Consider the following 72,089-nt stretch of genomic DNA (forward strand, 5'->3'; position numbering starts at 1 on the left):
GACATAAACAATGAGGTAGAGTCGAATACACTCTCCTCTACACAACAAAGATAACCTTTTCTAATAATAGGAATAAAATTTAAGGTAAACAAATTAAAGAGATACTAAACTTAGCTGCTAATTATTTATTTATAATCAATATACACATCTTAGACAGCTTATACTCGGTATGTACACGACCACAACTCACAAGAAAATTCTCTAAAATAGATCTTCAATCATCTTAGGAAAATCTACTTCTGTACCTACAATTTCGTGAGCAGAATGCAACTTTCCTTTTATAGAAAAGAAAACTTTAATTTTAATTTTCTTCAAACATGCCTGATCAAATTAATTTTAGAAACTCAAATATAATCAGACCACATAGAAAACCCAGCTGAATAAATAAAGAGTTAATTTATTCATAAAACTTACCAATTATGTGTAACTTTTTCAAAATAAAAAAGCTAGACACCTAATATGCTTATAATGAGATAAATCAATACAAATTATATAAATGCACAATAATAAAATTTTGTCAATTAAATATGCCAAAATGAATTTAACGATCCCTCATTTTGACAATTTGATTCACAAAATATTTTATAAGAAGAAAATCCACCTAAAATGTTAGAAACAAAAACAAAGAGTATAAAAATACTTCCCTTGCATGAAAGCATAGTAACACATAAAATAAATCAACTTTTTAAATAGAAAAATTCAACAAACTGTAAATAAACCGCTCCCCCTAAAAATAGGGTCCAGAATTGTAACCAAAAAATACAAAAGAAATACTACTATATTCCCTTTTTTTTGTTATCAAGAAGCCAAATACGACAAAAAAAGTCATAAAAGGTTTAATAAAACATGGAAATTAATTAAAAATTAAAAAATAAATCACTTAAGCATCATCATTGGATTGAAAGAACTTCATGATGCTATCCATCTTTCTAAGAAGAATTCCTTGATTGGTGTCCAATTTGCCCAAACAAACATTTAATTCTGCCAATTGTGTAGTTGCAGAAGTAAAAGCTAAGGCAACAAGTGCCTCATCTAGTGAACTAGAGGATGCTAAACGAGCCTTTAGCTTTGATGACTTACCTTGAGGAGGTTTTTTAGGACTTTGAAGGTAGGAACAACAAGTACTGCATCAATGGACTCATTCTCAAGGATCAATTCCCTTTGGTCATATAAAATCTTATAAATCAAATGAAAAATAAGATTAATCCTTGATTTTTTTCCTTTTCAAGAGACACTATTTGAGAAAATCATATAAGCCAAATCAATTTTAGTACTAGTTGAAACTTTAAACAAAAAGAATATAAGTTCATTAGAAACATTTACCAGATTGAAGCATGGGAACCAAATGGACAAGGAAAACTTCATGAGCATGACATGATGATAGATGAGTTGAGAAATATGCATGGTGTTCAAGAGCTCGACATCCTTATCACTAGTGAGAACCCCAAACACTTTTTGGCAATCAAACCTAGCAATCAACATAATCATTAACAAGATCGACCTTCAACAAATTTTCCAAGTCATGTTGATACTCATGCTGGAAAATTAGGAGATCAAGATTTCTCATCTCAATGTCAGAAACTCATGGCTATGCTACCATAGAAAGTTCAAGAAACAACACCATCATCTCAGTCTGCTGATCAACTTGTAGTGTCAAACATTTCTGTAATAACTTCTATGTCCCTAAATCTACTTGGATGATTGATACTGGTGCTACTCACCATGTATGGTGTGATCCCTCTTTGTTTCATACAATTCAAAACAATTATAAAATTACCAGTGTTGGATTATTAGAGGTCGTAATGCAATTTTTCTTTTGTTGGAACTATACATATATCAAGCCTTATCCTCACTAATGTTCTTTGGGTTCCAAAATTTCATTGCAATTTGTTATCAGTTACTTCATTGTCCAACTCTTCTAACTGTTCTTTTCTTTTTCTTCCAAACAAATTTGTGATTTAGGATATTTTCAAGAATCAAGTGATTGGGATGGATGAACGAGTTGGGCAACTCTACTTCTTGAAACATAATACATTACCTACTATTTTCTCAATTTCTGATTCCAAAATAAGTGATGATACTATATGTCATTATAGACTTGGTCATGCCTCTTGTGTAAAAACTCATTCATTGAATAAAAATTTACAATTACAATGTTCTTGTTCATATTTTTATTGCTCAATATGTTATTTTTCTAAGCAAAGAAAGCTACCCTTTGTGTCTAATCATAATATTGCCAAGGCTTATTTTGATATGATCCATATAGATAGTTGGGGTCCTTATCATGTTCCAACTGTTGAGGGTTTTAGATACTTCATAACCATCGTAGATGATTATTCCAGGTACACTTAGATTCATCATATTAAGAACAAATCTGATGCCCAAAATATTATCCCAGCCTTTATCCAACTTATCAAAACCCAATACAATGTTCACATAAATGAGTTAGATCAGATAATGTCAAAAAACTTCAATTCCCTAAACTGTACACTTATTTTGGAATCATATATCACCATTCTTGTGTTCAAATTCCTCAACAAAACTCTGTTATTGAGAGAAACCATCAACATTTTTTTAATGTGGCTGGAGCTCTTCTTTGTTAGTCTTACATTCATTTGCCTTACTTGGGAGAATGTGTGAATATAGCCACTTACCTCATAAAAAGAACACCAACTTCAAATCTCCAACACAAGTCACCATTTGAAATTCTGAATTGATCTAAAGTGCCCAATTATGATCATCTTAGAGCCTTTGTATGTTTGGCCTATGTTTCTACGTTGGGGGCTGTTAGAACTAAGTTCTCTCCTAGAGTTGTAGCTTTTGTTTTGATCTTAGGGCATTATATGGGTATGAAAGCTTATAAATTTCTTGATTTGAACACCAATAGGATTTTCTGTTCTAGGGATGTTGTGTTTCATGAACATGTTTTCCCTTTTGTCTCTGCTGGAAACATGTCACCAAAATCCTTTGATTTCTTTCCTATTTCTGCACCCCATCATCATGCATATACTTCTATATCTGACCCTCCTGTTGCTATTTCATCTGAACTTGAAATTCATGACAATACTAAGTTAAATCCTTCTGCTCATAGACCTGTTCGAAATACAAAAAATCCATCCTATCTAAATGACTATCATTATTTTTTGTCTTCTAACAGTATGCATTCTCAAGTTTCTGTTACTATTAATGAATATCCCTTGTCTAAATTTCTTGATTACAGCAGGATGTTTTCTAAGTTTCGAGCTACTGCGCTATTAATCTCAAGTGTTTATGAGCATGAGTTCTATAATCAAGCTAAGGGTATTCTAGATTGGGGCAATACAATGGCTTCTGAAATTATAGCTCTAGAGGCCAACAAGACTTGGATCATTGTTACTCTACCTACTCATCAACATGCTATTAGATGTAGATGGGTTTACAAAGTGAAATATAATGCAGATGGGACTGTTGAAAGATACAAAGCCAAACTTGTGGCTAAAGGATACAATCAACAAGAAGGAGTTGATTACACAGAAACTTTTGCTCCAGTTGTTAAGTTGGTTTTTGTCAAATTAATTTTCGCTCCTTCTACTATCAAAGGTTGGTTTTTACACAAATTAGATGCGAATAATGCATTCTTTCATGATGATTTACATGAGGATGTGTTTATGACTATACCTCAAGGGTATAGTCCTAAGGGAGAGCTACTACCTCAAGTTGTTTGTAAACTTCAAAAATTCTTATTTGGTCTCAAACAAGCTTCAAGGCAATGGTTTAAATAATTCTCAACAACTCTCATTGAGGAAGGTTTCAAGCATTCTACCATAGATCAATCCTTGTTTATTAGACATAATGGAGTGCATTTAATATTGATACTAGTCTATGTGGATGATGTTATTTTAGCTAGTAACAATATCAAGGATTTAGAAGCTTTGAAAGTAAAGCTAAATGATAGGTTCAAGATGAAGAATCTTGGAGAACTCAAATACTTTCTTAGCCTGCAAGCTCAAACAAATGAATTTTTGTTTCTCAAAGACCTTATACCTTGTAATTTTTGGAAGACTTAGGATACTTGGGATGTAAATCCGCAAGTACACCTATGGAGATTAATTTAAAATTGAGCCAGGATGGTGATGATAAGCTTGCTGATCCTACTATCTACATGAAGATCGTTGGTAAGTTGCAATACTTAACGATAATAAGACCTGATCTTGCTTATTTTGTTAATAAGCTCAGTCAGTTCCTAACTTCACCTAGGACCAATCACTTAAATGTAGCTCAAAGGGTTCTCCAATATGTGAAAGGAAAACTTGGATAGGGGTTGTTTTACTCTCTCAGCTTAGAAATTAAGCTTGAAGCTTACATGGATGCGGATTGGGCATCTTGTATTGATACCAGAAGATCTACTATTGGTTTTTATTTATTTCTTGGAAATTCTCTTGTGTTCTCGAAGAGTAAGAAGCAACACATTGTGTCTCGATCCTCTGAAGAGATAGAGTATAGAGCCATGGCTAACACCACATGCGAATTAAGTTTGGTTGTTGTCATTACTTAATGAATTGAGAATTGAGCACAATGGACTTTTGCATTGTGATAACAAGACAACTCAAATAGTTGCAAATTCAATTTTTCATAAACGGGCAAAGCATATTGAAATCGATTGTCACCTAGTTAGACAAAAAATTCAAGAAGAAATAATTAAGACAGGTCACATCTCAAATAAGAATCATATTACAGACATATGTACTAAAGCCTAACTTCCAACTCAGTTTCACACTCTCAAAGACAAAATGGAGTTATACGATATATACACTCCGCCTTAAGGGGTATTAGATTGTAAGATATTGTGTGTTAGTTAGCTTAGCTATTAGTGAGCTGTTAACAGAGTTAGTTTTTCAGTTAATTGTTCTAACTAATTCTGTGTTTAGCTCTTCTAGATTCTAAGTGTTGTATATAAAAACTAATTCAATTCTTTTCATTCCATTGAGAATTCAATACACTTTTCATTCACTCCCCAAAACAAAAAAAATATTAGCATTATTAATTAATTAAGCCAATAATTAACTATGACTTATTTAAAACTCTATTAATTGCATGCAGTGTGCTCCATATCCTGACACACTAGTACGCTATACATTTATATCAGCTTTTTTTTTTTTTTCAATTAAATTTGTTTCTCTTTCTTTAAAAAAAATAATTATTTGATCAAACACAATTATGATACAGAACCGTCAGATGAGATGATAAAGTGTATACATCTTAGTCCACATATATAACTCTCTCTATATATATAACACAACTCAAAGAAAATTCAACACAGTTAAATTTATTTTTTGACAATTAGTTTTATGTTAGTAACCCCTTTTTCTAGGCTTATTCCATAAATAAAATATATAGATGCATACTATATATCAAACAATAAATGTTTTGAATCAAGTAATTTAAGTTATTTTTTTAAAAAAATATCATGAATGAATCAGCTAAGAAATTGGCCTACTCCAACTCATCCATAAGGTTCTACTATATGAATCATTCAAATCTGTTACAATCAAAGGCTCAGATGGATTTTGAGCTACACCCAACCCAAAGATTCACTCGAGCAAAAATGTAAGGACACTTTTACAACTCGAATTTCTCTTAACATCAAAAACACTCAAATCTCGCAAATGTGTATCCCAAATGTTAATTTCTTAAATATTATTATTATTGAATATCAGTAGTGCCTAGAGTACTATTTAAAAGTAGTGTCTTATAATTTTGATACTTAATTACACCAATAATAATATGACATCAAAAAATATAATAGACATACTTTTTAACATTTCTGTTTCTCAAAACACAAATTGTTCATTATGTATTTGCACACGGGTGTTTGCACTTATAACATGATGTGATATATATTAATTATAAGGTCAATCCTTATACCAACTTAATTTTTCTTTTATATATTTACTACTAAATAGTACACAGTACAACATCTATTATATATACACATAAACATACATATTTATATCCATAATACATTTGAACCCCATCTCAGTTGCTTAGCTAAAAAAAGCAGTAAAGAATAACACTTACATACTGTATAAGTAATACCACTATTGGTAATTCATTGAATTTGGTTTCTCTCTATCTCTCTCTCCTCCCAAAGTGAATCCAAATTTATTAATTTTATAATTGTATTAATTTTGTTTTTCACATAGAAAAATATTAAGGGACACTTTAACATTAACTAAGTATTATAAAAATGATATACTGTTATTATGTAATTTAATATCAGATTTCACACACTACATTTTGATTCAATAAATAAGATAAAAAGCTATTAAATATTTACAACGTCCCACGTTAATATAGTGTTAAACACCTTAAAATACCTAATAAGAATAATGGTCTTCCACAAAAATTGGCAAACCTTTCCTTAACATAATAGTAATAATTATTGACCCCTAAAAAAAATAATAAATAAATAAATAATCATTGAACAAGTTTAAATAACTAGACACATATATATCAACACACAAAAACATAACCCAAACAGAAAAAGTGTAACTACATACATTGCATTAATTAATGCGAAACTAATTAATAATATAATTCATTTCAATTTTCTATATGTATAAATGATTCATATAAATAATATATATATACATTGTTTTATATATCCTTCTTCATCTTATAAATACAAGCTATATTAGAATTAATAATAGTAATATTAATAAAACAGTCAAATATTAAACTAAATAGTAAATAGTAATATTACATGACTTAATTAATTATAATAATAATATTACTTGGCATTATTATTATTACAATTAATTATATATAACATTATGATTATTACAAGTAAGAAGAGACCTCATTACATCAACCTGAGCTTTAAGACATAATATGTAATCTAGGGTTTCCTTGATCAAACAAACTTCATCATCCAAACACTCTTCTCCACCAGGAACAAGTCTTTTCAGAATTTCTCTTCTTTTCTCAACCATTTTCTTAGCTAAAAAACCACTAGAATAATGTTTAACAACTTTATTCTTCTTCTTCTTCTTCTTGTTCTTCTTATAATAATAACTAATACTACTTCTTCTCCTACTATTAGTATTAATATTATTGTTGATGTTGTGGTAGAGGATTTTGGAGTAGTTATAAGAAGAAGAAGAATAAGAATTGTTAGCTGCTTTTGTTATGATGGCTCGGCTCCATGAAGTGTTTCCTTTCTTGGCAAAAGCCATGGCTAAATTTGCTGAAAGCTTTATGGCATTCTTTCTCTCCAAAACTCCTACAATTTTCTTATCATTATTATTATTATTATTATTATTATTATTATTACTTGATGATGATGATGATGATGATAGGCTAGTACTACATATTTGAAGACCCTTTATCCATTTCTTTAGGAATTCTTGCTTCAATAATCTCAAGTTGTTTTTCATTATTTTAATTCTCACTCTAGCTGCAAAAAGAAAAGAAAACACATGTATATATGAAAAAAATGTATATGTTATATAATCAAATGTAATATGTATATTTATATCTATGTGTACTTACCTTAATATTGTTTAGAGAGAGTTCTTGATGAATAGGGCAAGAAGAGAGCTATATATATATAAAATGAAGACAAATTTTGCAGAGTGATATAGTTGTGTGTTAGAGAGAGATTGAGAGGAATGGAAAATTAAGAAAGAGAATGTGAAGAAACTGAATATATGAATATTGAAGGGAGAGAGAGAGATATATAAGATATAGTAGTAGGGATTAATGGTGGGCCTTTGTGAGAAAGACACAGCACATGCATGCACATGGAAGCCCATGGCCCACCAATAAAAACCTAGAGGTCATAATAAAATTGAAATCTATATAATATAATATATTATTATTATATATATGTATATATATATATATGTTAATGTAAAGCAAATTTAATATTTTTTTTTTAATTTAAACATTTATATATTACAATTATATTTTATTTGGACTCCAATCAAAACTTTCAAGAGACACACTTACTTATGGGGCCATTTAAACTAGCCTGGTTTAATGGAAACCTAATATTTGTAACTTGTTATTGTGTATGCAAATAAAACCCTTTTTTTGGTTGCTTAATAAGTAAATAGTATTCTTCTCTCCCTTTGGGCCGCCCCGTAATTATATATTCTTGTGATAAAGAGAAAGAATTAAGTAAAGTTATTACAAGAATTGTCAAAGGAATCATTATATAGATTATATATATATATATATACATATATATATATATATTTGAGGATTTTTACAAAAGGGAAATCCAAAAATTATAATTCAAATTTATTTATACATATTGTAGACATTAATTAATTATACTAAAAAGTTCCATCAATAATAGTTTACAAGAAAAATAAATTTAAATAATTAATTATATGAATATTATTTTTCTTATTATAATTTATACGTGTAAAACTAACTATTTATTTCATTTTAAATTTTATTTTTAACGATATAAATTATTAAAAAAAATTAAATCTAGTACTAGAACATTTATATGGTTGGGGCATATGCTTTTTGCCCCCATCACTAATTAAAAATTTTGTGAAAATTTAAATAATATATCAAAACAACTTATTTTATGCAAGTATATAATAGACTTCACAACAACCTTTTGTGATTGAGAGGTTCTAAATTAATAACTATACATAATGTAACTGTCAAATAACAACAAAAAAAATAAAAAAGAAAAAAATTGGATTGTAATTAATCATACGCTTAAAATTCGAAAACAAATTGTTTTGACACCTATTTTATAAGTGCATGAAAAGGATTATTTTGAGAAGCCGTATTTTTAATACCATAATTTTTAAAAAAAATTCATGAAAACTTATTACAAATATCCACTATCCGACCATCATATAAAAAAAATTAAATTATAAATTCTCTAGTCTTTACCATCAAAAATAAAAATATTTCTACCAGTAAGGTCAACATGCCTAGTTTTGAGCATAAGTGGGTTAAATTTGTGTCTAGTAAAGACCCAAAAAAAATTCTTTTTTAAATTTAAATATTTTTTTTCTTAATTTTAAAAAATACTACAATTTCTTCTAAATAAAAGATCAATTTTTTTTTTTTTTATGACTCATATTATATTTCAAGGCTGGTCCTGAAAGTCAAAGCCATCCCTCTACAATTAAACAATTTATTTTTCATATATCATTATATATTTATATACATAATAATAATAATATCAAATATAAATATTATATGTACATATAATTTGCTTTAGAATCTCTTATTATATATTTAGAGATTGTTTTTTTTTTAATATGCCCATACCCACATGTGACAAATTAATAAAGATGTGTGACAAGTCTAAAGAGAAGGTGTAATTTGGCATAGATTTCTAATTTAAGTGAAGTGAGGTGAGATGGGAACATATATATTTGGGGCCTCCACACACACACACACACAACTTCCATGTTAATTATACTATCAAATGATTGTCTTTTTTATCATTTATTTATTTTTGTGTTTGTGAATGACCATTGGTTAAAATATATATATGTAAGGAACAACTTTATTATTAATTTGATACAAACATAAAGATATAGTGGATAATCCCAAGATACACAAAATCAAATTTTCTAACATATATTATATCAACCATGAAATCAAGATTTTTTTTTTCTTTCTTTTTATTGTTATAAATTTGGTTGTCATGTCAAATTTGTGAGATGTCACTTCTTAATTATTTTAACCATAAGTAGATCACTATGAAGAGTAGGACTATAGTCCATATATATCTATATATTTATCTATTTTCTGTATGTGACCCCAGCAATTTTAGATTTACTTCTCTGATACACAAGTTTTGAAATAATAATTAAAGATTGACATTATATAGTAAAGAAGCTTAAATATAATTGAGTAATTTTGTGTGTGTGTGTATTGTATGGTAGAATAAATATTATTTCTTTCTATTTTCTTACCTTTATTTATATAAACATGCAAAGTTTGATGTGATTTTTCGGTCCCATACTCATGACTACAACTCTTTTTTTTGTAATGTAAATAAAATTACTTAGACTATACATAAATATAGTCACTTTAATTATTACATATAATTACTAAATATATTATATGAATCACACATTCATACATAATTCTTTGCTCATTCTTGAAACCATGTCGTCCATCACCATCATCATCGAACAATATTCACTACAAAAAACCCATTTAATCACACTATTTTTTTTTTAACTAAATATAATTTTTAGTCACAACAAAATGTTACTTGTAACTAAAACATAGTCTTTAAATATATACAAGTTGTCACTAATATTAATTTTAGTCACGACAAATTGATGGTTTGAGAATAAATTTGTATTGGTTTTGTTTAGAATAGGTGGATATGTAGTTAATAGTTTGATGATGTTGATAAGTTGGATGATTGGTGGGATAAGGAAGAATTATGTAGTGTTTTAATTTTTATGTGTGTAGTAAGAGAGGAGACAAGGTAGTAGGCTAGTAGTAAAAGACTTGCTTTGGCTACTCAAGCTTAGTTACAATTTGAAAGCTTGATGGGGTATTTATAGTTGTTTACCCCTACATTTAATTTCATCTAGATTATTCTAGTTCTACATGATTTACAATTTTTCTAGAACTTTCTAATTACATTCTTCTACAATCTTCTTGATTGGTTACTTCTAGTTTTCTAAATATTCTAGGTTTCTCTAGTTTTCTCTAATTTTCTTAGTTTTGTGTAGTTAATACTAGAATTTTCTAGATAAGAAAAGTGTAGAAATGTGTAGCACTTTTCATCACTCCTCCTTGGTACACATTTCGGTAACTCCGATCATGTCTCGCAATAGCTCAAACTTTCCTCTTGGTAGTGCCTTTGTGAATATGTCTACTTTTGCTCTTCAGTCTTGCAGTGTTTGAGCTCAATTTCTTTATTTGCTTCTGCTTCCCTGATGAAATGGTACTTGATGCTTATATGTTTAGTTCTACTATGAAATACTGGATTTTTCGCCATTGCTATAGCTGATTTGCTATCGCAATATATCTTTGTAGCTTCTTCTTGTAATTCTCCCATGTCTTCAAGTATTCTTTTGAGCCATATAGCTTGGCTTGTAGTCATTGCTGCTGCAATATACTCTGCTTCTGCTGATGATTGTGCAACAGTTGCTTGCTTCTTTGATACCCATGAAAATATTCCTGATCCAAGTGTGAAGGCATATCCTGACGTGCTCTTCATGTCGTCCATGGATCCTGCCCAGTCACTATCTGTATAGCCAACAAGTTTTGAGTCACTTGTAACTCCGTACCATATTCCATAGAATTTTGTTCCTTGCAAGTATCTGAGGATTCGCTTGGCTGCTCCGTAGTGAACTTGACTTGGATCATGCATGAATCTTGATAGGAGACTAACTGCGTACATTATGTCTGGTCTTGTAGCAGTTAGATATAGTAGGCTACCAATTAGACTTCGAAATTTTGATTCATCAGCTTTCGGTGAGCCATCTTCCTTCTTGAGAGCTTTGTTATTGTCTAATGGAGTTGATACAGTCTTGCATCCCTCCATTTTGAATTTCTTCAATAGTGTCTCTGTATACTTCTTTTGTGAGATGAAGATCCCATCTTCTTTTTGAGTTATTTCGATCCCGAGAAAGTAGTGCATTAATCCCAGGTCGGTCATCTCAAAATTTTTCATCATGTCTTCTTTAAACTTCTTTATCATCTTTTCATTATTGCCTGTGTAGATGAGATCATCAACGTATAAAGAGACAATTAGTGTATCATTCGTACCTTGAGTTTTGATGTAAAGAGTTGGCTCACTCTTGCTCCTCCTGAATCCTTGCTCGGTAAAGTAGTTGTCAATTCTGCTATACCAGGCTCGTGGAGCTTGCTTTAGGCCATATAAAGCCTTTTTCAATTTGAGGACTTTATCTTCCTGTCCTTGTACCACGAACCCTTGAGGTTGCTCCACATAAATTTCTTCTTCAAGATAACCATTTAGGAATGCTGACTTCACATCGAGTTGAAAAATCTTCCATTTCTTTTGTGCAGCTAGAGCTATTAAAGCCCTAATAGTGTCGAGGCGTGCAACTGGAGCAAATGTTTCGTTGTAGTCGACTCCGTATTGTTGTGAGTATCCTTTCGCAACTAATCTTGCTTTGTGCTTTTGGATAGAGCCATCTGCGTTGAGCTTTGTCTTGTAGACCCACTTGACTCCTATAGTATCTTTGTCTTGTGGACGATCTACAAGCTCCCAAGTCTCATTCTTCAAAATCATCTTTATCTCTTCATTCATAGCTTTTCTCCATACTTCTTGTTTATGAGCTGCTTCAAAGCTTTCTGGCTCCATAAGTACTAAGTTGCATGTCTCGTAGATTTCTGATAGTGGTCTTGTTCGCCTTACTGGTGAGTCTGGCGGAGATTCTATGACTTGTGCAGGTTCTTGTGTTCTTGGTTGAGTAAGAACTTCATTTTGATCAGTTTCTTGTCTTGGCGGTAGAGGAATATTGATCGTCTTTCTTTCAACTTCTTGTGTCTCCCAGTTGTATGCAGCATCTTCGTCAAATTTTACGTCTCGACTGATTATTAGCTTATTTGTTTCTAAGCTATAGACTCGATAACCTTTTGATTGAGTACTATAGCCTAAGAAGATTCCTTTCTCTGCCTTCTCATCAAGCTTGCCTCTTTTCTCTTTTGGAATGTGACTGTAGCATATGCAGCCGAAGACTTTTAGATGCTTTGCTGATGGCTTACGTCCGCTCCAAGCTTCGATCGGCGTCTTATTCTGCACGGCTTTGGTTGGACATCGGTTGAGCAAGTAGACTGCAGTGCTTACTGCCTCTGCCCAAAATCGTTTTGGGAGACCTTTCTCTAGCAAAGATGGCTCTTGCCGCCTCCATAATGCTCCCGTTTTTCCTTTCGTATACACCATTACGTTCGGTGCGTATCCAACAGTGAGTTGGTGCTCCATCCCTTCATCTTCACAGAACTTGTTGAATTCATTAGAAGTGTATTCTTTGCCTCTATCACTTCTAATTGTCTTGATGTAGTGACCGCTTTGTCTTTCGACACGGGATTTGAACTTTTTGAAAATATCGAAGACTTGCGATTTTTGTTGCATAAAATAAACCCATGTCATTCTAGTAAAGTCATCAATGAAGAGAATGAAGTACCTGTTTTGGTCATTTGATGGAGTGCGCATTGCCCCGCAGACGTCAGTATGGACTAGCTCCAGTGGCTTTTTGGCTCTCCAAGCTTTGCCAGATGGAAAAGGTTGTCGATGTTGTTTCCCGAGCATGCATCCTTCACAGATTGTGTTGATCTCTTTAATTGCTGGGAGGTCTCGCATCATATTCTTCTGCTTGAGGATCTTAAGCCCATGGAAGTTGAAGTGACCAAACCTTCTATGCCATAGCCATGACTCATCTGTTTGCGCTTGCATTGCCACATTGCTTGCATATCTCCATTGTATTGGAAAGCATCTATTTTCTTTCATTTTTACCTTTGCAATTTGAAAGGATTTATCTTGCTTATCATATATTGTGCAAGAATCTCCTTCAAAATGCAAAGAGTACCCTTTTTCAATCATTTGACCTACGCTAAGTAGGTTTTGATCAATGTTGGGTACTAAGAGTACATCCTTGATGTATCTCTTGCCTTTTTTAGTGTCAATGGCAATGGTGCCTTTGCCGACTGCTTCCATGAAGTCACCATTACCGATTTTGACTTTAGTCTTGTATCTATCAAGACTACAAAAGATGCTTTCATTTTTCGTCATGTGGTTACTGCAACCACTGTCAAGATACCAAGTATCTTTTCCTTCTTCTGTTGCAAATGCCTGCGTACATAGAAGAGATTATTTTCATCATTTTTCTCTTCGGAAAAATTAGCTTGATGGGATTTCTTTAAACGACAAGTTTTTTCAGTGTGGCCAAATTTTTTACAATTTTGGCACTGTGGTTTTCCTTTAAACCGGCAAATAGCCTTTTCTCCAAGTTGACTTTTTCTTTTACAAATGCCACATGGAGGATACTTGTCGTTATTTTCTTTTTGTTTTTCTTGTGTCTTTTTCCCATCAGCTTTTGGTTTTTGAGACCGCGAATTGATTTTAGACTGAAAGGCATTTTCTACTTCACTTTCCTTATGCCTTTCTCGTCTACTTTCATATGCTTCAAGAGAGCCCATTAGTTCAGTTGGTGATAGAGTTTCTAAATCTTTAGTTTCCTCTATCACAGAAACTATTGAATCATATTTTTCTGTACAGGAAATTAGTATCTTTTGTACTATATTCTTGTCAGAAATTATTTCTCCATAGGCTCCCATTTGATTTACTATTTCTTTAATTCTAGAATAGTAATCTTTTGCAGTCTCATTATCTTTCATTCTAAGATTCTCAAAATCTCTTCTAAGCTTTTGTAGTCTAACTGTGCGTACCTTGACTGTTCCTTGGAACTCCTCCTGCAGCGTGTCCCATGCTTCTTTTGCTGTTGTTGCGCCCATTATTCGTGGAAAAAGATTGTCTGCCATAGCTTGTTGCAAGCAGTATAATGCATGAGAATCTTTTTGTTGATTATCCTCGAGTGCCTTCTTTTGATCTTCCGAAAGAGATGTAATATCTTCCGGAATAGTGATTCCTTCTTCAACAATTTTCCATAGATTTTGTGATCGAAAATAGGTCCTCATTTTGATGGACCAAAAATCATAGTTTTCTCCATGGAAAATTGGAAGAGGTAGTGAAGAGCGATTGTACTCCGAACTCATGTTGATGAGTGAAAAAGATTACGCCCAGTGATATATGATCGAACCTGGCTCTGATACCACTGATGGTTTGAGAATAAATTTGTATTGGTTTTGTTTAGAATAGGTGGATATGTAGTTAATAGTTTGATGATGTTGATAAGTTGGATGATTGGTGGGATAAGGAAGAATTATGTAGTGTTTTAATTTTTATGTGTGTAGTAAGAGAGGAGACAAGGTAGTAGGCTAGTAGTAAAAGACTTGCTTTGGCTACTCAAGCTTAGTTACAATTTGAAAGCTTGATGGGGTATTTATAGTTGTTTACCCCTACATTTAATTTCATCTAGATTATTCTAGTTCTACATGATTTACAATTTTTCTAGAACTTTCTAATTACATTCTTCTACAATCTTCTTGATTGGTTACTTCTAGTTTTCTAAATATTCTAGGTTTCTCTAGTTTTCTCTAATTTTCTTAGTTTTGTGTAGTTAATACTAGAATTTTCTAGATAAGAAAAGTGTAGAAATGTGTAGCACTTTTCATCACAAATATTGTGACTAAAAACACATTTAGTCACAAAAAATTTTAATTTCTGTGATACCTTTTTTCACGGATCTTTTACTCACAACACAAGAATAAAAATTTATAATTAGTTACAATTTTTTCGCTTTTTTAGTCATAAATTTTATTGTAACTAAAAGTAAGATTTTTTTAAAGTAATTGTCGATTATCACGATCTAGCCATACAATCTACTCTTAGAGCATCTCCATATTACAAGCAATTTTAAACATTATACCATAAAATTTACATCATTTTAAAATATAATATTTTTATTTTGTCTTCTATCCACGTAAAATTTGATATTTTCTTATAAAAAATACTAAGAGCATCTACAATATGGTGCTCCCTATTTTTGGCCCACATTTTAACTAAAATAGCTAAAAAGTTAAAGTAAAGAGCTATTTTTATTATTTTTGTTGTAATCATATATACTCTCTACTTTAATTAACATTTGATTATTTTAATAATATTTTATAATTTGAATTTATTAATATGAATTAATTAATTCAATGAAATAATAAAAAAAAATAGTGTTCTTGATTAAAATTAATACTAAAAAATTAAACAAAACTCTACATTTAGAGAACATTTAGAGCTCTTTATCTATTCTTTATTATAGAGAACAATTTTTTTAATAGTGGAGCTCATTTTTTTTATGGCACTCCCTATTTTAATTAAAGAGTGTATTTAGAGAACATATTTAGTGTGGTTGACAACTCTAAAAATTGTTCACCATGATCCAATCACATTAAATTAATAACTTTTTTGGTAACAAAAAAGTAACTTTTTCTAAAAAAAAGTAACATTTTCTCATAGAAAGAAAAAAAGAAGAAGAAAGCCATGTAGTTGTAGTCTATATTAAGTAACACTCTACACATTTATACATAAAATTAGTCTTAAAAATTGGACCATATTACACATATGACGAAAGTCGAAACTATTCTAATTAATGAGCAACCATCATTGGAGATGCTCACCCTAAAATATGGACAACACCTAAGGCAATGAGAGGTAAGAGCATTTTCAATAGAGTGTCAAAAGTGTTATGCATATGCATATTTTAGCCAATTTTTATTAAAATAAACTCTAATAGTGATGTATAAAATAGTCCAAATTTAACTCATGCTAAAAATTGTACTAAATTTGGCATAAAATATAATATATGCCAAATTTTATACCACAATATGTATTATTTTTTTTATTTACTTTTTTGCCACTTATTAATATAATTAATAAATTTTCACATTTAATTATTTTTAATAGAATTTTTACACACTTTTAATGTTTTATATTTTTACACTTTTTTATTAAAAAGGTTAATTTTGCTCCTAATACATTGTACAACTATTATAAAATTTGAGTCAAATATAATTTTAACTTATTTTTTGAATTAAATTTAACATAAATTATACACCAGGAGATAGATATAAAATTCTATAGTGTAAAAACTAGGAGATTTGGCTGCTAGAAAAATAAAATAGTAAAGTGGTTTCTTAGAAGAAATGACTCAAGATAATACGTCAACAATTGTATTGAACAAAATAAGTATATATGAATATTTTTTGAAAAAGATATAGCTGCTATGAACTGATTAATTTAACTATTATTAGTCAATTATACATATATGTAAGAATAGTTTTGAGACCAAATTAATTATAAATTTAATTGAGAAGTCAAAAGTGAATAGATGTATTGGTACAAATAAAAAATTTACACCCAAAAGTATCAACTTGTAACACAACGATAATATTTAAAACTCCCTAACAAGTACTATTATTGGAAAAATATATAAACTTGTTTGACACTTTAATTTTTATTCCTTAGAGTTCTTGAAAAAGTTATTTATGACATTTTTTTATATATAAATAATTAATATCTACACAGTTAAAAACTTAGATATATTTATATATATGTTTTTATAAATTATATGACAGATATTGTATACCAATTATCAAGAGAAGACTACTATAGCTCTTAGTCTAAATAGGATATATATACTTGAATTATGTATTATGCGTAAAGCGAAATTGCAGGGGCTACTATAAAAATTATGTTTAGTGATGATTTTTTAATTGTTACATTATTTTTTCTATTGGCATAATATGTTCTTACTAATTTTTTTTTTTTTTTGGTTTGGTAAGGAGGTTCACAGATTAGTAATTAAGCTGAAATTATGTGGCTTTAGTGATTGTATTAGATTGGTCTCTTAGGAGTGTTTATCCGATCTAATTCGTACTATTTTACTCATAGTGTATCTGATTCACACCCAGTGTAAATTTCATATTTTGGATCCAATTCAATCCACATAGTAACTCAAATCCAATCCAATTCAATATGCAAAAATGTAGATTATAGATTGGTTATTTTTTAATATTAAATTATTTATTAATTATTAAAAAATATTTTTTTACATAACTAACAACAAAATAAAATAAATTATTGTTGTTTTATGTCTCCAACAACAAATATTAACTAAATAAAACAAAACAAAAAAAAAAAAATTCAAAGCAAGAAAAAAAAAATTATATGTATAAAGATGTTTAATTTTGTTTCAAATTATATTTTTCTTATAAATAAGAATGGTATATTGAATTTTAAATTACTATATTTTTCATTAAAATATTAATTGTATATATAATTTTTAATATATATATATAAGTAAGTGTGGATTGGATTGGATCGGTTACTTTTACATGTCAATCAACATCCAATCTACACAAGTGTGAATTTCTAATTTTCTAATCCAATCCATACAAGTGCGAATATCCGCAATTTGCGGATTAATTAGATCGAATCGTGCGAATTGGATTGGATTGATTATTTTATGAACACTCCTAGTCTCTTACATTGGACTACCTATTAAATCTTTTGAGTTTGATTAATTATTTTTTATTACTGTATTTTTTAGGAGATCCTTCTTTTTGTTTTAAAGTACGATCTTTTCTAGATTTTATTACTAGTTTGCTATCCAATTTTCATGAAGCATCTCTAATTCATATTTATTTTACACATGAATTAACAGTTTGTGCACTCAAAATGAATGATGAACTAGTTTGAATGGATGCTTTTTTATCTTTTCTCTATGTATTAACCTCTAATTATTTTTAATGAAAAGCTCATTACTCAAAAAAAAAAAAAAAAAAGTTAGTTGTCACTAAAACATATTATTTAGAAACAAGTTGTCATTAATTTAGTTTTAGTCGCTTTTTTACTTTTTGTCACAAATTTTGTTGTAAATAAAAATAAAAAATTTTATAGTGTATATAAACTAATTTATACAAATATGAAAACAATCTATATTATAAAATTTAAAGCAATGATTTATATATGTTTGGAGGAGAAAAAATAAAAATATAAAATTGAAAAAGGAGAATGATTTTTTTTGGAAAAAGAAGAGAATTGGCAGGATCCGGAAAACATGGTGGAGCTGAGTATGCAAATGGGTCCTATTTCATAAGAAGAGGGAATTTAGGGCATGGGAAATGGCTTTATCACAAGAAAAATATATAAGAGAGAGAGACAAGGACATATTATACATAAATAATTAAAGAAAAATGGATTAATAATAATAATAATAATAATGTAAGAAATTATTCCATATACTATTTTTTTTTTAACTTTTTTTTTAAAATTTATGGTTTGAGTTTCTAAAGTGATTTCTCCGATGGTTTCTATGTGAGTTGCTATACGGATTTTGATTGCGATTTAAGTTGCTCTGTTAGTTACAATAGAAATTTCTATGTAAAATTCTGTTCGCCCGTTTTGTATTGTGTGTATAACGGTATATGTTAGACAATTAAATCTAAAAATTCTTCGAAAAAAAATATAAAAATAAAAAAGCCTGAATAATAATAATAATAATAATAATAATAATAATAATAATAATAATAATAATAATAATAATAATAATTCTCCACATGGACTCCACATGGAGGTTTTAAAAGTATATGGCCTTGTGTTGTGAGAGGCCTTTTCAAAGTACAAATATTCATCAATTATTAGATATATCTTTTGCCTTCTCTATCTCTAGCTAGCTACTACTTCTCTTCTTATACACTCATCAAATATTATTATTTTGATTGGACCTACCCATTTTTTTTTCTTTAACTCTATTATGAATTTGTGTTCATTATTCTTTTTCTATATTTATATTTTGTTTTCAAAAATAATTTATTAGCTTTGGTCCATATTTTAATTAATCTTACCATATATATATTTTTTTTCAAAGTAAATAAATACTTATACTATATACATTAAATTTAATTGTATATATTTAATGTTACACTAATACCAACCGCAACACTAAAAGTTATACCAAAAATATTATTATTTATTATTATAATATTTTTTAAATAAAATAGAATATTTATTTTTTTTAATATAAAAAATAATATTAAAACAATTTATTTAACACGCGTATAAAATAGACGAGAGATACATAGAATCGACTATTTAAATCTTATTTTTGGCTTATTAAATTTTTTTTAAATCAATCAAAATTTTACAGGATGTCTCAAATAATTACAAACATATATAACCATAAAAAAGAGACTAAAATATTCTCTTAAATGCCAAAACAAATATAAGTGTATCACTACACCCCTTTTAAAGTATACCATATAATTTTCTTAATATATATTTAAAAATTACTAAATATAATATAATAATAATATAAAAAAATGACTATACACGGTTGGATTGAAAAAGTTTATAATTGGCACTATATTATATTTGCCTTGGAGATGGCCCTCTACATCATCTTTTACACCATCTTATATTAATCATCCCAAAAATTAATGTTTACTACATTTCATTTTTATACATGGAACATTTTTAATTGGTAGTACGTTATAAAAGAATTTAATTATAAATATTAATTTTAGAATTATTAAACTATTACAAATTATTAAATTTTGATGAAATAATAATAATATAAAATAAAATTTTGAATTTATTATATGCTTTTTGAAAAAAATTATTATTTTTATTAATTGCAATCCATAGTGATTACATGATTAAAATTTGGAGTAACATCACTACTCCTGATAATACGATCAACAACTAAATAGGATGCTCGAGCTAAGAAATGAGCAACACTATTTGTATAACGTCTAATAAAATTGACATAAACATCGCGCAAGTAATTTTACAACATCTTACAATCAGAAATAATACTCCCAAAGTATGAAACCATAGGAATAGAGCTACGTAACGCTTGCACCACAGTAAGACTATCAGTTTCAATGATAACCTTCCTCCAATCTTTCCGTTTAACCCAACTCAGTGCCTCCTTAACACCAAAAGCATCCACCATTTCGGGTTGCAACACCCCTGACCGACAGCAGGTAAAAGCTTCCACCAATGCGCCAATTTCATCCCTAATCACCCTTGCAAAGCTATAAGTTGCAGTTCTTGAAAAAATGGCAGCATCTACATTAGTCTTCAAAGTGTTTTCAGCTGGTTTGGTCCAAGTTTCAGCACCATCGACATCAGTAAGGAATGCAGCCGTAGGATTAAATGTTGAATCTTGAGCCCGAGTCCAATCTACGAGTAAAGCTTGAGCTAAGTGAGCAACACTCGCAACAGTAAGGGACTTATCAAACCAAACTAGCTCATTTTGATGTTTCCAAATTGCCCAACATGTCATTGCGATCAACGTCCTTTTCTCCCCATCCGCCTGCTGTAGCAAACCAGTTGGCAAAAGAACCAACTGTCGTCAAATTAACACCAGCAGCCAACTGTTGCCAACACGCTTTGGCAAAAGAGCAATCCACCAAGCAATGGTAGATGGTTTCATCAGTTACTTTGCACACAGGGCAGATGGTATCAACATGCACATGTCTAGAACGAAGTTTGGATTTCGTAGGCAGACAGTTAGTGGCAGCACGCCATAACAAGTCTTTCACTTTCGGAGGAACACTTAGCTTCCAAAGAGTATTCCAAAAGATGGAATTATCATCCTGTGCACCCAACTCTTTGCTCAATTGTAACAACTTATAAAATGATTTTACTGAGAAATGGCCCGAGCTCTCTCAACTCCAATACCAAACATCACACAAAGGACTTGAAGACAAGGAAATACTAAGAATCAAGTTAGCATCCCTTTCATAAACATATTATGCACCAAGTCAACATCCCAAGCCAACGTATCAGTTTCCATAAGTGCTTTAATATTTTGATCAATAAGAGAAGGATTATTCGAAGTTACTCTTGGATTATCTTCATTCGGCATCCACTGATCCAACACTATATTAATTTGAGAATCATCACCAACTCTGCATCTTGCCCATTTTCGAACGATCTCTTGAGTTTCATAAATACTTCACCACACGAAACTTGGATTGCTCCCCAACTCAGCATTTAAAAAGGTACCATTATGGTAGTACCTAGCTTTAAAAATCTTGCTGACAAGTGAGTCTGGACGACTAAACAATCTCCATCCTTGTTTACAAAGCAAACTCAAGTTAAAGTCATGCAAGTTGCGAAATCTCATACCACCTTTAGACTTATGTACCGTCAATCTATCCCACTTTTTCCAATGGATTCCTTTGTTGTTTTTCGACGAATGCTACCAAAACTTACACATCAATTGCTCCATCTCATAGCAAGTTTTCACAGGCAGCAAGAACACATTCATTGCATAACTAACAAGAGATTGAGCCACAGTTTTTATTAGCAACTCCTTCCCTACTCTAGAAAGCAATCTTCCTTCCCAACCTTGAATCCTTTTATGTATTTAATCCTTTAAGAACCCAAGTAAGGCTGTTTTATTACGACCCACAATAATTGGCAAACCCAAATATGTGCTATCATTACCTGCCTCATTCACTCCCAACATAGAACACAGATGTTGCCTCACCTCATTGACAATATTAGCGCTGAAAAATATAGAGGACTTTTGTAGATTGACTTGTTATCTTGAGGCCTTTTGAAAGATATTTAACATTTCTATCATGTTAATAGCACTATTCTCAGAGGCTTTACAGAACACATAACAACCATCAACAAAGAACATGTGAGATAACACAGGAGCCCCTCGAGCAACCTTGCACCCCCAAATCTTCCCCAATCGTTCATAGTCTCTTATCAAAGCTGAGAATCCTTCTGCACACAGAAGGAAAAGATAAGGTGAAAGGGGATAACCTAGAGCTTGCTGCAGTAGTTTTTGCATTAAAGATTTGGTGACACTATCTCTATAGGGAGAAGTGTGAGATTTACACTGATCATAAGAGTCTCAAATATTTCTTTACTCATAAAGATTTGAATATGAGACAGGGGTGGTGGTTGGAGCTGGTTAAAAATTATAATTATGAAATTCTTAACCATCTTGGGAAAGCCAATGTAGTGGTAGATACCCTGAGTAGGAAGGGTCCCAGATAGGTATCCAACATGATTATGATTTCACCTCAATTGGCAAATACATGGTCAAATCAGATATTGAGTTGGTAATTGGTAAACTCAATCATTTGACGTTATAATTGGACTTGTTGGAAAGAATTAGAATAGCTCAGTTAGTGGATTCAGAGTTGATAAAAACCCGAGAAGAAGTTCTAGCTGGTCAAGCTAAGGATTTCACAGTGTAAGTAATGGAACACTACTTTACAAAACCCGAGTTTATGTCCCTAGTAGTGTGGAGCTTAGAAAATATTTTGATGAAGCTCATACTACACCCTATTCATTACATCATGATACCACTAAAATGTATCAAAATTTAAAACCTTATTGTTGGTAGTGCAGTATGAAAAAGGATATGGTGGAGTACATATCTCGATGTCTGACTTGTCAACAGATCAAGGCTGAACATAAAAGACCTGTAGGGTTGTTTCAACCATTGACTCTTCCCAAGTGGAAATGGAAGGATGCCACCATAGATTTTTTAGTTAGACTACATAGAACCACGGGTATGTTGGATTCCATATGGATAGTTGTGGATTGGTTTACCAAATCAACACATTTTCTATCAATAAAACAACATGCATAGTAGGTTAATATGCAGAACTTTATAAGAGAATAGTAAGGTTACATGGTGCTTCAAAATCCATCGTATCAGATAGGGATCTGAAGTTCACTTTAAAGTTTTGGGAAAGTCACCAGCAAGCCATGGTACAAAGCTAAAGTTCAGTAGAGCTTTCCATCCATAGATAGATGGTCAGTCCGAGAGGACAATTTAGATATTAAAGGATACGATGCGGGCTTATGTGATGGATTTTGAAGGCTCCTGGAGTAAGTATTTGGCATTGATAGAATTTTCATACAACAATAGCTATCAGAGTACTATAGGGATGGCTCCCAATGAAATGTTGTATGGCAAGAAATGTAGATCTCCAATTCACTGGGATGAAATTAGAGAGAAAAAAACTTGGGTCTAGAATCAGTTCAGCAAACCAATGAGGCAATAGAGAAGATCAAGGCCAGAATGCTTGCCTCTCAGAGCAGGAAGAAAAGTTATGCAAATCCAAAATGCAGAAATATAGAGTTTCAGGTAGGAGATCATATCTTCCTACAAGTATCTCTAATGAAATGGATTAAATGTTTTGGGAAAAAGGGCAAGTTATGCCCTAGATTTATAGGACCTTTTGAGATTCTTAAGAAAGTTGGATTGGTAGCTTATCGTCTAGCCTTGCCTCCAACCTTGTTAGCAGTGCATAATATATTTGACATCTCTATGCTAAGAAAATACGTTTCAGACCCAACACATGTCCTGAGTTATGAAACTCTAGAGCTGGAACCAAATTTGTCATATGAAGAGCAGCCAGTGCAGACCCTTGACAGAAAGGATAAAGCCCTTCTAAATAAGACAAGATCTTTGGTGAAGGTACTCTGGAGAAATAGCAAGGTGGAGGAAGCTCCCTGGGAGTTGGAGTTCGATATGAGGGCTCAGTATCTAGAGTTATTCAAGTTAGATTTTAGGGATGAGATTCTTTTAACCGAGGAATAATTGTAATGACTGCTTAGTTTTATTTTGAGAATTAGCAGATAATTATGGTTTATTTTTAAAAATAGACTTTTAATTATTATTTTTATGATTATGGAGATACATTTAAATTCTAGGTGTATTAATTATGATATATATAAAATTTTAAGTTTTTTTATATTTTTATGCACAGTAAAAGTGGAATGCGCTTGGCCTATAAAATTACTTAGTTATGGTTTAAGTCTTAGAATTAGCGGGAAATATAGTAGATGTTAGGTTATTTTAGTATCAATTTTAGATTAAACTTAGTATATTTTAAATTTAATTTTACTCGTGTTTCGAGCAATTCTACGTTTGCTATCTTTATTTTTGCAGATTTAAAATAAAAGAAGATTAAAAAAATATCAGAGGAAAAAGATGGAAAAAAAATATAAAAGATCGCATAAAAGGATAAGAAGGCAGATGGAGCATGCCTTGCATGTGACAAAGCTGTCTTGAAGACGGTAGAAAAGGCCCGCCCCTATACAGTAGCCAAAAAACATATCTTTTCTCAACGTGAGATTTGTGGCTTCCTAATTCAAAGCTGAATAGGATTTTCAGCATGTGCAATTTTCTATCTTTTTAGTCCCTCAATGGCTATATAAGGAGTGAACTTTAGTTGATTCGTTAAGTAATTCGGAAGGAAATAAACAGAAGAATAGGAAGTATGAATTTTAAAGGTCAACTACAATACTGGAGGCATTTGTAACGTCTCCACTTCAAGCCTCTATTGGGCCTTTACACCCACAAAATGATGTCTCTTATACACGAGTACGTTACTCTGGCTTCTTCATGGACTAATGACTGACCCGAAAAACCAACATGAGTGTTTCCAGCATGCTTTTTCCTCACTCACACACTTCCTAGGAAATCTTCCTAGGAGGTCACCCATCCTAAAATTACCCCAGGTCAAGCACGCTTAACCGTGAAGTTCTTTCGTGATGGGCTACTAAAAAACAAATGCACCTCATTCTCAACCCAAACTCCTTCACTTCATTTGGATCATCAACCCAAACTCCTTGATCATTATTAATAGCAAATATTGTATTATGAGCTCTCCTCATTCTCAAGCTTCTGTGAAAGAGCTTAGAATTTTCATCACTATTTCTAGTCTAATATGTTTTAGCTTTCTAACTCAGGAAGGAATTGAAAGATTTATTGACCTACATATACTATTTTCTAGCTCAGTTTCCTTCTCAATCAAATCAGTATTCAAAGGATCCATGTGGATTGGTTCTTGAATCTCATATAACTTAATTCGAGTTTTGATTTTTTTGAGTTTCAATGTCTTTGAAACTAGACTCGCTAATATCCTTCAACATTAATTTAATAATCGAAAAGGCTTAGTAGATCCAGTTATATGTCTCTTCCAATCTTCTTAAACCATATCAGAAAATTTTGAATGATTCATGTATTAAAGAATCGAAATGGCTTAGCTTCACCACTTTGCAAAGAATAAGTAGATAAGAGAGCAGGACTATGATCGAACTCACCTTCAGGAAAAAAATTCACAGCCACATAAGGGAACTCATCTATCCAAAGTTGATTATCTAGAACACGGTCCAATTTCGCATAAACCAAGGCTCTTCCTTCTTGCTTATTAGTCCAAGTGAAAAAATAGCCTGAACTTTTAACATCAAAAGACTGTAATCTTCAACACAGTTTGTTAATACAAGTAATATTTTTGTGACTAAAAATCACATTTAGTTAAAAAAAAAAAAATTATATTATGACTAAAAGATTGTCACTAAAAATAGTTTTTTTTATTACCACTAGGCATGCACTAATAAATTCTTTTCATCAGCCCAAGAAAACACAATTAGTCACAATATATATCTTATAAAATTAAATAAATAAATTGAAATGATTATGTATATGTCATGGAATATTTTTACAAGATGAACATATCACACTTTGATTTGTCATCACTCCAAATAAAATATTATAATTATTAAAAAAGAATCTTACGAATAATAGCTCTACAACACAAAATTGAAATTTTCTAGTAGAACTAATATACGTATATAATTCGTGACAAACTAATAATATACCTTGGTTTGTTATATACAGCCAATAATAATATTGAAAACATCTATATCTCAAATAATTATCAACTGTAGACATTATTATTATACTGTTTCTATTATATATGAAGACATAATTATTATATATATAATCAATTCCTATATATATGCACATATTTTTTACATTTTTGTGATGTTTGAAAGCTCTTTGACAAGTTTGAGATTTGTGAGTAAGATTCGAATTTGTGCCTTCTATCATTATCTCTTCCTCAAGGAAACAAGTTGATGAATAATTATGATCGTAACCTTATATATCATCATTAAAATAATTTCCAATTATTATGATTTCTGAAAGTTATATATATTGGAAATCCTATATACATATATATATAAATTAAAAAAAAAATTAAAATCTAAATTATTTGTTGACAACATAATAAAAATGCTCCAAGTATATATTACAATTTAGGTATTTATTAGTAAATTATAAAACTCAACATAACTATTATTAAAGAAATGATATAGGAAAAATAAAAATTTATTATCTTATTGAATACATGAATGAACCAATACAAGGAAAGGCTCCTTAAATTTTATGTTGAGAAGTCCTTATCAAAAATAATATTTAGTTAGAACATTGTTATGGAAAACATCTCTCCATCCAATCTCTATTGCCTAATAGTTGCCAAACTTTCATCGTGACTAATTGAGGTAGACTTTGGGATCCTTTCAGATGTAGCAGATTTTTTTTTTGAAACGTCCCCGCTTCAAGCCTTCATTGGGTCCTTACACCCACGGAATAATGGCTCTTATACACGAGTACGTCACTCTGGCTGCTTCATGGATTGATGACTGGCCCTACAGACCAACACGAGTGTTTCTAGCATGCTTTGTCCTCACTCGCACGCTTCGTGGGAAAACTTCCCAGGAGGTCACCCATCCTGAAATTACCCCAGGTCAAGCACGCTTAACTGTGGAGTTCTTTCGTGATGAGCTACCGAAAAACAAGATGCACCTTGTTGATATAGGTAGTATCAATCAATCCATTTAAGATCTCTTCAACTGTGTAGCCCCATACCTACACAGTCTCAGAATCATCCCACTTGACCTTCCCCAGGTGATGTGGGATTGCACAGCTTACCCGATATTTCTCGTTACAGATCACGAGACTACTAACTGTCACACTTTTAAAAGACTTGCCTCATTGCTTTCAATTGGTACTCAATAAAAATTTATGTATATCTTCAATTCTATTAGAAAATCGAAGATTAAAAGGTCAACATAAATTAAATTTGAATACATGTAGGCTTTCACACGGAGGCTTATGCCTTCGTGTATTTTACTATAATCGAGTAAAATTCTATGCTTTCGCTTATTTCATAATAATCGAAAATAATATACTTTATTATGGTGATCTAAAGATTTTAGCCTGATTTTAAAAAACTTTATTTCCCATCCCAAAAAATACAAAATAAACTATTTTTATAGTTTAATTATGTAAGGACTTTGAGAGTAAATGAAGGAAATTTAGGCAATATTTTTTGTGGCTTTTAGTGCGATCGGCAACGACAATTTGGAGTGATTTGGTGTTGTCGATGTATGTTTTAGCTTGCATTTGCATTGAGGTATAAATCAGTAATAAATGTATTTTTAGGTTAAATTGCATTGTTTTTGTATTTGTAAATTTTGTTGGTTGTATGATATAATTAAGATTTGTTGTGATATATATGCATGATATATGGTAGTCGGAAACTAAGTGGTGGTGGTCCATAAAATCAAGTAAATATCTCTAGCTTTAAGTTTAATCCGAAAAATATTTTAGAATTTATTGATAAAAATCGTGTATAATAATGTGCTTATAAAGTTTAAAAAATATTTTTTACATAATCTTTTTGACATAGTCATATTAAAGTGTTCAATATAGTTAATGAAACCCAACTTACCCAAATAAAAAAATAATTAAATCCAAGTGTAGTGTATTCAATATTTGTATATGGATTGGAAAACTAATGCTTATATATATGTATATATTTTTTTATATGTATTTTTTAAAAAATATTGTTCCTAAATATAGTAATTATGTTGTATATGCAATTGGGTATGGTAATTGATATAGTTTTTGCATGATTTATTAATAGCTAGTGTAAAGCTTTGTAACTAGTTACACATTTTTTTAATTTTTATAACTACAATACTTTATAATTTTAGTTACTAAATAGTTTATGAGATGAGTTACTAAATAGTTTCTGGTTAGCTAAAGTATACAATTAAACATTGAATTATTAATTAATCAAAACATACAACATATGTGGATAGATGTGATGTTGTGATGCGACAGTAGATTAAAGACAATGACAACCATTAAATTGTAGTGTTACCTAATGGATTGTTTTGCTCTATTGATTGGACATTCTTCTTTACTTGGTTATTTTGACTTTGGGGATCTACCTAGCCATAGCTATTGGCAATTAATATTTAATTCTTAATAATTATGTTTGGTATGAAAGAAAAGTGGGAGGAAAAAATGTTATAGAAGAAAAAAGTAGAGAATACAAAAAGTGAAATATTTGGTACGAAAGAAGAGAAAAATGAGTGAAAAAAATTTGAGTGAAATTTTTTTAAGGGGCCTCTTCTACCAAATTTTTTCTCCTCTAAAATGGAAAGAATAGAAAAGGAAAAAGCTTAGGAGGTTTTTCAAGTATATACAAAAATAAATAAATAAATAAATAACTATATTACTAAAATATAGTAAACCGATCCTAGAAATATTTACACAGATCAAGAACTAAATATTATAATAATACTTTTTTTTAAGTCTTCAGTCGCACGAAGCAAAATTACACAAGCTTCTATCGATCAATTCAGAAATCCAACTATAAAACAACCCTGTTGACAGCGATCCATCATAAATTTTGGTGACTTCACTTGAGAAGAAGACCCTAATCAATCCAAGCATCTATAATTTTCGATGGATGCAAATTTGTGTAGAAAAACTGGTTTAAAACATAAATTCAGCCGTGAATTACAATTTAATTTGTAAAAAACAATCCTCTTAATTTTAATTTTCAGATTCATAAAATGTAGATCTCTAATAAAAAGATCTGGAGTTTCCGATCAATCTAAATCAAGTATAATCCGAAAAAGTACATCAATATTGTAGCTAATGTTTATCTAGTTGCATTGACGTTATTTTTCATATTTTAATGGTAAATTCATTCATATCAAATCACTAATAGTATAGTAAATTTGCATGCATCTAGAGCCACATACATCGAATTATTAATATGATTTTTTATGTTTTTGAAAAGTTGCATTAAGGTTTTACTAACACTCTGAAACTTGACATATCAGTAATTACAAACTGATAACGTAATAATGGGGTTTAATTTACAGGTATTTCATATAATCAGTGCAAGACAAATCTCCTTAAAGAAACTTTTATAATATGGTTAACTATATGAATATATTCAATTGATTGATATTTAAGTTGGTTGACAGATGTCTAAGAATTGTTTCTCCACATATTTCTATTAATGTACAATTGATTGTTGTTAAATGGTAAAAAAAAAAATAGACAAAAGGTTTCTTAAAGATTCTCATTTATGAAACCTTAGTTGCATTTTAATTGAATAATAGTTGAGCTACAACAATGATATTATATAATAAATACAAGGCTCAAAATTAGCAATACATGACTTGAACAGAACAAAGTCGATAGTAGTAAGTTTCTTTTCTATTGCATACGAATTATTATTTTTTTGAGTTTTTATGATAATTGACTCGCAACATATATAATAGTTGCATTACAGTTTTATTGCAGTATTTCACAAGTTGACTTACAATAATTAAACTTTTATACTCTTAAGAAAAAGACAAAATTCCATTCTTCATCTTTTGCAATGGACAGTTTGATGATGGAATGAATCATGAAAACTACGAAGCTAGTGGTCATTTCATCTCAATTGATTGTAAATATGAAGAACTAATACATAAGCTGAAAGGAGTGCTGGAATGCAACCAAGAAAATACTGACCTGAAACTAAAATACCAAGTGAAAGAAGGATACCAACCGTTAAGGAGAAAGGATGATCAAAGTCTATACTCTTACATACAACTAAAACTGAAGGAACATGAATTCACAACGTATCCATTGTATTTGAATGTGTTCAGCAACACAACAATAACCAACAATCCAACATTTTTGGAAATGAGCAACTCATTAGTTGCACAAACAAATGCAATAGCAACAATGATAGACAATGCACCACCAACAAAAGAATCAACAACTCAACAACAAACAATGCAAGACACAATGCTGAAAGATGGTGAAATAATGTTCAATTTCATGGACTGTGCGAAATTGTTGGCTGAGGAAATAGTTGTGCAACTAGAAAACAACCCGAATAGAGAGGCAGAAATCATTAATTATGACAAACTACTAATCACAGATCCTCAACATCTTGAAATAGAAGAAGCACAAATATATAAGGACAAAGAAACACTACAAAGTGTGCTTAGTTTCTATAAAATTAGAAACAACTTCCAGTACAAGGTCAAAAAGTCTTACACAAAAACATATAAAATTTGTTGCTTGGATCCAAAATGTACGTGGGCATTAACGGCATCAAGAAACAGACCAACCAAGTGTTTCATAATCTATAAATATGACAAAAAGGTGATACACACTTGTGATCTCAACATAAGATTTGCAGATAAGTGACAAAATACAATAAAGTTGATTGGAAACTACATTAAGCCAAGGTTCACCAACATAAAAATAACTCAAACGCTACAAGACATCAAAGGAGAATTGAATGATAAGTATGACATAAAAATGAACTACATGAAAGCATGGAGAAGTAAAGATCATGCACATGAAGAATTAGGAAGAAAAGTAAAAGAGTCATTTAAGCTGTCGCCAAGTTTTTTGCACATGTTGTAGAAAACTATAATCTAGGAACCATAGTACACATGCAAACTGAAAAAGATAACAGCTTCATGTACTTGTTTGTAGCAGTAGATGCTTCAATAAAATTAACATATGGAGGGACATCGCTCTTAGCCTGTATTAAAGATGCAAATGGACACATTTTTCCCCTAGCATTATCTATTGTGGATTCAAAAAATAACAACTCATGGGAATAGTTTTTTACAAAATTAAGGGAAGCATATAGGGTCAGAGAAGAACAGTGCTTGATCTCAAACATACATGAGAACATAACTAAGGCAGCTGCTCATGTATTTTCAGATATAACTCACGGATACTGTGTATACCACATATTAAGCAACCTTAAAGAAACTTTGAAGAAGAATGTTTGTAAACTTGATAAACCATTCTTTGCAGTAGCAAAAGCATACATAGAGGGGAAATTTGAATACCATATGAGTGAGCTTCACAGCTTAAACAAGTGTGTTAGACCCTATTTAGAATAAGTTGGATACCACAAATGGTCAAGGTCGCATAATAAACATAAAAAGTATACAATTATGACTTCTAACATTATTGAATCTCTAAACTTAATAAACTTAGCAGGTAGAGAACTACCAATCACTACACTAATAGAGTCATTGAGAGCTTTGATACAACAATAGACATACACAATAGGAAAAATGCACAGAAAACTACAATAATTTTGACACATACTTGCTGAGAAGAAGTTAATTAACAACTTTATGGACTCATTGACAGAAAATGTAAGAATTCATTAAACTTCATGTTGCAAAATCATTTCATTGAAATTTGTTTTCAGTTTTGCGAATATAAAATACATTGATTATCATTACCAAATTTGCAGGTGAAACCAATAAACAACAACATGTTTAAAGTGGTACAACAAACAAGGTCATGGATAGTCAATCTATAAGAAAAAAGCATGCAGTTACAATAGATTTCAACAAGATAAAATTCCATGTGCTCATGCTCTTGCTGTGATGAAAAGATGAACTTAAATATTTACAATTACTGTTCACAGTATTACACAACCAAAACATGGCTTAAAACATATAGTAGGTCAATATATCCTGTATACAATCACACAACATGGGTTGTACCTCAAAACATCAAGGATATCATTGTTCTGTCACCAAACTAGAAAGTGAGATCTAGAAGACCAAGGAAAAAAGATTTATAAGTGGATGGGAAACAAAAAAATAGAATAGTTGTAGCAAATGTGGAAAAAAAAAGTCACAATCAAAAGACATGCCACAACCAAGTAATTAAATAGAGACAAGACATTTATTTGAATTCTTTAAATTTCTATGTAAACTCTTACAACATGAAAAGTTACTTTGATAGATTGTTATTACTTTTCCATACTGAAATAGTTTTTTAAGATTACATAATAGTTGCTAGACAATTGTGATTAGCCATGTAAAAAATACAATGCTAATAAGATTCCTACAATATTAGTTTTTTAAAAGTTGGATAATTGTTTTTTTAAAGCTGTATATGCCAAATCCAATATATTTAAAACATTCATTATAACTTATTGACACTTTTGGTGTCAAGATTAAGAAGTTTTCACACAATGGAGTAGTTTTTTTTAAAGTTACATAACAATTGTTAAACAATTGAGAGCCGTATTAAAAATAAATTGCTATTAAAATTCCTAATAAATAGATTTTTAAGGGTCGAATAACTTGTTTTTTTAAGTTGTAAATAGTTCATAATCCAAAAATACGAAAGAAACATCATACACACGTGTCATCTTGAATTAAAATTAATGATAAGTTGAGTAAAAATAATTATTACATCGTCAATAAAAACTTGTACTAACAACAAAAGTATAATGACTCAAATTACAAAAAAGAACAATCATTTTTTTAAAAAAATAAAAGATTACAATCAGTCATACAGAAATTATACTATAATATAAAACCAGAAATAAAACAATAACAGCCATAAAAAAGTCTTATCATTTAACATTTAAAAATCAAACTAGTTTATAAATCAGTTTCCCATCAGAAGACTCTACTTCTTGCCTTTACCACCCTTCGAAGACTTATTGAGCTTCTCATTCTCATTGTCAATATTTTAGTCATTTTTTATCTGACCATAGGAAAACAAGATGGTAGCAAGCCGAGTGCAGTAAACTTTAATGTCAAAGTCTTTAGGAACATCTATGCCATGGATGAAATCCTCAACAAAAGTAGCAACAAATGTGCCAAAATCATTGTTCGACAAAAAATAGAAAAATACAACATTTAATCAACTATTATGCAACACAATAACAATGAAAAAGAAACAACACAAAAATAATAACTCATCTTTTCTCTTGAACTGGAAGACTTGGAATCTCCACCACTCATAGTAGAGCTTTAAGAGCAGAACCCAAGTCAGGAACAGTGGACCTATTTTTACACAACCCAAGAAGATCAAAGAATAAAGGGAGCATAATAGAATATATCTTCATGGCGTTCCTCACTACAGTGTTCTTCTTGGCAGTGCTCAAGAAATTATAAAGAAATATAATTCTCTCGCTACAACGTTCATCTTAGCAGTCCTTGTTCAAACCTATTCTTATCAGGGCTTGCTTGAACAGGATGTTTGATGATACTCCTTCATAGATCATCACCCTAGCCACCATCATATTAGCTATTTGTACCTCGACAAATAAAGGATCATTGTAAGGGTAGCTAACATGATAGGAGTTCAATTCTTTGAAGGTGATAGGTTCACATTCGTAGCGTTGAGACTTTGGAGGATGTTCTACAACCTGCAAGACTTTAGCTCTTGGTTCATGTCGAAATGATTTTGCATATCTCTCTAAGGTGTTCCTTGAATTTCCAGATGGGTGAGGGTCTCAAATCATGATCTCTAGCCTACCTGCAACTAGCACAGGTTAGAGAGGTGCATTGCCCCCAACTGGAGTTTCAGTTCGTACATACCGCTAAAGAGCAACATGTTTTTATTTGATGAAAAATTCTATCTTGTCATGCAACTGATTACACTCATTGGTATCATGACCATAATTTTTGTGGCAGTGAGAATTTTTTCATGTCCCTCTTCCCTGAATCTTTGAAGGAAAGAGGTTTGTGATACGACATTGTTGATTGTGTAGACGTATAGATCTCTCTCTTGGGGCCAAGAAGATTGACTTGGTGGTGAAGTGAGGCTCATACTCTCGTAAGGGCTTGCCCCAATCTTTGGCTTCTTTCCACCGGGGGAGTTTCCTGGCTTGCCATTATTGTTAGCTTTCTTCCCTCTGTTTGACCTTCTTTTCTTCCTGGCTTGCCATTATTGTTAGCTTTCTTCCCTCTGTTTGACCTTCTTTTCTTCCCATTTCCTTACGTCTCAATAGCAGGGGTTTAAGAGTCTAGTGACTTTTTCTTGCCACCCTTTGAGCCCTTGGCTCAGGTGACGACTTCTTCTAGTTTGATAAAGTCATCCACTCTATCTAAGAAGTCATTCATGGGGCATGCTGCACGAAGGTCAGACCACAGAGGATTCATCTCCTTGAGTGTGGCTGTAAGTGCCATTACCCTTGCGTTCTCGCAAAGACTTTTGGTCTTAGCGGTTGCCTCTAAGAAATCTTGGATGTAGTCCTTGAGCAGCTCATCTTTTTACTTCTTGACATCCACCAAATCATTGGTTTGATCTGACACTGTTGGGAAGGAGAGAATTGGTTGCCAAAAGCATCTACTAGATCTTTCCATGAGTCGATTGATCCAGGGGAGAGCTTAAGGTACCATCGTTGAGCCAAGCCTATCAATGTGGCAGGGAAGAATTTGAACCTAATGTCATCTCACACACCCTGTAGTTTGGTCTACACTTTGAAGTAGTGGATGTGAAATAATAGATCTTCATTTCCAGTGTATTGATGCCAGGAAGGATTCTTGAACTTCAGAGGGATAGGAAGGACTTTTATTCGTTTGCAGAGCAATGAGCCCCGCTCTCTATCAAGTTTGAATTCAGACAACTTAGGAGTCGTGATCCTTTTCACTAAAGCTGCCAAGCTGTCAAATTCTGCTTGGTTGACCCCATGAGTTGTGGTTTGCATCCCAATTAGAGCTTCTGTTACTCAGGTAGTGTCTTCTCTAAAAGTTCCTACTTTCGTCGTCCTATTCTAGGTCAAGAGGTCACGTAGGTCTCTTAGTCTTCAAAGTCGATCATGCACTCCGATAAAAGAGTCTTATTATTGTCTCCTCACAGGATTGTGAAGGCAACACTGGTGAAGTCCCTAAAATGGACTTTGGATCGTCTCAGGATGACCCGTTGTGGGAGTGTTCATTCAAAGTGTTATAGTGGCTACTTCTCTCAAAGTACTCTTCAGCTAGATCATAAGTTTGAAGAGAATTGAATACATTTAACTCCTCTCCAAATACTCGAGAGAAGTATTCATACTATTGGCCATTGGGGCCACGAGAAAAGTGGCATAATTCACCCCTCTCATCTCGAAAGTATTGAGTATGAAGTAGTTCATTGGTCCTTATCCTTCGGATCTCATATCCTCCAGTTTCGAAGTAGTGTCTCCTACTACATCCTTTAATTTGAGTAGCAGGTCCCTTTCCCATTGTAGGGTATCAGGCCTAATGTCATGTGAGTGTCGAGAAGGACTTGGTGGAGGAGTCTTATTGGTTCTCTAAGTATTTTGAGGTTGTTTAACATCAGGTGGAGGTCCCATTGGTTGGCGCCCATGAGCTTGAGTCCTTTCAGGCTCTTTCTCAAAGGTGCTTCCCCTCCAAGTGGTTTCCACGCCTAGTGTTTGCTTAGATCTTGCTCGATTACTAGGTGTGGTAGTTGCATTCTAAGCGTTAAGTGTTTCCCTTGAGGACTAGTTCCCACATAACCAGTTGGTTGATGGGGAGTCTCTCTCACCAACTCAAAAAGACCACTGTGGGGAGTAGTTCCGTGATTAGAGCGATAAGCTTCTCTAATCCCCTGAGATAGGTTAGCTCTCCGTTGTTCTTACTCAATGCGTTGGATCTCAACGTTCCTTTAATTTTTTCACGAACTAGTGCTGAAACGTTTTGTTTTGATTATGGAGAGAGTCTCGCAATTATTGTTGCAAGTCAGCCACAGTTTGGCTAAGTTAGGTGACCCGAGGATCAATCTCCTCAAGGTCATTAATCTCCACGTGAGGCTCCCCGAGTGGGATTTAGTCGTTGGTGCCAGTCTCAGGAGCATTTGGTGGCCTTGGAGGAAGAGTTGAGGAGTTGGTTCTGAGGCCTGCTCCTGGCACTTGGGGAGCATGAGTAGTCCCAATTCCAACTTCCTCTACTGGCGTGCCCCCAATTGATTGGCCAGCTATTGGGATTCCTCTCTTAATACTTGTAGAATGTGTTGCAACAATCTTGTTAGTAACTTTATTGAGTTGTGGCTCTTTATGAAAGCACCAAAATATTGACTCAAAAATCTATACTAGACTCAGGGGCGGAGCCAGAATAAAATATTAGGGGGGGCCATTAATTTATCCTTGTGTGAAAATTTTGTATCAAATATATTTTTCATATAATTATAAAATAGTTTTAATACAAAAATACATTAAAAAAAATAGATTTAACACCTAAAAATTCCATATTATGCACTCAATAATAATAATAATATAACTCATTTATATAATCAAGTAAGATAATTCTTGTAAAAAAAAATCTTAAAATTTGTATTTTGAATTTTATAAGCACACACTTGATATACATACAAAAATAAAATATTGTATTACAAAACAAATGAAGAAATATAATATTATATCATTTTTTTTATTAAACAACAAAAATTAATCACAAGTTATTACATATAAAAGTTTAAATGCTTAATAATGCCTTATTGCTTTAATAATATATAATATCTATCATATATGTTTTTCTACTTTAATTATTTTTTATTATTTTGACTTGTGTACATTTGCAGTGAAAATATTAAAATTAATTTTAGATCAATTATTCTTAAATATTAATTTACTTGACATTAAAAGAATGTAGATCTCACTACAAAATACATTATAAATTTTAAGTATATAATTAGAAATTAGATTAAAATGTGTGTACACAATTATCAATAAAATTAGCTTTGAAAAGTCAAAATATAGTAAAATAATAACATAGATGGAAGATTAGTAAATGAAAATAAGTAATATATACTATGTAGTGAAAAATTATTGTAATTGCATCCATAAAATTCAGGGGGGGCCACGGCCACCCAATGGTATAATGTGGCTCCGCCCCTGACTAGACTCCTAAGCCACACCAGCTCACTAGATTGGCAAGAATGAAATAGTTGTTAAGTAAAAATAAAGAGAGACACATAAAATTTATAGTAATTCACTTCGTGTATCGTGACAGTAATGGAGCTATGTCTTCTTCGAGTTTTTATTTCTCAGGAGATGGTATTATAGAAAATGGCTAAATGTTACAAGCTACAGTTTCTAGAGAGAAAAACTAGAGAGAGAAGCTCTGACCTTGTGGATAGTTTTTTGAAAGTGAAAAATGAGCTAAGAAGACTCTCCTTTTATAGGTGAAGGAGACCCACAAAAATAGGAAAAAATATAAATATATTTTTTTGACCGTACATGATGATCTAACGGTGAAAATTAGCTTCAGATGGTGATGGTCATTTTTCATAGCCCGACGGGACCCACTGCGGGTAACCCGAAGGTTATTTTTGTAACTCTCTTGGGAGTGAAATTTGGTGATGATGGATTCAGAATTTTGATTAAAGTGGGGGACATAACTTAATAGATCATTGAATTAGCTTCGAAACGCAAGTTGAATCGTGTCAATCGGATCAATATTGAGTGAGTTATGGTTGTTTTACTGAAGGCAATTCATGACCCAATACCCAGGTTGACATCTGATGTCACTTAGAAGGCTGGGTAAGTGTAAAAACGTTTAAGGGCTTTATGATGCTTAAGTGATATTTTGACATAACTTAGTCTATTTTTGTGTTTTGGTGAAGCTAGTCACTAATTCTCGGAGATGTAGCTATTCTGCGGAAATGAGAGACTCGAAACTATTCATTTTCGAGTGAGCTTCCCATGTTAGAAATGAGAAATTTGAAGTTGCAAATTTGATCTTTCTGACTTCATGGATCTTAATTATTGTGAAAAACTAGACAGGCGATCTAAATAGAATCAGAATCAGATAAGCGAAACCTAGCTTACTAGGCCATTTGTCGACTTGGGCACTGGGTACTCATTCTGGAGCTCCTGGATCTCGTTTTGATACTTCAAAGGTTCTCAAACTTGAGGAAGAGGTCTCTTACCCCATTTTTGACCATTCCAGATTCATTGGTCAAATTAGATTCGGAATTTGAGCAATCAAAAGTAGTGCCCCAGGTTAATTGTCAACATGGGCACTAGTCCTTATTTCTAGGGGCTCAAGTTTGTGGTTTTCTCCTTGAGTTTTCTTTAATCTTCATTATTTTTTATGACACAAAAAATGCCTGGAACATTTTTTTGAGAACTTGATTGGAAACAACCTAGGTTGACAATATGTCAACTTGGGCACTAAGCCTAATGCTAGGTGTCAAACTGGGTGTTGAGTCCTTGGTATGGCCCTTCAAAAGTTCCGTTTGGTCCCCAAAAATAGTTGGATCTTAATCTTTTCTGAAAAATGGAGAAGATGCTCGAAAGAGTTCTCGAAAAACATCATTAGAATTGGCCCAGGTTGAAAAACTATCAACCTAGGTGCTAGGCCAGCCCCAGGTGTCAACCTGGGTAGTTAGGCCCTAATTCTAGGGACTCAAGTTTGTAGTTTTCTCCCCGAGTTTGCTTTAATCTTCATTATTTTTATGATCGAAAAAATGACTCGAACACTTTTTTGAAAACTTGATTGGAAACAGCCCAGGTTGACAATATGTCAACCTGGGCATTGGGCCTAGTGCAAGGTGTCAACCTGGACGCTGGGTCCCGGTTATGGCCCTTCAAAAGCTTTGTTTGGTCCCCAAAAATAGTTGGATCTTAATCTTTTATGGAATCAGGGAAGATGCTCGAAAGAGTTCTTTAAAAATATCATCGAAATTGCCCCAAGTTGAAAAACTGTTAACCTGGGCACTGGACAACCCCAGGTGTCAACCTGGGTGTTGGGCTAGCCCCAGGTGTCAACCTGGGCACTAGGCCAGTCCCAGGTATCAACCTAGGCGTTGGGCCTTACTTCTGGCAGCAAGGAAGTGTTGTTTCTTCCTTGAAAGTACATTTTTCCTTATTTTTTATGAAGACAAATTAAGAAGATTCAAAAGTCAAATCGTCAATCTGATACTTGGAAGGTGGGTAGATTGACAAATTGTCAACCTAGGCAATGGGTGTGTCTGGGCACCAGGTGCTCAAAAATAAACTTGCTCTGAATCTGATTCTGATGCCTCAAATATATCTGTGGTATGTCTAGTTGATGTCCCGAAGCAAAGTTGACTCATTTTCACTAAGACGGTCAGAAAAATTGAAACCCTAGTTGGAAATGTCAACCTGGGCACTAGGTGAAACCCTGGGTGCCCAGGTTTTCTTTCGGATTGTAGGTGCGTGCAATTCAAGCTCACGGGGCTTGGATTAGGTTGCTCCATGTATTCATGGTACATGATAATACTAAAAGATAGTGAGTTAGATTCAAGTTATTGAAGTCTTAACTTCTATTCCGGAGCTCTTGAAATCAACGTAGGCGCAGGGCTAGGTCCTCCTCCCAGTTCGGCTGCTATGACTCGGGTTTACTCAACACCATGACGTGATCCTTCTTACCACATGTCAAATATTGATGTCCACATCACTAAAAAAAATTGGGTTAACACAGGTAATTTATCTTGGATAGAGATTTATAAGACTAAAGCTCAACGAGGCCTTGCCTTCAAAGATGTTGCATTGTGGAAAAAGTGTGCAATTGGTAAGTTTGTTTGGGCCATTGCTGCTAAGGAGGATAATTTTTGGTGAAATGGGCTCATAGTGTTTACTTGAAGGATGATGATTGGTGGAGCTATATTGCTCCAACCACAAGTAGTTGGTATTGGACTCAAATAATTCTTATCAAAGATGAGTTAAAGAATGGTATTGGTACTACTTAGTTCTAGAAGCACAATTATACAATTGCAGGTATTTATACTAAAATGAAAGAGAATATTGATAGCTGGCATTACTCTATTATCTGGGATCGCTTAGGTGTGCCTAAGCACAAGTTCATTTCTCGGTTGGCTTTGAAAAATAGATTAACAACAAGAGATTATTTATTTCGTTTTGGTATGATTTCTGATCTTCATTTTCTTATCTGTGGTCAACATAATAAATCTACTGAGCACTTATTTTTTTCAATGCTCTTTTATTAGTTTGAGGTGTTTAAAGCAGGTACTTCTTTGGCTCAAGATTAAGACTTATTGTTGTACCTTAATAAGTATAAGTAATTAAATTTGAAGATGCAAGCACAACAGAAATAGAAAAAAAGATTTATACTTGTGTTCATCATATTTGGAAGGTTCGAAATGATGCTTTTTGAAATCTTAAACTCCCTTTGATTTCTGCAATTATTGGAAATATTAAGTTTAATGTTTGCAATAAGGTCAAGTTTTTGAATACAAAAAAGATAGGTAAAAATAATATAGATTGGTTGTTAGAGAATTTTTTTTGTAAGTATTTTTTGGAGGGGTATACCGTTAGGAGAGCACTACCACAAAATATTTTAAATAAAAAGTTAAATATTATAAAACAAAATCCAAATACATTTGTGTCTTGTTTTTCATTTTTTTTTCGCTTAAGTTGAGCCTTGTTATTTATTGTACTATAGTGAATATTTGATTTATAGTTACAATTAAAAATAAAATACCATTAATTTATAAATATATATATATATATAATTTACTGAAAAAAAAACCAAAAAATTATAATAATATATAACTAATTCAATACAGAAATTGATTTCACATCTTAAATTCTTACATAGTCATTATTTTACAATACTATTTTTCTTTATTAATGGGGAACAATATTATAAATAATTTATTATACAGATTATAGTACTAAAGTTTACATAAATAATATTGGATATTTATATATTTTTTCTTAGACGATTATATATAGTACATAATTAAACATTATTAATAAATACTATATATATTTTCTCTATATATTTTAAAAGAGAAGGTCTAAGTTCGAATCTGTAGTATTAAACACCGAACAAGGCGGAGAGAGTTTTGAGAGCATTGAGCTTAGCTTGAAGTAGAAAGATATGGTTTGCAGTATTTTGATACAAAGATCCAAGGTTGTTATAATTGGTTTCTTCTTGATCATCATAACTTGGATTAGTGATCTTTTGGAGTTGCCTAAGCTTCTTCATAGTTGAACTTCTTGACTTATTCTTCTTCAAATGAGACACCTTTAGCTTTCTCATTGATCCTTTCTTCATTTTTTTATTATTGGATAAGAAGAAGAAGATGATGTATTACTACAATTAGTACATATATATAAAGAGAATATTATATATAACACTAATGAATTACTCAAGTATATATAAATGCCTAGATTGAAGTGTTTTTATAGGCATATAATGGCCCTACAATAATAATTTCAGTACGTAATATTCTCAGCCCACTTTAGACCATATATTATTGATTTGAACAATGAAAAATATAAATATATATATATATAAAAATCACCTGATGTATCAATAATAGGGGTTCAAATTATTGTTATGGGTTTTAGTTAATTAGTCTAGCTCTTTGTGTAGATTGTCTATCATATATCTATGATATGATAATGTTAGTCTTTTTGTCATAATTGGTTTATATCACTAATTACTAATTTAGTAGTTTATTCATGTGACAAAGGTTGAATATGAGAAATTAAAGATATTGCATGTATGTATTTGATCTTTTGGGTAATGAGGTTTTAATTACCTCTTCATCACTAATAAATTTTCAAAAAAAAAAAAAAGAAAGATTATATATGTAATTCATTGCGCTGTATTATTTTTAGGTTTTGTTTTGCTATGGTTCAAATACTTGGACTTCCACTTAGAATTGAACTTTAGCAGGGGTCAAAAAGAAAAAAAAAATTAAAATTAGGAGGGGCTAAAATATATATTTTAAAGAAATAAGGAAAAAATATATATATAAAAATAATAATAATAATAATAATTTTTTTTTTAGGGAAATTTTATTTACACCCCAAAATTTTCTAAAAGCACCCCATTTTAATAATTTTTATTTTATATAAAATTTATATCTTTAATTGTACTAAATTTTTTTAACTTTTTTTTTCCAATTCATATTCTTAAAAAATATACATATCAAATAAAAATAAATTATATTTTAAATATTATGAGAAAAAAATTAAAATAAAAAATTATATGAAATTTTCTTAGAAAAAATTAAAAAAATATATACATGAGTTAGAAAAAATTATGAAAATAAAATCAAAATAAGTATTGAAATTAACATAAAATAATGTGAGAAAAAAATTTTAAAAAAATATTAAGAGTAATTTTTAAAAATTATTTAAGTTTATATTTTTTTTAATAATGGGGTGTACTTATCATTTTGTGGGGTGTAAATAGAACTCCCCTTTTTTTATATATTTTTTAAAATTTTTGGGGACATGGCCACCCTTGTATATATGGTGGCTACTCCTTCCTTGAAACATCATTCTCTTATTTTTTTAGCGTAGGTTTTGAACAAAGAGTTCACTCTATCAAAATGTAATAATATCTTTTCTGATATTAAAACTCTATTCTCTTATGCATGTTGTAATATATAAACGTTTAAATAAAAAAAAATTTATTATTTAATTTTTTGAGGGCACATCTCTCTGATTATGTGTGTTGTATATTTTTTGGTTAGACAATAAATTTGTTAGCCGGTGTATATTCTTCTTCCTATATATCTAATACTCCAGTTCCATTTCACTCGTAAAAAAATTAGATTATATTTAAGGGTGTTCATTGGACCACATCTAAGTTTTTAGGCTTATCTAGATCGGATACAATTATATATATATATATATATTGGATGTTAGATTTTACCATCCGATCCAATCTAGTCATTCGATCGATCTAACATCCATTGGATGTTAGATTGGATCGGTTCTATCCGTTGGATGTATTTCATATATATATTTATTGGTTTATTAATTTATGTTTATTCAATATTTTAGACCTAATATTTTTTGGATCGGATCGGATCCTTCTAATATTTTAGGTCCAGTACGTATTGGATTAGATTGAATCCATCCAATCTAAGAAAAAAAGAGTAAAATTTTAATGTTAATTTTAATGTTAATTTTAATGTTAATTTTTATGTATACATATATATTTTACGTATAACAATGTATAATCTAATTACTCATCCAAACTAAATGAAAATACTAATTAGTTTCATTGGATGATGAATGTATTAGATTTTTGGACACCATCCAACATCCGATCCAATCCAATTGGATATTCAAAAATAATATTCAATCTGATACGATCACAATTAGTTTTCTATTATTTGGTGGTCGATTATAATTGGATCGATCAATTATCATTAGATTAGATGATTTATGCACACCTCTTTATATAGTGTTTAAAGTCTAATAAAATCCAGATAATAATTTTTTTTATATATTAAAAAAATGAGTAAATTTCTAATGAAAATAAAAAGATTAGAGTTGGTTTCTATAAATTAGGCTAACACTATATAGTACTGGTTACTTTAACAAATATTAATTAAATTTAAACACTACGTACTCTTAGGTCATCTTTTATATTTGGTACTAAGTTTTAGTTATATTCTTTTTACTAGAAGATATATAATGTAATTATATGAGACTTCTTATTAATTTTCAAGAAATTCAGAAATGATTTAGGATGTTAAATTTATGAGTCTCCTATAACTATATTACACATTGTCACAATGCAAAAAGAAATAGAATTAAAATTATCTACTAAAAATATTATTACTATATATAAGTACATATAGATATGATCCTTGTAAAACTTTGCCGCTTATTTTTTTTTTTTTTAATGTGTCAAATAGTGTTCTTAAATTTTATATGACATTAAAAATTCTCTCATCAAATTATTAAAATTGTTAGATTTAAAAATTTTCGTTCAATATTTATAACAGATGACACAATTTAGTACATTTTAAAGTTCAGAGAGTACCATTTAATACATGTTAAAGTTCAATAAATACAATTCAGTACATATATGAGCAATCGACGCGTTAGACATTTATTAGTAAAATTAAATGGAACTAGACGAAAGTCATCCAATAATTTCAATAGCATGTGGGGATTTTTGGATGGTCTGAAAAATTCAAAAAATAATATTCACCTCAGTTAGGGAAAAGAATTTTAATTAACTTTTTTTTATAACAATTTTCTTATGTGTTAAAGATATAGTTAGAAGAAGTTAACTTTTTTATTGATAAAATATTTAATTAAAACTAGCCAAAATCTAATCTATTGATATTAAATATACAAATAATATTATACTGTAAAATTCTTCATTAAACTACTATATATTTATACATATTTTTTTTAATTGAACTCTTGAATTACACTTTAACGCCACAATAGTATAATAGTATTTATATTACATCAAGTTTTTTTTTTCTTTAAAAAAAAAAAACAAAATAATGAAGGAGACATTTACAACGCTATTCTATAATTCAATTTTTTTCAAAAAGAAAAATCAAAGATAAAACTCGAGAAGGATGGTTATAGTATAAATAATTGTAGATATATATTTATTCTTTCTTATTACTATTGTATATATATTATATTATAAATTTGCTTATAGTATACGTAGTGATAGTGTTTATGATCACGATAATAAATTACTACTGAGATTAATTTATAATTAATTATTATTACTAATACTACTGATCAGATTAATTTAATGTCACAACGTAACTATGAATGAAGTAATTAATAAATTATTCAAATATATAGATACAAATAAATTAACTTTGTTTCACATAAATATTTTTCTATAAAATATATATACGTATCAATGAATAAATAAATAATAAAAACACCAATAATTATTCTTAAACATACATATAACACATTAATTACATGAATTGTAAGAAGTGACATTTTGTGCCGACATTCATGCATGTAGGCACTATGAATGAATCATTTGCAATTAATTGCTCATTCAACTGGCTTGTCACTTGTCACAAATAATATTCACCAGTAAGCCTATATAGTATATATATATACATGATACAAATATCACAATAATTATATTTATCTTTAACACAGAAAAAGACTAAAACTAAGGTCAATTGTATTAATATATAAATATATATATATAGTCCATTTCCAAATTCATTTTTGGCTATATTACATTACACTATTAGCTAGTTGCTGAAATACATTATTTGGATTAGATTTCAAAGGTGGAACAGAGTTTCGCTATTCACTAATTGAACTGTTCAATCATGCACACGGGGAGTGAGAGAATTATTGATACCATACACATTTATATATAATTTGGTTATATAAATATGGCTAATTAGAATTTTTACCTATCTCGAACTTTGACATATACTAAATTATGTTCATTGAACATTTAAAGTCGTTAAAAAAATCCACTGAACTATTAAGATTGTTGAATTTAAGGATTTTTATTCAATTTTAGTAAAAAAAAAATCTAACATGGATGAAAATTTAAGGGGCATGATTTGGTAATTATCAGAATCTGGAGAACATGGTTTAGTATATAAATAATCACTGAAATAGTAAAATTGAATGAAATGTTATAAAAGTCCTTAAATCTAGCTACCAATCTCAATAGCTCAGAAAAATTTTTAACAGTCAAAAAAATTCAAAAAACATGATTTGGTACATGTTAAAATTTAGGGAGTAAATATCCTAATTAACCTATATATATTTATATATATATATAGGGACACTTCACCATGTTGCATGATGAGTACTTAATAAGTTTGTTTGGATGAGAATGTCAATGCTGAAAAAGTGAACACTGCCGTGTGCATATTTTGTATATCGACAGTTGAAGTCTTTTTCTTTGTGGTGGAAAGAAACTTAATTAATACCAAAACAAAACAAAAAACAGCCTAGCCTAGATAAAGATAGGTGATCATCATCATCATCATCGAGATAAATATTATTATATAAGCTTTTTGCCTTATTATATATTCATATTCATGAAACACACATATATATCGATAGGGTTGTGATTTTACTTTTATGATTTTGTTGGTAAGAGTGTCTTTTTTGGGTTCTTGGAGAAATTATAATTTAAATTCTTTTAATTATATAACATTGTATATATTTTAGTTATTTAAATTTTTACACTAATTTTTCATGAATTTTTTTAATAATTTATGGTACTGAAATAATTGTTTCAAAACAATTTATTTTTCAATTGTATATGTAAGCTAAGGAGTGTCGGTTACCATCTAATTTTATATTGATATATTATTGTTTATTTTGAGCCTAAACTCTCACAAATTTATTTTTAGACGGTACCTTTACAAAAAGGCCTCAAACAAATGATTCTTTTGTCTTTCTTTAGACGATTACAAATCTAAACTTGAGTAACACTCTAGATCCTCCTAAGTAAGCTAGATGAATCCTTTTACTAGCAAGATTCAAAATCTCTTCAAACTAATGATATTATTTACTTTTGGCTTAAGCTCTCAAAATTTATTTTTGGGTACATTTTTAAAAGATCTCATTCTAATAAAGATAGTGTTCATCTTTATATAAATTCAGAATTTTTCTCATTTCATTTCTAACTAATATGGGATTTTAGTTGTATACCCAATAATATAAAACAAGCTTAAGACAACTTATTTTCATATTTTCAATATTTTTAAGTAGTTTTCTTAAAAATTAGTGCCGAACTTCAAAATAAATTTATTTCATGATATTGTTAATTACTTTTAAGTTTTCTAAAAACAAACTGTAGGAGATTCTAAATATCTACATTGCTCTTCATTATATATAAAAAATTGCATGGTAATTAACAATATCGATGTGCCAAAAATCTGAAAAGAGGTAGTTTAATAATTAAACACGTAAAACATATATAAATTATTTGTAAGGTCTATTTTTTTTATTTTCTTTTTTTGAAATGTTTGTAAGGTCTATTCAACAATGTAACTTATTCAAAATTATATTACAATTTTTTAAATAACTGCAATATTATCATAAATGGAATTATTTTGTTTAAGGTGTAATTTAATGCCTCACACGTGCATATAGATAGATACATTTATTTCATGGACATGGGCAAGACATTTCTTTTTCCTTTTTTCTTTTTCATCTATTGGTGAATTAATTAATGTGTTTAGTACAAAAGTTGATATATACATATATGAATGTATACACATATATATATGTGTGTGTAGTGTGTAGAGTGGTCAAATTTTTAGGGCTGAAATTTCTCAGTCAGTCACTCTTTTTCTTGGCCATAACATTATTGTCCCGGCTTATTGGACCGAACCATGTGTATATAAATAAATACTATATACCTATATATGTGTAGGCATGTCGACTCTTATTTATAGAATAAAATGTTTATTATTATAGTCGTGTACATGAGTCACTAGGCCACGTATGCTGACTCATATATTATTCGTATATAAAATATCATATATATTTATACATATATTGTGTTGTTCATGAGTTTATATTATATGAGAAATGCTAAAGGTCTAATTATTATATGTGTTGTTTAATACTCTCTTATTTGTTAATATCGCTATTGTTCTAATTAAGTATCGAGTTTTATATAACTTAATATAATAATTTTTAGAGAGTATCGCAAGTCAATCGCAACGTAACATGTCAGAAAAATGCTAAGCATCACTAGTGTCTAATAGGAATGTTCATATTATATATATATATTTATATTTATATATATGGACAATAATGGTTGCACGAGTAGATGGAAGTGTGAATTTGTGGCAGAGTTTAAGTCAAATCAAATCTACAAACACACGTGAACGGTCGGTCATTCACTATGTACAATAATATATATAAATATACTACAACTTCACTCCTCAGCCTGGCTATTCCTATACCCTTAATTACATTATTATTATTATTATTATTATTATTATTATTATTATTATTAAGCATGCATGCTTCATTATAGTATACATATATATAATATAATAGTTGACCATTTATATATGTGTGGAATGATTTTGCTTATAATATATAATAGAATGCTATTGTGTATTATATATAAACTTTAGTTTTCTAGGTTTGGTTATATATAATTTGGTTCTCAATAATATTAATTAACATTAATAATAATCATATTCATATAATTAAAGAAATGTATTCTCTGTCATACACAAATTAATCTACTGAAATATGATGAATTTGATTTCATTTCAAAACTAATTGATAATGGAAGAGTAACATATTCCTCTTATATATTTTATTATCTTTCCACACATTAGTAATATAAAACTCTCTAACAAAAAAAAAATGGATCGATAGTTATTATTTTAATTTTTTACTTATCTATATAATATTTTACGTTGAAAGAATAGTTCAAATCATCTGTTGTAGGAGAATATAAAACAACTTTTAGATCTTATATATTTTAGGTACAATATTAACTTATTCATAATTTGTAAAAAGTTATAGAATGTTTTAAAAATGTATTATCATAATTTTTATTTTATTCATTCAAAATATAACCACTACAAAATTTTTACTTTTAGTTACAACAAAATTTGTGACAAAAAGTAAAAAAATTGTGACTAATTATTATCATCATTCTTATGTTGTGACTAAAAAGTCCGTGACTAAAAGTATTAGTTAATTATCCTATAAAAAATAAAATAGGATATATGATATAACTTTTTATATATATGAAACATTAATCACGTCTATACATAATTCATAATCATAGCTAGCTTAAATATTGATCACGCCTGGTTGGTGAAAGTTAAGAAGGAAAAAGATTGATTTCGTATATATTGATTGATTAATACGTGTTATATTATTTGATGTAATATAATATATGATTTTAAAAATATATATAATATAGATTAAAATATTAAACTCTAATAAATATATATATAATATGAACTTTAACGCTAATGTTAATATGTTTGAGAAAGATCAGAATGTTAATTGAGACATTTATTGGAGATCTTGTAGTTCGATTGGTTAGTTGTATTGTATGTTCTTGAGTATATCATTACAAAAAATTGTTATTTATTTAGTGATAATTTTTTAGTCACAACATAAATTTTTTGTGACTAAATATGACTAACAAAAGATTGCTTGTAACTAACTAGTTTAATTTTAGTCACAATAAACATTGTGAATAAAAGCACATTTAGTCACAACAAAATATAATTTTTGTAACTAATACTTTTAGTCTCAAACCTTCTAGTCACAACACAATAATCATAATTTATAATTGGTCACAAGTTTTTTATCTTTAGTCACAAATTTTATTGTGACTAAAAATAAGATTTTTTGTAGTGTTGAAGTTGTAGAGTTGTTGGAATGGAACTTTTAAAGTACTCACGACTTCAAATTATATGGTTGCTTTACGCTAGAGAAGACATTTTTACTAGATAAGCATTTTCTTGGTTAGTACTTTTTAATCTTATTATAATGAAACACTTTATTTAGAGAGAGTAAAACAAGTATCAACTGTTATATTAGGAGTGAGAGATGGAGCTTTTCAGTAATTCAAGTAGAATATTAATGATTTTAACTCCTTAGCAGTTGTGTGCTTTTACTAGGAGACATTCATTTTTTTTTTGAGATAAGAGACATTCTTTTTTTAGTGATCTAGAATTATTGTTAGAGGATGTATCAATTATGTTATCTAAATTTTTAAGAGTGTTCTTGATCCATGTACATTGGATGGTCAAGTAGTTGTACATGGATTAGATGTGCATGCTCTTTAGATGAATAAACAACTTACTCGACTAGATAGCTTTCTATTTCATTTTTTTTCTTTGGGATGTATAGTTTTTAATTGTATGACATTATTATATTATCAATTAATTTTGTCATTGCTTTCAATATATATATATATATATATATATATCTCAATAACTTAAATCTCAAGCTACAACCTGTACACACTTGAGAAATACAATTTAAATGCACAAGTTATCAAGATCAATTCACCAATAAGAACATAAAATAGTAATGAACATAACAACATTTTTAAAGAAGTTCGAACTTCCCTAAATAAATTTGGGAGTCTAATCCCTTTGATCATGGTGACTTGGAAAGATTACACACTAGGAGCAAACCTTCAGCAATGGCTCTTCACACTACGTTACAGCAAAGCAGACACTACAGTTAAACTCAATAAATATAATTCTATAATTACTAAGAGTTCAATTTCATATTTATAATAAAATAATCATAGAATTAATAAATAAGGATTAAATATCAAAAAAAAAAATATGAATCTCCATGATCCACCTTTTCTTAACAACAAAAAATCTACCATCTAGATAGGGTTACAATAATCCCAATTTAATTAACAGGAAAAAAATCTGTCATTCTCATAAAACACCCAAACATGAGAATAGCCATAACTGTGTGTAGTCCCATTCTTTAATCCTGTGCAATACATTGATAGTGTTTTACACATTGAAATGAGATCCAAAGTAACATACAACAAACTAAATAGTTTGGAATTGACCAAAGTGAATTAGACACATTACCTAACCTCCAAAATTACAAAGTACCATTGCCAATCAACCACCCAATTCATATATATAACTAAAAAGATTCCATAAGGGTTACATCCCTTCCACTAATTAACTAATTATTAATATAATGATATATCATTGTATCATTACATATATAATTGAAATGTCTTTGATTTTTCTCTTGTGTCTAAATCATTTTACCACAAAAAGATACAACTTTGCCTACTACTCTACTCTAGAATAGATATATAGGCTCAAGAAATGGTCATTGGTTAGGACCCCACCCTTTCCAAGTCCAATCACAAAAAGGGTCTCCATACAGTCCATGAAAATTATATATGAAGCAATTCAATCTTCAAAATTATATTCCAATCTTTCATAAAAGGAAGGTGAATCTATTTCTATCTTCTTTTTTTTCCCCTTTTTTCAAGTCATATATGTTAAAGTAGAAATTAGCACTTTTGATGCCCTTTAAGTACATTTACAAAATCTAGTTTAATAGTTTGTATTTCCATAAGCATTTCGAAAACACCTCCTATTTTTGTAATTTTTATTTTAAAAGAAAAAGTTTGTAATTTGCCAAAATTAAAATGGTAAATACCATTTTGAACCGTGTATTTTAAAATAAAATTTTATAATAATTTAATTTAGAGGTGTTATGATAAAACTAATTATATTTTATACTTCGTGCTAATGATTATCTTCATTTTAGTTATATTAAAAAAAATAGTCAAAAATTATCTTATTTTTATTATTTTCAATAATACAAGGTCTAAATTCCAAGCTAAAGCAAATAAAAATTATGTTTTTTTATCCAGAGAAACTATTATTATTAAACTTTAATTTTATAAAACTAAAAATTCAAAATAAAAGATTATACGAAATAAATTATAATTATAAACTATTTAAATAAATTTTAAAAGTAGCTTGTTTTTAAAAAGTTTGTTCCTGAATTTTGACATATACCGAATCATGTTCCTTGAATTTTTAAAGTTGTTAAAAATACCTCTGAATTATTGAGATGTAAATTTTTTTGTCTAATTTCATTCAATTACTATTTCAGTAATTATTTATGTACTAAACAATGCTCCCCAAACTTTGATATCTACCAAATCATGACCAAGAGTATTTTAAACGACTTTAAAAATTCAGGGAGCATAATATATCAAAATTCAGAATAAAAAACTTAATTAGCCTTTTTAAAATTGTAATTTTTTTTAAAAAAATGAAAATAATTTCATAAAATAAGTGGTAGTTTCAATTTATCTATTTTTGGTATTGTTGATCAATTTGTTTCTACTTTTTCTAAGAGCATTTTTTTCTTGTCAAATATTAAACTTATTTTTTTGAGATAATTTTAGGCTGAGTTTCAAATCGATCAGTCCAAAAAAAAACTTCATGTGCTATATGTACTACTGCATCAGATTATTCATGATAAGAGTCATATATAATGAAAAGAGTGATGAGACTACTTGATTATTATTGTAAGATAAGAATATATAACATGTACAATAATTATTATAAGAAGAAAACTGACCCTATATATTGTGTCAAATTTTAGCCATTACTTTTGGGAGAACTGGTTAATAATATTGACATAATTTCTTGCAGAGATTCAGACAAGTACAATTAATAATTTTCATTATACATTACATATTATATGATTTTAGTTTGTAAAATCAAACCTTATCAACAAGTAAAGATTTGAGGCCCATCAAACACAAGGAAATTCAAAAAAAGATATTGGCCTTAGATTTTTTACAATATTAACACCAAAAAAAAAAACATTTAATTAATACCTAATTACTGAATTTCCTTCCTTATCCTTGAGCCAAGCTTGCCCTTTTCTGTGCCATAACAAATAAAAATTAACAACTTCATATACTTGTAAAGAGCATAATAATATATAGTGACCAAATTTTCAATAAATTTAATTGCTCAAAAATTACCATTTAAAGTTGCACCTTTTTGCTTTTGGTGATGAGTTGTTTTACCTAACAAATTACAAAATGTTATTGATGATAATGTTGGATTATAATGGTGAAAAAAACATGGAATAGTGCTAAAGAGAGAGTTACCAGCTGAAATCGAGGGCGATCGAAGATTATTTTCGTACATTGTTTGTGTCGCCACCGTCTCCTTGTAGAGTAAAGATCGGTTTTTTGGAATACCCTTTTCATGGAGATCATGATGAGCCTTGGATGGTGATTGATCTTGTAATATCTCATTTGGAAACTTATTGCAGCCTTTCAATTTTATTGAACTCTTTGAAAATTGATCATTGGTAACTTTTTTAATGTGCTCTTGAGGTCCTGAGTTTGGCACATTAATTAAACTACAATAATCAACACTAATATGAGATAAAATATGTTCACTTCAAATCACTAGTGTTTATGGATTCTAACAACCTTTAATGTCACCTTTGTTGAACTACTAATTGATTTTATTACTACTTCAAAACTCAATCCAATTTATGGTTTGAGTTAACAAAACTTTCTAGCTAGGCCAATATGACTTTTTTTAAAAGTGTTGACTACATTATTAACCAAATCCAAAGGGCTAGTGCCTGAATTAATGGACCCAAATGTTGAACATCACAACACAACATGTAAAAAACCTTAAAAAGAAAATTACTTGACCGCCGAACACTTCAAGCTCCCACTCATATTTTACTAATTCTCTTAAATATTTACACACAACCCTCTTTTTTTGGAACACTTTACACTTTGGCGCACTTGGGACACATCTTTGAACACACCCTCTAGAATTTGGCACCTAAGGTCTCTAATACTTAGGAGTGGCAAAACGGGTTTCGACGCAACACGCACACGATTTTTACAGGTTAGTGTCAGCAAAATTAGACAGAGTCAAAAATGAGCCAACACGACTTAACACGAAATAAAAACGAGTGAAATATGATACGATCCGTTTAACACGAATTTAACACAGGTTTTTTAAATAAAATAAAATAAAAAATTAATAATAATAATATAATTATATAAAAATATATATTTATTGATTGAACATTGAGTTAAAAAAAAAATTACATAATTTTTTTAATATAAGCTAAATCTAATCATTTTCTTTACTACTCCAAAACGAGTTAAAGTGAGTCAACACAAATACAAGTCGATTTTTATGAGTCGGGTTAGGATTAAGAAAATTAGACATGAGTCAAAAACAGGTCAGCACATCTAACACAAAATATAAAAAGACGTCAAATAAAATTTAACACGAACACAACATGATGACACGTTTTGCCCGTACTATCGATACAATTTTAAGTCGGTGGTGGTACCAACTAAAAACTGTGCTAGATAATTCTAGCTACATCATTTACCAAATGACACTAGCCTTTTTTTTAGATAACATTTGACAATTATATGGGCTTGGCCCAAGTGCTAGGAACAACTAACAAATAATTAGAAGCTTATAGAGTTGGTGATGATTTCTAACACAAAATTCCATTTCATTTCCTTCCTTCCCCCGCTTAAAATTTATTAGTTGTAACATGGTTTTCAAAATTCACCGAGGCAAGGCGGGGTAGCCTCTACTGTTGCCACGCAGAGAAATACACCTAGCATTGAGCGAGGCGGTTCGCAGTTCAAAACCGCCTAGCATTGATGTGGCCGAGGGACACACATCTGCTGAATTGTGTGCTAGGATTGTTTTATTGTGTGTACACTTGGGCCTTTTTTTTTTTTTTTCTAAACTGTTTTTTTCAGATTGTTTCTAGGCTTTTAAATTACTTAAATGGACTTAAGTTTGGACCCTTTTCTCCCATACTTTAAAATAAGAGATTATTTCACAAATATACAAAAATAAAAAAAAAAAATTACAAAAATACGATTTCACAAAATTTTAAATATTTTTACGATTTTTTTTATTTTATTTACAGAAAATAAAGTCCTTTATGTTGTACTCTTGTTAATTTCGCGTTGATTTTTAGTTATATGTATGTTTTTTTTTTTTGGTTATTTAAATGTTTATTTCACGTTACTTTTACGTAATTTTCTAGTTGTTTTTGTATTGTTTCTAAAAAAAACCGTAAAAATATATATAAAAAAAAATATTTAAAAAATGGTGCTAATTATCCCTTAAAATAAATGAAATATAAAAAACACTACTTTCTCAAATTCAAGTCAGCTCCTAGGCTAGTACTAATGTTTGTTTTTTACATAGGCAAATCATTTCATTTCTTGACTACCTATTTTTTTTATTATTATATTTATTATTTCTCCCTTTAATTTTGTGTTTCTAAGTTTAGGATATGGAATTGTGTATAGTTTATTATAATTTTTTTTAAAAATTGTTTTTAATGATATTTTTTTAATATTCTTTATTAGTGATTTCACCTTTCAAAACCTTAGTTCTAAGCACAACAATCCAATTTAATTATGATAAAAAAAAAAAAAAACAGAAACCCTCCTCATATTATAATATCGAAAACTTACTCAAAAATAAAGTAATTTGGTTTATCTTTACTTTCACCCCAAATTATACATTGCACTTTACTAAACCCCTCTTAATCTAAACCACTCTCATCTATTGAACGAAACGACAATGCAATCAAAAAAAAACGACATGAATCATAAACATAATAGTAGTACCTTTTTGAGGAGCAAGCAATGGAGCATACATGTAAGAATCTGACATGAGATACTCTCCAATCTTCTTCACCAATCTTTTATTGTCTTTTTCTTTTCTTTCCCAACCTGAAAAAAACATATTAACTATACTTAAAATCATTAAATTAAAAAAAAAAAAAAAACATTTAAAAAAAAAATCAAGATAATTGAAGAATGGTTACTCTTAAAATCGAAAGTTGAAGAGCTATTATGAGTCAAAGGAGTAAACAAGTATGAGTCATGATTGAGATAGTCAACAATTTTTTTGAACAAATTATTATTATTTTTCTTCTTTTTGATCTTCTTCATGTGGAGGCCATTATTAATGGCTACTCTTTTCTTTTGTACTCCAAACAACATTTTCTTCTCCATCATCATAATTGCCATTAATAATTATTATTACTTACTAAAAGTTTTGGTCTTGGTGGTGAGGAGAACAAATACTCTTTGGGTGTTGGACACGTGTCACTTGGTTGTAACTCTTTAGACATGTCGTGTCGTTTTGAGGCTTCTTGTCGAGAGAATAGAGTGACGCGTGGTCTTTTTTGATGAGTGTCTTCACCACTTACTAATAACTATCTTTGCTTTTACTTTTTTAGAAATGAAACGACGTGTCGTTTTGTGGAACTACCACATATAATAAGCTATTGATTGAGTAATGAATAATGATAAATTTTTGTAGCAAGACCAAGAGAGACAAAAGTGTAAAAGCATATTGGTAAAATCGTAGTAAATACAATTTTTGTTTTATAAGTAACATTGAAGAATTTGTAAGTGTTTATTATAAATTACAAAAACTGGTATTTTGTAATTATATATATTTGGTATTTTTAAAAATATATTAAAATATTGTTAAGTTCTTATGCATTTTTGTGTCTCCTATTATATTATGTAAGTACTATAGATACATATATAATTTGAAGCTTCTAATTCTTAAGAATTGGAGGTAGGTGAAGGAAATGTTTGATACAACAAGCAGGGCCGGTCTTGGGCATAGGCGGGCTAGGCCTGTGCCTAGGGCCCACCTAGTCCAGGGGCCAAAAAAAAAATTTTGCTCTTTTAAAGTTACACAATTTTTTTGCTGATTTTGAAAAATACCATTTTTTTCTAAATAAGGGCCCAAAAAATAATTTTTACCCTATAGCCCACTACATTTCAGGGCCGGCCCTGACAACAAGTGTATATTTGATTGTTAAAAGAAAAAAAAAAAACAAAACAAAACAAGAGTATATTTATTGTAAAAATTATATATTTTATGGGTTTTAATACAATTTGTGTAAAATATGACTTTTGCAATAAAAAAAAAAGATTATGGAATTTTTTTAAAACAAAGTTAAAAAAAATAGTATAACGTAACTAAAGGTAGTTAGTTATCCTCTAGTTAGTATAGGGGTAGCTGTTATCCTAAATTATTTTTTTCATGTTTTTTTTTTTTATTTTTCCAACAAAATAACTTTTTTAGAAAGAAAAATTCATATTTTTGTAAATTTTACCAAAAAAAAAAAGAACTTGAAAATTCCCCATATTTATTTGACATAAGTGGTCACCAAGTAGGTAGATTAATAAATTAATAACGAAGTAGGTAGACTACTAAAATTCAGTGACTAATTATATTGAGGAATTTGTCAAAAAAAAAAAGGCATTTTACAAAAATACTGGATTTGGGGTAATACTTTTCAATTTTACTGCCACACGGCAGAATTAACATTTATACTGTCCTCCCCTTTTTTTTTTCTTTTATACTGTCAATACCAAAACAAAAGTATGAGGCCTCCATCTTTGACAATCACAGACATAACCACCACAACAACACCAGGACACCGGAAAATAACCATTAATTCCGACAAGAATAAACAAAAGCAGTAAAATCGACGTCAATAAATAATCATGGCAAAACAACGGTAAAACAACACTAAAACAATCAAACAAAACAAAAGAAAAAAATGATTAAAAAAAACAAACAATCTGCTGCACAACCTCAACACCAGATGCAAAATCAACTATATTTGCAAGTCTATTCCTAGAAAATTATAAAAAAAAAAAAAAACTACTAAAACAACACTGAAACAACACAAAAACAAATGAAGCAAATATAACTACTTAGAAAAATATAAAAGAAACACACACCTCAAAACTCTCTTGTGAGTGAGCTCGTCAAATATATTTATAGGAGAACCAAAACAGAAAAAACCACAAAAATAGCCAAAGAGAACGAAGAAGAAATATATTTATAGCCTCCATCTTCCACACTCACAGACATAACCATCACAACAACACGAGAACACCCAGAAAATACCTATTAATTCCAGCGAGATGGAGCAAGGGCAGTGAAATCGGCATCAAATAAATAAATCATGAAAAACAACAGTAAAACAATACTAAAACAATACTAAAACAAAAAAAACAATAAAAGAAAAAAAATGATCAAAAATTAACTATGTTGTGCACATCCTCAATACTAAATGCACTATATTTGCAAGAAAAGTTCTAGAAAAAACCACACTAACTCTTATATTTTCAAAAAAAAAAAACATAACTAAGAACTTCAAAAATTAAAAAAAAAAAAAAAAAAAAAAAAAAAGAAGAAAAGAAAAGAAGATGAAGAAGAAGAACTGAACATGAAAAAAAAATAAAAATCGTGAAAAATAACAGTAGAACAATACTAAAACAACGGTAAAGATGAAGAAAAAAAAAACTTGAATAAGAAGATGAATATTAGAACATGGGGGTGAGATTTATGTGAAAAGCTAGAAAATAAAGATGATGAAGAAGATGAATCGTGAGAAATGGGAGTGAGATTTTTAAATCTATTTAAATAAAAGAAAAGGAGTGAGACATGGGGTGTGATTTTTAAATTTATTTAAATAAAAGAAAAAGTAAATCATGTCACTTTTATGACACATCCCATCAACCTTTTCATCAAAATAATAATTATTAAATTATCTCAAAAAATAATAATTATTAAATATTAAAAATAATAAATAATAACTTTTACATCCATTAAAATAAAAAATTAAATAAATAATTGAGTCCATGTCCCAATCAATAAAAAAAAAACAAAACAATAACATAAAATTGTTGGCAGCCGAAAAAAAAAAAATAGTATAAAAGTTAATTTGGAAAAAAAAAACAGTATAAAAGTTATTTTGGGCGTATAACAGTATAAAAGAAAGAAAATGGGAAAAAACAGTAAACTGTGTAAATTTCCCAAAAAAAAAATATTGAGGAATTTGTTGTGGGCTATTAGCTAGTAGGCGCCTTGTTTTAGATGGCCCTAAAAAAGGATAAGATGAAACCAAACCCGAAGGCCTTCAAATGGGCCTAAGGTGGGCCAGTGAGGCCTTTGCTGTTAACCCATCCATTTAAGAATGGGCTCATATGTAATGGCCATAGTTATCCGGGCAAGTTTCAACTGAGCAAATTATACTACATATTATACTACAAATTATACTACAAATTACTTTAATTTGATGTCTTTAATTTTTACTTTTTTTTCAAAAATTTATTATGTTTACCTCTTTTTTTAGTCATTTTACAAATTTTATCCCTATCGCTTCACAATAATTTTTATTCTTTTCTAATCAAAATTTTGTCTTAACTTTCCCACAAACCTGAACATTCATATATAAAGAATATAAATCTATTAAATTTGAAATTATGACTTAATTACGTGAGTGTGTAATGATAATTTAGGTACAATACTCATAAAAATAAGCATATTTGAATTAAATTTTATTTGGAGGTAGATTTAATTAATTTATATATATATATATATATATATAAAATACTCTTCAACTTTTCAGTTGTATTTCAGAAAAATTCAAAAACAAAATTAATATTGTGACGAAATGTAAATAAGATAACTACTAATGAGAGAGAGAGAGAGAGAGAGAGAGAGAGAGAGAGAGAGAGAGAGAGAGAGAGAGAGAGAGAGAGAGAGAGAGAGAGAGAGAGAGAGAGAGAGAGAGAGAGAGAGAGAGAGAAATGTCATTAAAATCATAACATTGAAGTACAAAACCCAAAGTCACCATCATCTCATTATTTAGAGGTAGTGAACACATTACACACGTTTGTTTGTTATTTTTCTTTTTAGTGTATACAAAACTAAAGGGGCCATAAGCAAAGTGATATTTAACATTAACTTAATTTATATATATATTGCATCAAAGAAACATAATGATACAATAAATATATTTATAACATAATAAGTTGCAGAAGGTGCTTCATTTTATGTTGATTGAATCAAATATTCCTACTACATAGAAAGGCAACATTTTTAGGTGAATCATAATCACTACACCTTACATATTGTTACCCAACATTTATGGAAGAAAAGAAAACTAAAAGAAAAACATTAATTGATTCAATTTTTTTTTTTTTTTTTTTTTGTTTGGTATTTGTAATAATATTGTTTTTCTAATGAGATTTGGTGAGAATGGATGGTGATGATGAAACAGGTGTTAAGCCATGTTTAAGTGCAGCATTCCAAACAAGGTCAATTCTGTCCACATCTAAGGCTCCAACTTCATGATGAGTCCATCCTTCAAGTGAATGAACCACTCCACCTGCATGGCATGCATGTACTACTCCTCTTTCCATAGTATACTGCATCTCATCATATATATCATTACAACAATATAACACATCTATATTACCCAATTACCCAAAACAAAAAAAAAATTATTTTTCAAATATATAATTTTTTTGATAATTTTTAAACATACCACCTATTTTAATAAGGGTCCAAAATATTTTATTTTTTCTAAGGCCCAACAAATTTCTAAGATCTAAAAATTTTGACACATTAACTTAGGTTTTTACACCAAAAAATTCATCGAAATTTAAAAAAATACTTTGTACTGTATTAAACTTTCACTGTTGTTTAACAGTTATTTTTTGGCACTGTTGTTTTAGTTATTCTATTTTATTATTTTACGGTTGTTTTATAAAAAGACAATAATTTTGCAAAAAAATTCGTGTAACAGTAAAATTGTAAACTTTTGCCAAAAATCAAATATTTTTGTAAAAACCTTTAACTTAGTTTCATATACTCTTTTAATAATTAATAAATCAATCCAACCAACATTGTACAATATATGTAAACATATATATCAATCAATAAAAAAAATAGGATGATGTTTACTTCATTTATATTTTGTTGTTATTATTGTAAGGCAAAATAAAAATTTAAGCCTTTTTTTTTGTTCTTCAAGAAAAATTATGGTATTTTTCAATATAATTCTATAAAATAAATAGTTTTGTAAATTAATTTAACTTTTTTCACAATTTAAGAAAGTTATTGGTAATGATAAAAATGAATATTATTTTATTACCTCACAAGATCCAAGGCCTTGAACATCTTGAGGCAACCTCATGGCAGCAAGGTCACCATAAGTACAGTCTCTTCTAAATGATAATATTGGTGGAACCACAAATTGATGAAAGTGTGTCCCACTTGGGGCCCAACCTTGCTCTCTTGGTGTTATCCACTTCCCAACTATCCAAGTCTATACCATTTATTATTATTATTATTATCACTTCACAAAACACATTATATAAATATATGAAAAATACTAAAGGAACCTGGTGCTTAATACCCTACTACGTGTCAATATCGCTATTGATATAATTAAAGATCGGATCCCATATAATTTAATATAATAGCTTTTAGAAAATATCGCTAGCCAATCACAAAGTAACACGTCTAAAAGGTGCTAAGTACCATTGGTGCCTAATAACAATGCTCTAAATATATCATTCAAATAATATTTATTGTAAATGAAAAGTCATCATCACCTTGCAATTCTGTGCTGCATTGTATTTTGTGACTTGAACAAGGTAAGGCTGGCATTCAGCTGGAGCTTCCTTCTGAATATTTTGAAACCTTTCTGTTGATAGAGTCAACATCTGTTAAAATAAATTTGTACGACTGGTTAGCGATATTTCATAATAAATAATAGTAATTAAATTAAAATATGTTTTTGTACTTACGAGAACTCGGACTTTTCTTCGACAAAGGTAGAGAGCAATGGCTCTTCCAAGCTTAGAAGTGGCACCAGTTAAAAATACCTCTTTTACATCTTTTGGAATCTCATTTAGAATAACTGCTGCTGTTAAGGTGTTTCCATGAACAACTCTAACTTTTAAGTTTGGGTGCTTGTTTACAAATAATGTCCCACCACCATTCAAAGCTTCATTCTATATAAAATCATAATAAATAAAAAATGTGTACAAATTATATAAGTTGTGTGGTCCTTATAAGTACAACAAAGTAAGTAAAGAAATACCTAAACTTGTACATTTTGTCTAAATACATTTACACAATTAATTTCATCTTGAGAACAATCCCAATAAATTTTAACATTATTATCACCATCCTTGATTGCCTCTTTTGTTCTCAATTAATTGTCAAAGAAGAATTAAATTTCATTTAATAAATTTATACACAAAAAAAAATCTAGAGGACTGATATGAGATCTAGTATATGTTGGCATATTATATGGAACACTTGATGAATTGTGTCAATGATACATAACATCACAACACAGTTGTCTAATAAATGATGGTACTTATTGTGTTCATCATTTGGAATCATTGTAAAAATATATAAATAAAATAAATATAATAATACTAAGTCAATAAATTTGTGTTCTTTAGTAATAACTAAACAAAACCAAGATAGAAGAATTTAACATAATTGTCCCCACAATCAATTTTCACATTAAAACTAATTTAATATTGCGTGTGAAAGAATGAAAAAGAGTTTTCTTGACTTTTAATGACAAAACAAATTATTCAGTATGGTTTGGAAAATACCATAAACTCAATTTATTTTGAGAGGTTTATAATGCATGAATAAATATGTAAATATCACTCAAAATCTTTGTGTGTGTTTGTGTGTTATTCCAATGTAAACAACTTTAATATATGACCCCACTAAAACTAACAAGGGATTCAATGTAATGGGGACACTAATCATCTTTAGAAATTTAAGCAAGAAGTTCTTTTTGGCATTATTCAAGACTATGTTGTATATAACTATATATTAGCTAGATTGTAAAGAAGGTGAAATGAGTTTGTTAAAGTTAGGTACACTAATTTTTATGCAAATTTAATGATTTTTTTTTACTTAGGTAAAATAAAAGATCACAAGACTAGTTACCCTTTTGGGATGTGATGACCAAAGATAGATGATTATATGGAATTTCTATTCACACTAAGTAGGGTAGTAGATTAAGGGGCCCACAACATAGAACTCATCAAAGCAGTTTGGTTCTAAAAAAATTTTAAAAAAAATATAGATACCAAATATGTGGAAGAGAATTTACTTCAACCATGTGTGTTGTTCATAAAATATTTATGTATTTTTGTTTCTGAAAATGGTTATAAAGGCTGAACAAGATGACAGAAGAAACAAAGACTATATGTTATTTTATATGACATGGCCACATTTTAAACCATAAGTGAAATGCATTTATGTCACAAAGTCATCTTTTAATAATTAACTAGTCCTTTCAACCATTTATTGATGAAACTTAAATGAAGAACATAAGAGAGAGCTATATAGATATATATAATATATGTATGTACCAATTCTGCAAAATACAACTACCCTCCTAACCCAACCCAACAACCCATATCAGAATATACTTAATAGTGTTATGTGTATAAATTACAAGAAGAATAGTGATCAATAATCATAACCAAGAAAAGAAATAATAATAAAAGAATTACCAACCTTATTTAATGCAGCAAGGCTAATAACCTTAACCCCTAACTTATCAGCTCTAAGAATGGCCTTCTCTATTTGCTTGTTGATTCCTTCAGTGGCATATGGTATGAAATACTGTCCCAAATACAAAACAAAACAAAACAATTCATTTTATTTGGTTTTTAAGTGATATATATAGGAAACGGACATAGTCCTCTTTCAAAACTGGTCCTGTTTTATTTTGGAGTAATATGTCATTGACTTCAATAGTACTATATATTACTCCAGAATAAAACATGACCCGCTAAACCAAACTTAAAATACATATCGAGATTTGTGTCCGAAATCGAATACCTGAAAGCCAAATCTAGGGACAACCCATGTTTGGTGCAGCCTATTCCTGAGCTTGTAGAATGAAACCAGAAATGGTTTGGCCTTAAGCCACATTGCTAACATTACTACGAAAACCCCAGGCCATAATGGTAAAAAGAAGAGTTTTATTGAGTATGGCATTGATGCAATTGACCGGAACACAAAGGGCACATGTAATGCAGATGTTATATCCACCACATGGGCTAGGAATACAAAATCTGGTACCTTGCTATTTTTACCTGTGTGCCAATTCATTGCAATTTAATTCTCTATACATTAACAACCAACAACAAAAGCTAACTCTTCATCAATATAATTTACATTATATATATAAATATTTATTATGTACCATGCAGTGAACTTGACCATTCAACTCACCTGCATTACAACTTATTTTCTTGTGCAACTCCCATGAACTAGGGTTCAAAGTGTTCCCTAGTGCATCAAATAGAGGCATAAAGAGGCAAAAGTTTGTTTTTTTCTCAGTATGGTGTAAGCTGTGGTATCTGCAAAAACAGGGTCAGAAATTTAATAATCTTCTAATCACTATTCATCTAGTCAAAGAGTTTTTTTTTTTCTTTCTTTGGTCACATTTTTGGGTTAATTTATTACACCCCATGGACTAGTCAATTATGAATATAAAAACTCACACCAATACTAAAAGATTTTAACTTTATGGCTCATTAGAGGACCCCCTAACCCCACTACATGTTCAGATGAAAATATTATGACAACTTTACCAAATTATCCAGTGTCCAACTACCTTATTAAATCATGGAAAACAATAAACCTTTCATACTCAAGGGTATAATGAGAACTAAAATGATTTCTTTATATGGATAAAGATTGTTTTTTTTTTTAAGTTTCTCTTTCTTACTTTGCATCTTGATTCTTGTCTAGTTAAAAAAATAATACCAATATTGGACTAAATGTATATAACAACAAGAAAATGAAACTAACTTGATTCTCTAAAGGCAAATAATGTGACACTTTTAAGAGATTAGCCCTTCTAAAAGGGGTTTATTTTAAGCCACAAAATAGTTGCATATATATTATATTATATATTATATATATACTTGCCTAACTAACAATATTAATTAACTAATTTCTCCAATAATTTGGGGTAATGTAACAATGAATGAAAATTGTGTGTGCATTTAAAGAGAGAAGAGAAAAAGAGACGTGGCGTGGGAAAGTGAAATTACTTACGTTGGAGTATATAAAATGTATCTAAGAAATGGCATTTTCTCAAACACCTTGTGACTAACAACTTCAACATTGCTATGCCCCAAACACCTCAGAAAATCAAATACCAAAACATAGCCATATACCAATTTTATTGATCCATATCCCAAAAGAGAGGAACCCATTACAGGTATCCCTATGATGATACCTAAAACCATATTCTCAAGTAGACTTCCATTCCCAGCTGCAATAAATAAATAAATAAATTTATTAATTAAGTTTTTTAACATAATTAACAAAAGGGTGTTGGTATTTAATATGTTTAGTTGGTTACCTGTAAAGGGTGTTTGTACTGGAGTGGAATGATGAAGAGAATGGTAATTAGTGAAAAGATAATCTTTGTTGTGAAAATTTCTATGTACCCAATAGAATAAAGGCTCTGATATTCCAATATGAAGCAACAGAACTGTGATAACCCCTTTTGAGTCCCACAAGGGAAGATTTTGAAGAAATGGGAAGATGTAACAACCAATGAAGGCCATCAGAGTATGAAGCATTAATGAATTATCCCTGTCAAGAAATTCCAATTGTCCAACACCAACATGATGAGCTCAAAAATAATAATGATAATAAAAATTGACTTGTTTAAGCAGAGCTATTTATTATTATTTACCAGTCCCATTCTTTGTCAATCTGGTTGAAATCAACACCTTGTTCAAGGATTTTTCTGTTTCTTGTGATGAAAAGCATGTTATTGTAGGAAACCCATAGTTGATAAATCAAACACCTAGCTAGATATAAGGCCACTATATGGAAACACCAGCTATCTTTCTGAAAATCTTCATATATGATTGAGAAGAAAGCTTTTGCAAATACAGGACCAAGTACCACATACTGTTTTAAGAAAACCCAGAAAATCATGTATCAAAATTCATAAAAAAAAAAAAAAACAGAGAAAGATTTGGTTTTTGGGGAATTTTTTGTTACCTTGTATTTTCCCAAGTTGTCCCAAGGCCAAGCTGATAAGAAAGCAACCATCTTTTTTCCTTTCTCCTTCAAAATGAAGCTAAAAGCCTCAACCAAAATTAAGAAAAAACACCCTTTTGGTAACTTAGTACTTTTCTCAAACTCTGTTTTTGTTTTTTTGAATGTATGTGTTTGTTTTTAAATATGTATCGAAACACTACAAGACATATATATATCTTTCTGAACTCCTCAAAAGTTTTTCTTTACCAATGTTATGAAAGATAGATAAAGAGAGAGAGTAGCAACAATTTCAAGGGAAGAGATAAAAGAAGAAATTGTGTTTTAGAAAATTTTTGCTATGCCACACACTATTCTTTTACTCTCAAATGTCTCTCTCTATTCTCTATTCTTTCAAATGATGTCTAGGGGTACCTATCTATTTATATAACTCAAAAGTACATCCTTCCAAAGATTAAGGCAGTTAAAAGCTTTTAATATTTTCTTCTTTTTTCTTTTTATATTTTCTTAAAATTATTATTTAAGAAAAGGAGGACAAGGCTACTAGAAGTGTTCATTAAATTGTTCACATCACACAAATCGCCACCGTATAAAAGATGGGGTTTGAAATCTTTTGCAGTACTGCTGTAGTTTGCATTTTTGTTAAATTGCGTAATGTAGTACGGTTTGCGATTTTGAATTTAATAATTGTAGTTCAAATCACACTGCACTATATGTATTACAAAGTTACAGATTTTTTCAATATGATTTTTATTCTTTTTTTTATATTATTACATTATTTTTTAAAGACAATTTAATATAACAATTTGTTGATTAGTATATATGTTATGATGTTAAAACTTTAATATGATTTTTTTTATTATTTTTTGTATTATTAAAAATTTATTAGATTGATTTTTATATTTTTATTATAATGTTTGATAATGCTGATAGTGTGAACCGCTTAAATTGTACCGCGCTACGCTGTGTTTTTACGGTGGGTTTTTTGCAGTTTTAAGATCTCGCGGTGTGGTTGCGGTTTGAAAAATTACAAAAACCACATATGCAGTTTGGTTTAAAAGAAAACTGCAACCCACACCACTCGCATTTGTGAACACCCTTAAGAGCTACCAGGTGTCGCTCTTGTCTCTTGGGGTAAGCATGGGAATTTTAATCCCGCTAATGAATGTTCGTCAAGACCTTTTTAAGCGGGTTGTCCCCATCTACGCCAGGTAAGGCTAGCCCTAAGGAGAGGTGAGCAAGGCATGCCCTTTAGGCTTTCGAACACTTAGGGCACTAAAATTGTGAAAAAAATTTATTGTATATAAATAAAATATTAAATAATAAAGAAATACACCAAAATAGTATTTAATATCTTGGTAGAGAGTGTTATTTTAACGTAGGAGGTAAGGGATGAATTCTGAACATTCACTTTTTAATTTACTTTAGATGATTGTACTTTCAAACTTTTTACTATTTCAAAAAGTTTTACTACTGTTAGAATTATTATATTTATTTGTTAAATTATTTTTGTATTTAAAGTTTGGTCTTTATAGTGTTTAATTGAAATATTGATTTTATGGTTAATAATTTTTATTATATTTGAATATTGAAATTAAATATAAAATCTTCATCATATTATTACTTTTCTTTAATTATTACTTTTTGATTAATATTTGTTTAAAAAAAATTATATTTACGTAATTATATTTATCTTATATATATTAAAATTTTTAAAATTAATTTAGACTATAATATTTTTTTTTAACTTAAAATATAAATAATATATATTTTTTTAAAAATCTAATTATTTAAGTACTAAAAGCTAACGATAATAATTTTATAAAAAAAAAAAAGAAAGATCGGTTTGAACGGGTTAATTCAAACAAACCTATGAACGCATTAGACGGGTTAAACTTTTACTAATTTATAATTGGAAGGGTTACAATTAAATAATTGTAGCTCAATATTTATATTAGCTTGGCAAAAATATGCTATAATCCGACCAAACCTACTCACGTACCATATGTGTAGTGACATTTTTGGGTGAAAATATGGTGGGACGAGGGCTGACCCTGAGTTGAAATAGGTCATAAATAAAAAATAATTTTTGGACCTTTACTATAAAGATAAATAATATTTTTAAAAATTATTGAAAAAAATATGTATATTTTCAAAAAGTATTTTTTTTATTTGGGTCGCCGCACCTAGAGCCGGCCCTAGGTGGGACCCACATAATTTTAATAGGTAATATCAATATCTTTGTAAATTTGAGTTTCACATGGCCTCCTACCCCCAATTCCTTCCCCAAAATTCAAAAATCAAAACAAAACACTCTCTAAGATAGATGCCAAAAGTTGTTAGAGAGAGTTAGCACTATTATCCTCACATTTAAGACTTTCAAAGAACCACCAAGATTTGAACCACTATCTAGTGTTAAAAGATTTTAATATTCAAACATGACACAATTTGTTCTTTACTTAAAAAATTAAGAAAAATCGATATATATGATGATGAAGTTGAAATTTGAAGTGAGAGAAGAGAAAGTGATACTGTTTTGACACCAAAATGGGATGGTACCCACAGCTGGAACCATGGGCTACTGAGTTTGCTCAAACATTTATGGCTAATTATGGTTGGCCAGTACCAAAGACCTTCCCATACGTACTTTTTTTTTTGGAAAATACCTACTTAATAATACTTATAGAAATGCTAAAATAAATAGTTATTAAATATTGGAGTTTTTATATAATTTGATTTAATAACTTTTAAAGTGTATTGTGTTAGCCAATTATAAAGCAAGATCTTTAAATTGTATTAGGCATTATTAGTGCCAAAGAGAATTGCACTTATACTCATAAATACATGCAAACCATTTTCACTACTTTGCATGATGTACTCCTATATCTTATTTAATTTAATTTAATGTGATTTAATATTGAGTCTTGCATAAAGTACTAGGGTCGGAACTATGAATGTCCTTGTGGTAGTCATGGCTTCCCTAATTTTGTGGAATTTTTGTTTTTATTACATATAATTTATATAAATTAAAAATTAAGTTAATTAATTTTTTTTTGTTATAATAAGAAACTTATGATCAAATAAAAAATTAAAAAAAAAAAAGACCCAAACTCAATATTGAATAGATAATACATTATTTATGTAGTATATATTTTTGGGTAATTTCAAAAAATATAAAAATAACAAAATAATTATAAAAATATGGCATGTACAGAATTTTTAATATTTTTACAATTTTTTAGATTTTATTTACATAAAATACGGTTTTTATTTATATTTTGCTATTGTTATTTTGTTGTTATTAGTATATTATTTTTTATGTTGTTTTATTATTATTTTGATGTTTATTTCTTGTTACTTTTATGTGATTTTTTGTTATTTTCTTGTATTTTTATAAAATACTGTATAAATGTAAAAACAAAATTTTAAACATAAAAAATTTACAAAAATTACTATATTAGTATATTATCCCTATTTTTTAAGAAAATTTACACAATACACCTAAATATATATACTTTTTTTTAACATTTTGCAAACTTTTTTTTATTATTTACATATTTACAATTTTTATTTTTACTTATTATTTTTTTTAAAAAAAAAAATATTACTTTCACGTTATTTTCTCACAACAGTAACATCTAAACAACATTATATTATTATAAACAATGAAAAAAAAAATAGCACTCTGCATTGTTGTAAAAATAAAATCACGCTATTTTCTTATATCAGCAACGTGAAAACTATATTTTTTCTTAAACACTCCGTATTTTTGTAAAAAATATAAAAAAATAAAAATAAATAAAAGATCCGTAATAACCCCTTACTTTTATGTAATGTTGATATATTTTACTTTCTTTTAAATACTAGATAATAGTTGTATACCTAAAAAAAATAGATAGATGGAAATGTAATTGGCTTGGCCCTTCTTTCTATCCTTATTTGGTGGGAATTTTACAAAAATACTGCTTTTGGACCAAAACTTTACATTTATACTGGGACACGGCAAAAACAACATTTTTACTGCCCCAGCCCAATTTCATTACTTTTGTACTGCCCAAGCCCAACATCATTTCATTTATACTGTGAACAGTAAAACACACGGGAAACAACCTTGTTCGTGTGTGGGGAGACGCCGGAGACGGAAATCACCAAGAAAAAACCATTAAATCCGGCGAAGAGTTTTTTGAAAAGGAATCAGAATTGAAGAACAAGACGTACAGAAAACTGTCCCAAGAAAATAACAGAGGTAAACACAACAAAACCCAATAAAAAATTTTATTCTTAAGAAACCAAAAAAAATAAAAAATAAAAAAAAAACAAGATTTAGATCTGAAGTTTTAAACAAAAAAACGAAAACACAACTGTGATATTCTTTAATTTATGATGCAAAAACATAAATGAGGGTTGTTCTATTGTTAATTTGACGTTTGTAACACAAAATGATTTCGAAAAAAAAAATTTGATAAATTAGTACAATTATTCAAACACAACATCAGGGTTGTTCTAATGTTGTTTTGCGGTCAGTACTACAACAACATTCATACATATATGTATCAGACAAATATAATAATAAAAACTAAAAAAAAAATAATGGGTATTTCTGTTTGGTTGTTTTTGTGTTGTTTTATTGTTGTTATTTTATTTTTTTTTGTTGATTTTTTTTTGTTGTTTTGCTATTGTTTTATTGTTGTTGTACTATTGTTTTAACATTAAATAAGACCCTGGAATGACAGGTAATGGAACGTCTACCAGTACTCATCAAGAGCAATGGACAATGGAATGAAGATCACAATTATGTGAACTATGTGGCTAGTGGAGAATTCATACCAACAAAATGCAAGTACGAAGAGCTACTGCAAATACTGGTTACTTCATTGGGGTGCGAAAACACCAGCACAACACTACAAATACAGTACCAAGCTAAAGAAGGAATACCACCGATCAAAATATGCAACGATCGAAGCCTCTACTTTTACTTGGAATTGAAAATGAAGGAAACAGATTTCACGACATATCCACTATGTGTCAACCAGCAAAACAACAACACAACACCTGCTGCAACACCAAATTCGATATCCACAACAACACCGAATGAATATAATGTGGCAATGATCGAAAACAACACAACAACGCTTGAAAACAACATAACAACAACAGAATCATACACAACGGGACAGCAAACGGAAGAAGGGGAAAAGTCAGAAACAATAGAAGATGAGGAGGACAAATTCGACATAATTGACTATGCAAATCTGGTTGCTGAAGAAATGGTAGAACAACTTGAAAACACCAGTAAAAAACTGGATCCAGAAATCGACATCAACAATGCAAAGTTAATAACAGACAAGCAACACCCCGAAGTGGAAAAAGGACAGGCATACAAAGACAAAGAAACTCTAAAAAATGTCCTCAGCTACTACGCAATCAAAAACAACTTTCAGTACAAAGTGTGGAAGTCCTGCTCTCAAGAATACAGTCTGAAATGTGTTTACGAAAGCTGCAATTGGTCACTAAGAGCATCGAGAAATGGGCCAACAAACACATTCATAATCAGGAGGTTGGTTTTTAATAGTTTTTTAATGTTGTTTTTGTTGTCAGCCTTAACAAATGACCTGTTTTCACAATTTGTACTGAAATACACATGTTTGGTATCTGCAACAGGTTTGTTTTAATAGTTTTTTAATGTTGTTTTTGTTGTTTTTTTTGTTTCAATAGGTTCTCAAATATGCACACATGCCCCATAAATATTAGGCATGAAGACCAAAGGCAAGCAACATCGAAACTGATAGGGGAATGCATAAAACCGAAGTTCTTGAACATAAAGACCAAGGCAACAGCGATGGACATAAAAGGGGAGTTGAAATACAGATTTGGCATCAAAATGAACTATATGAAAGCTTGGAGAAGTAAGGAACATGCAGTAAACGACTTGAGAGGTAATGCTAGTGACTCGTACAGCCTAATACCGAGTTTCTTACACATGGTGGAAAAAACAAACCCTGGATCATTTGTCGATCTGAAAACGGCAGAAGACAACAGCTTGCTCTTTGTTTTCATGGCGTTGGATGCATCCATAAAAGGGTGGGGAGCATGCAGACCGATAGTTGTTGTGGACGGAACGTTCCTCAAAGCAGCTTATGGGGGAACTTTGTTGTGCGCATGCACACAAGATGCAGCAGGTCATATTTTTCCACTAGCGTTTTGTGTTGCAGATTCTGAGAATGACCAATCTTGGAAATGGTTCTTCAAAAAATTTAAAGAAGCGTATGGTGTACGGGAACACCAATGCCTAATTTCAGACAGAAATGAAAGCCTCATCAAAGCAGCGAGAGAAATCTATCCAGAAATTGCACACAGTTACTGCGGTTACCACATTTTGAGCAACCTTAAAACAAGCTT

The 72,089-nt window shown here is 29.8% G+C and overlaps 5 protein-coding genes across 7 annotated transcripts in view; 2 read left to right on the forward strand and 3 right to left on the reverse strand.

The window, feature by feature from the left end:
• Positions 1-6,686: 6,686 nt before the first annotated feature.
• On the reverse strand, positions 6,687-7,693 carry LOC115724640 (transcription factor IBH1-like 1). The gene is made up of 2 exons (XM_061116946.1): positions 7,531-7,693; positions 6,687-7,435 (listed from the first exon to the last, which is right to left on the reverse strand). The coding sequence occupies exon 2, from the start codon at positions 7,413-7,415 to the stop codon at positions 6,795-6,797; it is 621 nt and encodes a 206-aa protein (XP_060972929.1). The 5' UTR covers positions 7,416-7,435; positions 7,531-7,693; the 3' UTR covers positions 6,687-6,794.
• Positions 7,694-23,678: 15,985 nt separating this feature from the next.
• Positions 23,679-24,200, forward strand: LOC133039116 (uncharacterized). The gene has a single exon (XM_061117931.1). The coding sequence runs from the start codon at positions 23,679-23,681 to the stop codon at positions 24,198-24,200; it is 522 nt and encodes a 173-aa protein (XP_060973914.1).
• Positions 24,201-52,355: 28,155 nt separating this feature from the next.
• Positions 52,356-55,848, reverse strand: LOC115695913 (uncharacterized). Of its 3 annotated transcripts, none has more exons than XM_061116948.1 (5): positions 55,621-55,848; positions 55,421-55,543; positions 52,889-53,122; positions 52,775-52,804; positions 52,356-52,657 (listed from the first exon to the last, which is right to left on the reverse strand). In XM_061116948.1, the coding sequence occupies exons 1-5, from the start codon at positions 55,823-55,825 to the stop codon at positions 52,614-52,616; spliced, it is 636 nt and encodes a 211-aa protein (XP_060972931.1). In that variant the 5' UTR covers positions 55,826-55,848; the 3' UTR covers positions 52,356-52,613. The 3 variants fall into 3 exon arrangements, with proteins under 3 accessions (XP_060972931.1, XP_060972930.1, XP_030478868.2); XM_061116947.1 differs by having other exon boundaries at positions 52,760-52,804; positions 55,621-55,847; XM_030623008.2 differs by having other exon boundaries at positions 52,760-52,804; positions 55,421-55,525; positions 55,621-55,843.
• Positions 55,849-59,631: 3,783 nt separating this feature from the next.
• LOC115725101 (very-long-chain aldehyde decarbonylase CER3) lies at positions 59,632-66,338 on the reverse strand. The gene is made up of 11 exons (XM_030654527.2): positions 65,694-66,338; positions 65,380-65,600; positions 65,041-65,276; positions 64,731-64,950; positions 63,900-64,027; positions 63,504-63,760; positions 63,177-63,284; positions 61,430-61,636; positions 61,235-61,345; positions 60,772-60,945; positions 59,632-60,043 (listed from the first exon to the last, which is right to left on the reverse strand). Exons 1-11 carry the CDS (start codon positions 65,742-65,744, stop codon positions 59,855-59,857), a joined length of 1,902 nt encoding a protein of 633 aa, XP_030510387.2. The 5' UTR covers positions 65,745-66,338; the 3' UTR covers positions 59,632-59,854.
• Positions 66,339-69,997: 3,659 nt separating this feature from the next.
• The window catches only part of LOC133038731 (uncharacterized), a 3,282-nt gene continuing 1,190 nt past the window's right edge, over positions 69,998-72,089 (forward strand). Inside the window, exons 1-2 of the mRNA XM_061116951.1 lie at positions 69,998-71,247; positions 71,406-72,089. The exon at positions 71,406-72,089 is cut by the window's right edge and continues 391 nt beyond it. Of these exons, the coding sequence (XP_060972934.1) occupies positions 70,427-71,247; positions 71,406-72,089 (1,505 nt within the window). The 5' untranslated portion in view covers positions 69,998-70,426. The remainder of the gene's footprint in view (positions 71,248-71,405) is intronic.

This window comes from Cannabis sativa, chromosome 6 (genome assembly GCF_029168945.1).
Source record: "Cannabis sativa cultivar Pink pepper isolate KNU-18-1 chromosome 6, ASM2916894v1, whole genome shotgun sequence".
NCBI lineage: Eukaryota > Viridiplantae > Streptophyta > Magnoliopsida > Rosales > Cannabaceae > Cannabis > Cannabis sativa.

What these genes read in the sequence shown, in the direction of transcription:
- LOC133039116 (XM_061117931.1), top strand. Translation starts at nt 23,679, where the DNA reads ATGCTTGCCTCTCAGAGCAGGAAGAAAAGTTATGCAAATCCAAAATGC.
- LOC115695913 (XM_061116947.1), bottom strand. Translation starts at nt 55,825, where the DNA reads ATGGCAATTATGATGATGGAGAAGAAAATGTTGTTTGGAGTACAAAAG. An exon ending in ATTGCTTGCTCCTCAAAAAG is followed by an intron (nt 53,123 to 55,420) that starts GTACTACTATTA and finishes TGCCAAACTCAG; the next exon opens with GACCTCAAGAGCACATTAAA. An exon ending in AAAAGGTGCAACTTTAAATG is followed by an intron (nt 52,658 to 52,759) that starts GTAATTTTTGAG and finishes GTTATGGCACAG; the next exon opens with AAAAGGGCAAGCTTGGCTCA.
- LOC115725101 (XM_030654527.2), bottom strand. Translation starts at nt 65,744, where the DNA reads ATGGTTGCTTTCTTATCAGCTTGGCCTTGGGACAACTTGGGAAAATAC. An exon ending in AGTACAAACACCCTTTACAG is followed by an intron (nt 64,951 to 65,040) that starts GTAACCAACTAA and finishes TATTTATTGCAG; the next exon opens with CTGGGAATGGAAGTCTACTT. An exon ending in TACATTTTATATACTCCAAC is followed by an intron (nt 64,028 to 64,730) that starts GTAAGTAATTTC and finishes CTGTTTTTGCAG; the next exon opens with ATACCACAGCTTACACCATA.
- LOC115724640 (XM_061116946.1), bottom strand. Translation starts at nt 7,415, where the DNA reads ATGAAAAACAACTTGAGATTATTGAAGCAAGAATTCCTAAAGAAATGG.